General features: G+C 36.0%; 2 protein-coding genes across 2 annotated transcripts; one reads left to right on the forward strand and one right to left on the reverse strand.

Annotated features, from left to right (window-relative positions):
- Nucleotides 1–11301: 11301 nt before the first annotated feature.
- Nucleotides 11302–18045, reverse strand: LOC124934085 ((6-4)DNA photolyase). The gene is made up of 14 exons (XM_047474556.1): nt 17629–18045; nt 15788–15859; nt 15625–15705; nt 15362–15541; nt 15216–15287; nt 13631–13717; nt 13430–13528; nt 13202–13285; nt 12824–12910; nt 12416–12487; nt 12216–12329; nt 11974–12061; nt 11790–11885; nt 11302–11690 (listed from the first exon to the last, which is right to left on the reverse strand). Exons 1-14 carry the CDS (start codon nt 17986–17988, stop codon nt 11506–11508), a joined length of 1677 nt encoding a protein of 558 aa, XP_047330512.1. The 5' UTR covers nt 17989–18045; the 3' UTR covers nt 11302–11505.
- Nucleotides 18046–56995: 38950 nt separating this feature from the next.
- LOC124935113 lies at nt 56996–67602 on the forward strand. The gene is made up of 8 exons (XM_047475571.1): nt 56996–57865; nt 59212–59439; nt 59536–60379; nt 64021–64166; nt 64607–64729; nt 64778–64870; nt 67030–67085; nt 67317–67602. The coding sequence occupies exons 1-8, from the start codon at nt 56996–56998 to the stop codon at nt 67600–67602; spliced, it is 2646 nt and encodes an 881-aa protein (XP_047331527.1).
- Nucleotides 67603–72089: the final 4487 nt, after the last annotated feature.

Raw genomic sequence — 72089 nt, forward strand, 5'->3', positions numbered from 1 at the left:
TAAGATTGTTTTTGGTTTATTTATTATATAATATGATTGTATGTATAATTATTAGCTAATTAGGTCTTTAACTTTTATGTATGATTTATGTAAACATTAATAACATATTTAACATGTAAATAACATAAAATATAACTAAAAAAACAGAAAGTTTAATGTAAATAAGAGGTTCAAAAAAATTGTTTTCTTTGTACAGTTTTATTATTATTATTACTATATTATTATTATTATTTGAATAATTAGATTTATGATGTTAAATTTTATATTAATAAACTTTTATACAACTTTAAAGGCCATTTGAATTTGAAGAACCCTAAGTAAAAAGATAAAATAAAATAAAAAACTATTTTCTTTGTACAGTTTTATTATTATTATTATTATATTATTATTTGAATTATATATTAGTAAACTTTTATAAAACTTTAAGACCATTTGAATTTTAAGAACCCTAAATGAAAAATAAAAATAAAATAAAACAATTTGTTTTCTTTGTACAGTTTTATTTGCTTTAGTTTTCTTTTGTCTTTCATTATTTTATTTTTTTATTTTTTTTTATTTTTTTTATCTCATGCAAACCCTTTAAATGTTTAAAATGGAAAGACACTAAAACTTCTGACAGAGTTGTGATACACCATATGGTTCATAAACGAAACCCGGTAGAAAACATCAAAGTCTATAAATGATCTATTTTAGGATTTACAAGCGTTATGTCTCACATGCTCATTAAAATTAAACTGTATCTACTTGAAATATTCTGGTCATCTTTAAGAAATATTTTTACAATTTAAATACAATTATTTTGTCAAGTCCTATCTTGTTTGGGATGAATAACTTATGCCTTAACTTAAATCTAAGTATATCAAGAATTTATTTACAATGCACAAATACCTTGAATATGGAGAAAATATTGTAACAAAAAATAAATCTACAAACAATCAATAATAATTGTGTATGATCGCAAATTGATTTTGTGATCACAGAGATATCAGCTTCGTAATTTTCTGAGATTTTAAAGTCCAGTTATGAACCCAATCAAAAGAGTCAAACATGTTAATAAAAATCCAAAATTTAAAATATATTTTTTAATCATAAATTATTATATGATTGTAAAGAAATTAAACTCATATTTTTTAGATCGCGTACGAGCAGACCAATTTGTGGTTCTATTCATGTGTTTAGGCGCGGGCCAATGGATTAGGAGAGGAGCTAGAATAACAAGCGCGGGTTGTAGCCACGAGCGCGGACCATGGGTTTGGTCCAAGTTTTCTTCCTCTAAACGACCTATAATAGACAACGATTCGGGCAATACGACCATCCATATATCCAACCTTCATCTTCAAACCAAAGCAGATGGAAATGCTCATCACCATCTCGATGTATCAATCAAACTGAAGAGGATCGATAGGTGACAAGCAACTTGAAAAACAAGCTTTTGGTTGGAATTATTATGAATTTTTAAAACAATACCAAAACTTGATTTTTCCGAGCCAAAACTCTTCCCTATCTCACGCTAATTCAAGATAGCCAAACCACAATAAAAATTAAAACGTTTTAGACTAAACATTTAACGAACCCCAAAATGATAAAATTACGCGTTTTCCTATTCAAAACCAATTGTAACACACAAAATCGACAATAAACTCTTTAATCATTTGATGAAGCTATTACAAATATCAATTTGAGACGAAGGTCAACCAATAAACACAATATAAAAAAATTAGAAACTTCAAAATTTTAAATTATTGTTGAACTACGAATTTAATTGGTGATTATAGTGAGTTCTTAATGGATTCTATCACCTAAAATTTACCAGAATCAATCCAAGCAACTAACACACACTCAAAACAACTCACACGAGATTTAAAAGTTTTTCATAAAAGCTCAAACATGACGAAAATAGCCAGGAGCGTCATACAAGGGAAAATAATATTAGGGTTAAATATAGTGGCGGGAATAAAGTGGCAGTTATAATGTAGTAGTATAAATAGAACAGTTAGTTGTTAAGAATAGTTATGAAAAAAATTATTTGGAAATTCTTTGTTAGAATTTCTCTCCCTCATTCCTACTGTATTCTCCCTATCGGTTAGGGTTCTATCTACTCTCTTTGATTCTTCATTACTCATCTCAATATAATTCTTTTATCTTTCATGTTCAAGATTTATACCTAATTCTATTTCAAGGTATAACAGTGGTATCAAAGCTCATTCTTAGCAAATGGTGTGTACTATGAGGTTATAGCTAAAGCAAATTTGGATTTAAGGCAATTTCTTTATTCGTTCCTTAGAAACAGTTTATTATGAAATTAGAAAGAGTTAAAGAAGAGTGTTGCGATAAAAACTAGAGACTTGGATTATTATTGAAGAAATATCGAAGTTCATTACAAGGAAGGAAAGCTAGTCAGACAACGTGCGGAGTTGTCGACATAGTCGGAGAAAAAAGAGTTCACGAAAGGATTTTGAACTCGATTGCAATCCAAATGATGGTGAACCAACTAATTATCTAGAGAAGAATCATCTAATTTAGAATATCGATATTAACTTTGCTAATTGTGGAACTATGGCAACAAAAGTGAGATTGGAGATATAAGCCGACCAGAAGTGATGCAATCCGAAGAAGATTCATTACGACAGTGAGTTAAGAACTGAACAAGATTTCCGGCGGTTTTTAATTTCGCGACAGATTGTGATTTTTTTCATTGAAACTGAAGATGGAGGAAAATGAATCCCTACATCTAGGTATTGCATTATTGCATTAGGTAAGATAAAGAAGTACGAGTCACTGCTAAATCCCCTCGGTTAATTTGATAAGTATATCTGAAGAGAGAGAAAGAATGATCCCTAGGTTAATTTGATAAGTATCAATGAGGAAAGAGAAAGTAAGATTATCTTGTTTGACTTGCAAGAAGACTGGGTTGGTTGCTATTTGGACCGACTATATCAGATTTCACTACTCCTTAAATATAATTATGCTGAATTGAATTATGAGTCTTAAAAGGAAAATTCGGTCGATTTGAAAATGAATTCCCCAAATTCTTTGGAGAAGATGTTGAAAAGGTTGAAGATTGGATTTACGAGGCAAAAAGATATTTTCGAGTTAACGATACGCTTGAAGAAGATAATGTGCATCTTGCGACAACTCAAATGAGATAAAAGGCACTACAATGGCTTAGGGAACATGTGATCATGAAAACTCTCAGCAAAAGATTGACGTAGAGAGAGCTGAAACAACTATTGCGACGTGAATTTGGGTCATGTGCAAGGGACGATCCTCGACATATACTAAAGAAAGTGCATCCAGAACCGTAGAAGTTAATCGCGGAACAATGTCGACAAATAAACGACTTTTTAAAATCATGGAGGATTGCTGACGAAATAAAAAAGATAAACAAAAGGATAATGAAGAAATAACAAGGCAAAAGTGGAAAAATGATCATCAAAAAATGATCTTCGAATCTGATGAGTTATTGGAATATTATGATCAACATGTAAAGATGTGGGACAATCGAGGCCTTCCTTATTGATACAATCGGCTCCAAACAAAGATAAAAACCCTTTGATGACGATTGTTCTAAAGTGGAAGACGTGTCTCCTCTCGACGACTTTTGTTATGAAAAAGAAATGGAGACTCCACGTACTAAGGATACAAAACACGACAATCTCAATCTTGATGAATAAATTTATGATAGTTCATGTTCTTCATTTATTCATTTACAAGTCTCCCTAGTGTACGATGACCGAGAGAAGACGAAGGCAACCTACGTTGAAAAGAATGATCATTATCGTGGTGACTTGGGAGAAGCTGAAATTGAAGGACTGTTTGAAGATGTTTTGGGCCTTGAAGATATGATGTTGGCTTTTGATCCCATTTCTCAAGCATACTTAGCGCTAAGTTTTAATTGCGTCCAGTTTTTGTGGTTCGAGATACCACAAAAAGTTGGGCCTTGCTTTCAGAAAATTTTATGGAATAAAACATGGATGACATGCAAGTACTTATTATAGTTTGAAGAACCACATGATGCAGAGTTTTGTAATTGTTCTTATGGGCTACAATCGATAAATATTCTGGTTCAGTTTGTATGGTTTGAAGAACCACCCGATAATCTATGGAAATAATTTGAGCAATTTATATGGTTCGAATAGCCAACAGATGCTTGGGAGTTTCAGCAGAACTTTCGTCTATTATCGTTCGTGGACGAATGAATTGAAATAGAGGGTAATGATAAAAGGATATCAGGGTTAAATATAGTGGCGGGAATAAAGTGACAGTTATAATGTAATAGTATTAATAGAACGGTTAGTTGTTAAGAATAGTTATGAAATGATTTATTTGAAAATTCTTGTTAAAAAAATTTTCCCTCATCCCTATTGTATTCTCCCTATCGGTTAGGGTTTTATCTACTCTCTTTGATTCTTCATTACTTATCTCAATGTAATTCTTTTATCTTTCATGTTCAAGATTTTTACCTAATTCTACTTCAAAGTATAATAGAGCGTTGGGAGTGACTTCGAACTTTTTTATGTCCGGGATCCCTTCCTTGTAGTTGTAGGAAGACCTTTATACTTGTCGAAGGCTACCCATCTCCACTTCAAGCTCTAGTTTGGTTATGTCATTTCTTGCATCTAGATCTTCAGGAACGAAATCACAAATTTGCGGCCCTCTTTTGATCAATCGGTTAGAGCGAGCTTTCCCGTGGTCTTTTCACCTCCGACCTTGGGTGATTTGCTGCCATAAATTAACACTTCAGATTAAAAATAAAATCAGAGGTCAAGGAATTCTTTGCATTTTATTTGTCGAAGGAATCGGGTTGAAGACGGAGAAGCCAATGATATGCATTTTTCGATTATCCAACTATGTGTGTTCGTCTAGGATGAGGGTCTAAGTGAAGGCTCTAGCAATCCGTGTGTTGCTAAAGATGGAAATCCTAGTGCTTCCTCATTCGACGCTCTAGGCTACTCCAAGGTGGATAGTCTTGATGAGCTCCTATCCGTATGCAAGGAAAGTTGGCTACTAATTGCCCAATAGTGATGTACTAGGTGACCTCCATTCAATAACCAACATCTTCCCAAATCGACGATCTAGATGATGATCCAGGTGAGGCAACATGTTGACTTATTATTAATTTCCCCTTTTTCCTTGACATGGCTTGGCCTCCACACAACTGGATCGGTTGTTAGGCCCCTGTTGCGATCTTTCTATGGCTCTCTCGTCTGACCGCCCGTGGTACGATGGTCCGATCGCTGTGCAAGACTGTTTTCGACGAACTTCAATTTCTTTTCAACACGTACAACATAAACACAATAACATTATGAATATATATATATATGATTTCTTTTAATCTATTATTCAACTTATTTATTTATTTGTGACACTTCAATTTATTTAAAAAATGGTCAGAGATTAATTATTTTTTAACTTCAATCGATACGACATTATTTCTAATTTTTCAATTTTCGTGCGATAAGCCAGTACATGATCTTAGAAAATTATAAGTTTGGAATTATTTTCAAAATGTAAAATAGGGGTGCAAAAATGAATATTTATAATTATTCTTGACAATGCTTCCAAAGAGGTCGACCTAATAGTCACTCCTTATTCGAGGGTCACTACGGGTAATGCTTTCGATTTGAATGAAACAAACCTGAAATAAATAAGTACTCCTTACCCGAGCACTATTCTTGACAATGCTTCTGAATACATCGACCAAATAATCACTCCTTACTTGATGACCAATTTGAGCGATGCTTCTAATTTGATTGGAACAAATGTCAATTCGATAGACACTCCTTACCCGAACACTATTATTCACGATACTTCTGCTTTGAATTAAAATATCAATTCGATAGATACTCCTTACTCGAGCATTATTCTTGACGGTGATTCTAAATTGATCATAACACTTAACTCCCACTAGAGTTTAGTTATTCAACGTAAGTTAAGATCTATTATCAAAATGATCAAGAAAATGACTCAGTTTTTGTGACTTGATAATTTTATCCTAAACAGATTGTTTCCAACGTCTCACAAATGGAGAGATTTCCTTAATTTTTATTTTAATAAAAATGACCCTATTGTTGACGTAGGTTTTTTTTGTTATCATTAATATTTTATTTCATTTTATTTTAATAAATTCCATTAGTATTGACATAGTTTTTTCACTTTCTTTATTCGTATTAATGAAACAAAATTACTCATTTAACCATTTAGGTGTTTAGCGTCATTCTTATTCTTTTTTAACATTTAGTGAAGTTAGATCAAAACATCTTTAAAAATTGGTTTCATACATCGTTTTTCAAATGTATTATAAAGAAATTAATTGTAAGTGCAATTTTTTGAGACATTACGTGTTTCAAATCTAAGACCTTTGGATTTTTTTAATAACACTCGGAGTATATATATGATAAAATTCGGTACATTTTTGTTCTTAAATTCGCAATCCGGACAAAAATCTATATGAACAACAAATTGTGATTTCAATATCTCAACTTAGATGAGTGTTTTATTTCCATTGCCTCTTTTTTTCGTGATCGAGGTATATCTAATATAATTTATATATTTTGTTCTTGCTTTCGCAAACCAGACAAGAGTCTAGAAGAACATAAGTGGTGATTTTAATATTTCAATCAACACAATAACTTACATTTTTTCTCTTTTAAGAGGTCTTGATTTCTTACACATAACCTCCATGAGAGACAAAACGTCACCTTTTTTACAACATAGTTCCGAGTTTGGGAATTCATTTTCTGCGAGCTTACAACATCAAAATTTTAAGCTTTCGTATGATCCAAGAAAGGTTCAATCAGACATCACTTTGCTCGAAACTCAAAAGTTACTTGGGTTCAGTTTGAGATGATCAATCCTTTATCTTACACGTTTTCTAAATATCGTTTCACATTAAAATTCCTTTATTAGCGCTTTTAGTTAGAGGGGATAAAGGGGTGTCATTCTTCTCAATATTCTGACAAAAATGTATTTTAATTTTCATTTGAACCTCGCCAAATGTTACAGAGAAATCATGTCCAACGTAGTTTAGTGAAGTGTGAAAAACATCATCATCATCATTTAATTTTTTTATATCACCAAATGTATTTTAATAAAAATTTATTTAGATGCATTAGTCAATGTTAGATGGTGCCAGTTGCATTACTCAATATCGAGATTGTCTAGATCAATTAGTCAATGTCAAATTTTCATATGCATTAGTCTATATTGACTTGGCCTAAAGGCATTAATCAATGCCGAGATTGATCAAATGCATTAGTCAATGTAAAAATGTCCATAATGCATAAGACAAATGCTAGATGGCCGAGATACATTAATCAATGTAAGATTGTCAAGATACATTACTTAATGTCGAAATAACACATATGCATTAGTCAATGCCGAGATGGCTCAAATATATTAATTAATGTCAGATTGCCCGTATATAGTAATCAATGTCAAAATAGCCTAGATGCATTACTTGTTGTTGAAATGATCTAGAGGCATTAATCAATGTTGGATGGCCCGAATGCAGTAGTCAATCCTATATGGAAAAAATGCATTATTCAATGTCGAGATGTCCCAAATGCATTACTTAATTCAAGATGGCCGAAATTCATTAGTCAATGTCCAAATGACCTAGATTCATTAGTCAATGTCGAGATTACTAAAATTCATTAGTGAATGTCGAGATAGCCCAAATACGTTAGTCAATTCCAGATGAGTCAAGTACATTAGTCAATGTTAAAAGGTCGATATCCATTACTCAATGCCGAGATGGCCTGGATGCATGGCTTAGATACATTAGTCAATATCGAGATGACACAGATGTATTAGTTAATGTCAAGATGGCTTAGATGCATTAGTCAATGTCGAGATGCCTCAAATATATTACTGAATGTCAAGATGACTTAGATAAATTAGTTAATACTGAAATTACCCAGATGCATTAGTCAATGTTAAATGACCTATATTCATTAATTAGTTATTGACGATCGATATGCATTACTCAATGTCGAGATGGTCTAGATGTATTAGTCAATGTCATATGGCCTAAATGCATAAATAAATGCCCAAATAACTTATATGCATTATTAAATATTGAGATGTCCTTGCACTTGTCAATGTTAGATAATATGGATGCATTAGTTAATGTTTAAATGGTCTAGATACATTACTCAATGTTGAGATGACTTAGATGCATTAGTCAATTTCAAATAATCGAGATTTATTAATCAATGTCTAAATGGTTCAGATACATTAATTACACAAATACATTAGTCAATACCAAGATGACATATATGCATTAGCGCATTAGACAATGCTAGATTGCTCAGATGCATTACTCAATGCTAGATGACCAGATACATTAGTCAATTCTAGATGACCAGATGCATTAGTCAATGCCGAGATGGTCCAAATGCACTGTTCAATACCAAAATATATTAGTCAATTTCAAATGGCCTAAAAGCATTAGTCAATGATAGATGGCTTAGAAGAATTAGTCAATGACAGATGATCTAAATGTATTAGTCAATGATAAATGGCTCAGATATATTAGTCAACGTTATATGCATTAGTCAATATCGAGATGACCTAGATGCATTAGTCAATAATTCCCAAATGACTTAGATTAATTAGTCAAAGACCAAATGAAATAGTTGTCTCATTGTTGCAAACCATTGTGTAGTTTCAAAACTTAATATAGTTTCTTTGTAGGTGGATAGTTTTGACATATCCATTTCCTTCATAGCAACATGTAGTGCATAATTAACTATATTCTTATAATCATATCTATAATGTGGTCTAATTTCAATCCTCTTTAACTGACATACAGAAATCTAGTGGTTCATGCTTTGGTAGCCCAAACTCGACGTGGTATTATTCCTCTTTTTGTTAATGAATCTCCAACTTCACATGTTAATCAACATTGTTACTTTTTGATATAGATTTTACAATAGAACTAAATATAAAATTTTCATCAAAGATGATGCTTCTGATGAGAATTGTTCTTCTCTCAGATGGAGACCATACTCTCTATCATTTGACACCATCTACATGGTCTATAAATACTCAATTCTTTGTTATTGACTCTAATTTACCCTCATTGACATGATAATAAAATATGTAGCCAAAACCTTAAGACATAAGTCATACACATACTTGTCAAACCACACCTCGTAAGGTGTTTTGTAGTTAGTCTCGATGTGAGGTCCACAATTTAGCAAATAGTGTGTTGAGCCACTCCCAAAAACTTCTATCAATCTTTGCATTAGAAAAATTAAGACTCGTGATCATGTGACTACAAAAAATATCTTCCTTTTCCAGAATATGCATTCGCTTTCCAACATATGACAAAGGTGCAATAATTTAGTCAGAACTCTGTAGGAAATACAAAGTGTCCTCGACACATTTATGCATTCGCAGGGTGAATAGACGTTGCATTGCTTTAAGAACAACTTGTTGGTGAGACACTTCGTCATGTATAGACTTTCCAACTTCAAACATAACCCATTGGTCTTCTCCTATTCTAAGACTTCGATGATGAAATTATCTGTAAGACACAACTTAATTGTCGAATACATCTTCCCTTCCATAATGGTCATCTTAGCAGTTATTTCTACTCACGTCGACAACTTAAGCGTCACCCATAAATTCTGTTAATTCAACAAAGTTTGCGTCTTAATCTGCCATAAACTGAAACTATTTATCCTTGTAAATTTGTCGATCTTAATGTTGATTGTTGACATCTCTCCATATAAAATAAACAATCAAAATCTGAAACTTTGATACCAATTTGTGATAACGGATTGCATAAAATGACAAACAATAAAGAAATAAAATAAATTTAATGTAGTTCATCAAAACAAAACCTCGTTACATCACCTACAAAATTTATATTATTGAGTAGATCAAAACATAGATTACAACATTATAGACTATGGTTATGACATGAGTTTGTATATTATTCGGTTCCATGAAAGCCTAACAGATACAAAACTAAGACGAAAAACGATACTCTGAAACAAGGACTTCAAGTTTCTAAAGTACTCGAATGTACTTTTCGAATGTACTTTTAAATAAGTCTAAGATACAGAATCCTAGCAAATATTATAGGAGCATAATATAATATAATATAATATAATATAATATAATATAATATAATATAATATAATATAATATAATATAATATATATAATTCTAATAAGCATAAAATTAGTTTAGCCCATTAAGAAAGTTCAAATATTAAATTATATTCAACATCATTAAATACCCTCTATGCCAAATGTATTTTAACACCGAACCAAAGGATAATAATAAATTAGTTGAACCAGAACCATTTTAAAGATTAATAGATAGATTAGTATACCTAAATCTAACTAGACTAGATATTAGTTTATGTGTACAACATACATGTTAAAACCAACTAAAACACAAATAGAAGCTTCCATACAAATCAATCGTAAAGTATCTAGAGGGAGCACCATCCTTAGGAATCTTCTATGAAGCAAAATCTGAAATAAATATTAAAGCATTATCAGATTCAGATTATCAGATTCAGATTCATGTACATTGAGAAAAATTCATTGCAGGTTTCTCCATTTCTTTTTTGTTTGAGAAATCACTTATATAGTGGAAAACAAGAAAGAAACAACTATTTCAAGATCCTTAGTAGCAGAATATAGAAGTTTAGCCATCATAGTTTGTGAACTTCAATGGACTTCATATGCCCTTAAAGATTTCAATAACGTTGTTAGAAACCATTTAAAAGTGAATTAATCCCCTTAAACTTTATACCTTCAAAATATCAAATTGCAAACATCTTTACAAAATCAATGGAAGAGTTCATTTCAATTAAATTTATAAGATCATCTTGAGAAGGAGATATAAGAATTATTATATAGTGTATAAGTTTCTGATAAAATTTGTACAAGTGTAAATTAGAGGTTCAATTTATATTTTGTTTAATAGTTCATGAACTCAATTTACAATTGTAACCCAGAGTAATCAACACAACCTCTTAGCTTTAAGAGGGTATCCTGGCCTCTTTGAAAAAGGGTAAGCTATGGACACATATGGGTACACTAATATAATTGAGGTAAAAAATTTACAAGAGTTTTCAAATAATTCATTTTTTAATTCCAACATTACTGGAGTTAATCTATTTTATTGGTAATTGTCACTATCCATTATTCAACAACATGATGATTCAGGTACAGACAAACATGATGCCACACAGAGCAAAAGACTAGTCTTCTAAGGGACTTTTGGCGGCACTAGGTTCATTCTGTTTGAGAGAAATATTCAATTACTCATTACGGACTCAACCCAATACATGTATTACCAGACTTATACATGCATTACCAGACCTACAAGTGGTGGTGTAGTTTTCCAATTTTCTAGTGATGGATGATATAATCTTGTTTATCTTAGCAAAGGGAAGTATAATAATTCTAATTAAATATCTGTCAATTCAAAGAGAAAATAAAAAATAGTGAGCGAATGTTTAATCAAGATAATCTCACCTCAAGCATCCGGTTTCGGTTTCTGCTTCTGTTTTTTTGATTTGACTACTTGGCTCTGGCACTCAAACTTCCTTCTCAAACTCGTCATGTCTTTCTCACTTACTAAGTTATTTAGTCTTTTGTTCATCTCGTACGCTTCACCCATTCTTCTCCTACATTCTGCCATTGCCGTCTCATGACAAACCACTGCCAACCAACCAATGATGTGACAAAATCAAGGAAGGGATCTAATAATAATCCAACACTTCCATTTTCAATTAAATTAGCTCAAGGTTTTCAGCTAACCTGGTTTGGGATAATCTTCTCCAATTACACACTTTGCTTTGGTTTGAATGCTTAATGGAGCAGTCCAAGGCTCATAGATGTATTCCTTTGGCATATCTGATACCATCCGTAGTAATAATATATTTAAAATGTCTTGTTATTAATTACAACATAAATACTTAAGGAGAGTAATATTTCCACCTACCTTTCAACACAGGGAGGAAATGTCTTATATAATTCCCATTTGGATCGTACTTCTTTCCAAATGAAATTGGAGAATAGATCCGGTTATACTGTTAAGCAGCAAAAAAATGATGGAATCAGCTCAAGGTTCATTCGATGAATGTACACAAATTAAATGTTGCTACTGTTGGATGAAATTATTTGTCAAAAGACCACTGAAAGCAATAAGAAGAATAATAGATTTAAATGTTTTGTGAGTTTGACCTGATAGAAAAATGATGAGCATGATAACCAAAGCCAATTCCCATTGTTAATTGCCCAGTCTGAATCAATTAGAAGCCTCTCAAAGACATCACGCCCTTTTTCCCAATGAATGAACTGTTAGTCACCAATAATTTTATTTCAATGTATAAATAAAAGAGATACAAAATTCGGAAGTAAATTCTCTAAGGTCACGCAAATACCAAGTCTCCACGAGTAAGAAAACATGCCACAGAGTGGCGAGCAAGGTGGTGCATCCATCCCCATTTTCGAAGCTGTAAGTACATTAAATAATCTCACAATCAGCCATATGTTTATTATAAAAGTAACTTGATTTATCTTCTGTTAAAAGGAAGTTTTTAAAAGATTAGAAAACTAAATTAATCAAACGTATTTATGCACTTCATAAATGATTATTACAATGAATGTTGACCATTAGCTCATTTAGAAACCAGACTACTCATGAATGGCTTAGGTTAGTCAATTTGCTGCCCCCTTCAGAGGATCTAACAATAATAATAACAATTTCATAAAACTTCTGTAGTATTAGATGCAACAGATGGGTTAATTCGATAATATAAATTTCTAACTAGAGAATTATGGCAGCAGACCTGGACCATGGCTGCATCTATCCAAGGAAATCCAGTCTTAGCATCTCTCCATGCAGCCAATAATTCATCATCATCTTTCCATGGTATCTGCACAATAGATATGGCACATGAGCATCAATATGATTTCACTGTAAAAAAAATCCTACTACCGCTGCCACGATATATTTGAGAATTAGAGATTCATGATTTGTTTTCCATATAAGAAAACTGACCAATTCAAGAAGATATAGTGAGGTCATTAATGTCTTCCCATAGAACTCTCCACTTATAGATCATTATTAATGGGATTTTATTATGATTGATTGTAATTATTCTCTCTCTTTTCATATTTTGGTAGAATGAAATATATTAATATACAAAAGCAAATAGGTTCACTACCTTCTTGCAAATTCCGTTACCAATCATCTGGTCAAAATTCGGAGTGCCAAAAGCAGCAGTATAGAAGAATTCTCTCCATAACAACTGTAGAAGTTTTACAAATTAGTCATTTTTTGTCCAAATTGAGATCTTTGATTTTGACTAAAAGAAAAGGCTTAGTTAAATCCTAGATATTGTATAAATAATGACTTTTAAAGATCCTGGAACTTGAGCAGAAGCATGACTCACTTGTCCCAGAAGGGAAACAGGTGGTGCTGTGTGTGTTTTGACTTCACTTAGAACTTCCTTAATGCGTTGGTAGAAGTACCTGGATGAAAGACAACCAAACTTCCAAAGATCTGAAATTATGAGAATGAAGAATAAATAGAGAGGACAAATTAAAAATCCTTTGGATAAAACGACCAAATAGTTAAGTTGTATTCAACTCACTTTCAAGTAAGCAGACAACATTGTTGTCGCTGGCTTAAGAAATGCAGATGGATCACCCTTTGGTTTCTCAAATTGAGCTACCCATTCCTTTAGATAAATGGAAAAATAAACTAAAAATGTCAAGCTAAAAGGAAACAGATAAATAACAGTATAAAGTTATGATTAATAGGCTGGACAGACATTAACATTAAAATGGAACAAAAAGGTGAAAACCAGAAAGAAGAAAATGAAACACGAAAGAGAGCAGCAATGCATCTTTATGGGATCAACTAAGATGCAGAGAGGAAAAGGAAGGATGAAATTAGGTCCACTACATTCCTCGGCTGCTGTACCGGAGGGATCACCATTGACTTTATGGATGATTTTAGGACAGCTTGGTTGTTTGTTTTTCTGATGAAATGGTGTTTTATTTCATTCTCCCCGTTGAATTCCGTGAAGTCATGGTTACACATATTATTTGGTCTTATTTCTAACATAGTCCATGCCTTAAATCAGTAGATCACTTAAATCATCATCTAGCACTAAACAATTATTGGGTTTTAAGTCATTTTACTTACTAAGGAACATTAATTGGCTGAACTTACTTAAATTTAGGTCTAAAATTTATTTTTTTATAACTATTTTATATTGATTTAATTATAGAGAAATGATACATAACACGACTCTGAAAATCGCGACTCGCACAGCGAAGGGAACTCACCGTTATACAAAAAGGACTTGTCTGTTATACAAAAGGGACCTCGCTGTTATACAAAGGGGACCCTTAGTCAGCGAAGTCCCTTTTGTATAAGGGTGAGGTACCTTTTGTATAAGAGTGAGGTCCATTCGCTGTGCGAGTCGCGATTTCAGACTCGCTCTCCCTATCAATCCTCTTAATTATATATTCAGTACTTATACTTTATGTTCAAATTTAACACTGAATTTTACTTTTTATCAAACACAACAATGGACAATTAACTTTTGCATCATAAACATACCATCCAAATTAAGAAATGGAGAATGAGAGTTTAAACAAGATTTTATGTTTACCAGTAGACATATCAAGATGTACATTAGAGACAAAGATGATAAACATATGGAATTATTATGGCATGTATAAGATCACCACACTTTTATACCATATAAAGTTCTTATTTCTTTTTCAAACTAAATGAAAACATTGTTTTCAAAAGGGCTCATAGTGATAGTGTACATTATTGACACACAACGCAATCTAAATAATCATCAGCTTTATAGTTTAAAACTAAAAATATTAAAATACTTTGGATATAACTTTTCTGGAACTAGTTGATTCTCTGGTAAGATATAAAATGAAAAAACAAAAAAGAGCATGACATCACATATAGAAATGTACTGCTGTCATCAAATTGCCTTCTTTGATAATTCTAGAGGAAAAACTTATTAGTTTTATAATGGTGGAAGTTCATATATGAGGACCAGTCTAAAACAAAAAAAGAAAGAGACGCCAGAACTTTTGTCAAGTTAATTATTGGTCAAGGTATGTCTCATTCACAAGTTGTTGCTATTGGTGAAAACATCACAAAAAACCAAACTTGGATATCTCTCGTTCTACATGAAAGTGTACCTTGTTGCTAATTGATTCGTTCAACATCTTCAATGCTTCTGTTTCGCCACCCCTAAAAGGAGTTGATTCCTCCTGAAAACATGTCAGTCTTACCATGTAAGTCAGTGAAAGAATTTCAATTAACATAGTTAAATCAGATATTGTACCTCTGTACAATTGTCATAACCCAGTTCTGTAGCTGTTGGAACGGTGCAAATCTCACAATTGACAGTTTTACCAACAGAAGGAAGAACGTCTATATAGGTTGAAAGAGGTGACAAAGCCCAAGTAGGTTGCCCAGCAACCTTTAAAAATGATTGATAGCTCAGAGGAGCCCTTCCACCATTCTGGTTTAATGTGATTTATCAAAGAGGAACAAATTAAAGAATGAAAACTATAAATTCAAGAAAGAATTGCACATCAGGCATACCTTCTGTATTATATCTGCCGGGTTAAAAAGTGTATGACTCACTGGAGAAAAAATCTCAATACCGGCTACAGAAGCATATTCCTGTTGAAAGGAAAAAAAATATATATATATATATCTTAATGAATGGTCTTCCATGTTTCTAGTTTGATCAAATGAATCTTACCTTAACCCTGACATCTAAGGCCTGATAGTACGGCTCTGTGTCATACTCAAAACATAGCTTTTTTATGTTCCACTGCACAAAATCAATTAAAAGGAAATGACTAAAGGGAAGTGTGAATCTGGATCAACTTATTTTAGTTGCGGCAGTTCATTTAAGAGAAGGCCACAGTGTTCAATTGAAATTATGCACAGTATTATAAAAACCGGCAAAAGTAGTATAATACACAAACTTCAAGAGGAAATGGATTAATCTGTATTTTGAACAACTGTAAGACAAACCAATTTGACATATTGGCTTCTCTGTAGGAACTATTTCCATACTAGGTTACATGGAATCAGTGAGATGGCTCAGATACTACTGTCCAGTAAGTGGGGAATAAATGCCAAACATCACACACAATTTACAGATTAACCTACCTAGACACCTATAATTTTGAACTGGAAAATCAATCAATTTCAAGGCATTCATTAATTAGACTGTTTTCTTAACTTGCATGAAAAATATTTACTGTTAATATAAGTAACTTTTTCAGTACTAACATCTTTCCAAAATAGATGACACTAAAAATAGCAGGTAGCCTCTTCCTACTTTTGCTCCAGTTCATTTCATATTAGAGTTATTTATAATAGATATTGTTTAAAATAAAATTAAAAAACCGAACTATTTTTAGATCAAATTGAAATGTTTGATTTCCTCATTAGAATAGTATTTCATTCCTAATTATATCGATATTTACAATAGCTATATATACATATGCATAGGTTATTGTTATCAACCAATAATTCAATAAAATATCCTACAGGACTCTTGTCTATTATATTTTTCTTCTACACGATTTTGTCGCCTCCCCCTGCTAGCGGCTGTAGCCACTAGCGAAGGGCACTCTTAGTTTTGTCTCACCATCAAAGCATTATGGAAAATTCTCAAAATGATTAGAGATCATGTTTTCCCTCCCCAGCCAATGAATGCAGTAAATTCCAACTTCAAAGTCGAAGCAACAAATTCTGACGTTAACACCAATGTTCAATGTTGAGACACAAATTCTGACTTAATTGGCAATGCCTACTTCAATGTCAAGACCCCAAATTCTAACTGTAAGTCATAAGGACTTTACTGTTGATGCCGACATTGTTGTCGTGACAACAAATTTTGACTTCAAAGTTGATACAGATTTTATTGCATGCTGACTTCAATGTCGATGCAGCTTTTATTGCGTGTTGACTTCAATGTCAAAACAGTAAATTTTAAAGTCGAGACGGGCTTTATTCTCGTTAACTTAAATACATAGACAACAAATTTCAACTTTAGTCGATATCAACTTTATCATCAATGCACATTTCAGTGTCAAGACAATATATTCCAAGACACTTGAACGTCCATACCACAAGACCTCAAAATTAATACCAACTTAAATATTCATATTTGGAAACTACTATTTCAAATGAAATTGGAAGTGATTTGATTTGATTTGGTATAAGATGGCTTATGGGTTATGATGATTCATATATTTTTCAAATCATAATCCATATTATTTACTAAATGATGATATGAATTATTTTCTCCATAATAAGGATTTTTAAAAAATATAACAAATGTACATGTTTTTAGATCATAATCATTGATCAAGATGAAAAATCATCAAAAAACATAATTGTTGATTAGGAAAACAAATTCAGACTTTTCATAGTTACTCAAATGGCCGTGAGAAGTAATATAATAAATACAATACAATCTGTAACCTAGGATTAGACTTTTCATAGTATTTATCTTTTGAAGTTATGCCCATCATATATAATTTTCAATATATTAGGATGATAAGATTGCAAAGTAGATTACGATACCTCTTTCAAGCAGTGAATTAAGACTTCGCCAGGCTCACCCTTCAGTATAAGAAGGCGAGAACCGAGCTTCTTGAGGCTGGAATCGAGATCAACCAAGCTTTCCAGAAGAAAACGAATCCTATTTATCCCGGCTCGTTTAGATCCAGGAGAGAATGCATTCGGATCGGGCTCCATGTAATGCGGATCAATAACAAAAAGTGGGTACAAGTAATTTGTTTGCTTGGAGGCGTACTCGAGGGCTGGATTATCATGGATTCTCAGCCCTTTGCGGAACCATATCAGAGAATTAGGTTGAGACGCCATAGATGTAGTGTAACAAGATCGAAGAAGAAGATAAGAGGGAGGGTTTACACACCGCATTAACGGTTGTACAGAATTGATGGGTTACAATGAATACATCGTTTCCCGCCTGAAATGACTAGAAGTGATGGTAACTATTGTGCGCTAGGGGGTGAGAGATTACTTTATTTCAGGTCATTAAGTAATGTTAGGAGGCAACAAATAGATTATTGTGCATTTGGCGTAAGTTAGCATAAGTTGGTTCCTTTGGCTGATAATCTGCCACGTTGATGTTCGTGAGAAATACACGTGTAAGAAAAAGTTGTGTCTTAGGTTTTTTTTTTTTTTTTTTTTTTTTTTTTTTTTTTTTTTTTTTTTTTTTTACAATTACTTATGGCCTCGTTTGATCTTTTGGGTTATAAGGATAATATATGGGTTTCTTAAAAAATAAATAAATAAAAAACATGTTTGACCAAATTAGGTAAAAACTTAAGTTTTATTTCTTCCAGTTTTACCCTTCTAATTTTTACTTATTTCTATCTTATCCTCTCTTCTCAAATCTCATTTTCCACTCCTTTCTCCTTTAATCTTTCCACTCACTCAACATTTATCAGTTCTTTCAACTCAACCTTTATCAGATTCTGATCAGACATCAGTGAATATTTTCAGCGAATATGAAGCAGGTAAGATTCGTTCTCATCCTTTATGATCAGTTTTCATCATTCATCAACCCTATATAAACTTGTTCATTGATACTTTGTAGTTACCTGGAAATAACTCATTTTAAAAAAATCTAAGATCTTCGTCGCATCCTAATTCCAGGTGAACGGCTGCAACTCCAGGTTAGTTTTCTGTTCTGTTCTCATATGCTTTTCATTTTGTATACTGATTAGTATTGCTTTTCATTTCTTATGCGGGTTAGTATTGTTCTTTGAATAAAGGGATTTTTAGTTTGAACATATACTGGTTAGTACTGCTTTTCATTTTGTATGCCGATTAGTATTGCTTTTCATTTTATTTTATATGCTGATTAGTAAGATTTCCCTTAAAAGAGATTTTTTAGTTTAAACATATATTAATTATTGATTGCGAATGAGCTAATTAAATAATAATAATAATAATTAAAATTATCATTATCTGTGAATGACTGTGAATGTAGTAATTTATAAAAGAATATGAATACACAGTCGTGAATTAAGTAATTTATAAAAAAATATGAATCTGTATATTGTTTTGGTAGAATATATTTTAAGTTATAGAAAAGAATATTACATGTGTTGTTTGTGATGAATCAGTTGAAAAAAATTCTATTGATCCAATCGTTCTTGCTAACAGATTAGAAGCGACAAGTCTTGAATTATATAGTGAAGATGAAGCTCATGTTCAAAAGAATTATTCGTCTGATCAAGTAGCTGATCCGACTGAGAATCAACTAGACGTCCAAACTTTCGTTCAACAGGTTGTTGATAGTTCGAATGTCGCGGGGCCATTTGATCAGACATCTAACTCTTTAGGATCAAACTTTAGATGAAATATAAATTATCCACCATAATTGATAATTGGTAATCCAAACTCTCCACGTAGAACAAGACGTCAATTGTTGAATGAAATGACTAACTCCACTTTTATTTCTCAAATTGAGCCTAAGAAAATTGGTGAAGTAGTGTTTGGTCCAGATTGGATCAATGCCATGCAAGAGGAGTTAAACCAATTTGTGAGAAATAAAGTGTGGCATCTAACTCCAAGACCGACTAATCAATCGGTCATTGGAACAAGGTGGGTTTTAGAAACAAGTTCAGTGAAGATGGCTTAGTTATAAGAAACAAAGCCCGGTTGGTTGCTCAAGGATACCGACAGGAGGAAGGAATTGACTTTGAGGAGTCATTTGCACCCGTGGCTAGACTTGAGGCAATCAGAATCTTCATGGCTTATGATTCTTTTAAGAATTTGAAGGTTTTTTAAATAGGTGTGAAAAGTGCATTCTTAAATGGTACTTTAAATGAAGATGTTTACGTTGAACAACCTCCTGGTGTTCTAGATCATTCTTTACCAAATCATGTCTTTAAACTTGACAAAGTTTTATATGGTTTGAAATAATCTCCAAGAGCTTGGTATGACACATTGACTAAATTTTTGTTTGATCATGATTTCATTATTGGCTCAGTTGACAAAACATTATTTAGATTTGTTAAAGACTCTCATATTCTGCTTGTTCAAGTCTATGTTGATGATATTATATTGGGTCAGCTAACCCCAAATTATGTGAGAAATTTTCCAAGTTGATGCATGACAGATTTGAGATGAGTATGATGGGAGAATTAACCTTCTTCCTCAGCCTTCAAGTTCGTCAACTTGAAACAGGGACTCTCATCAACCAAGCCAAATACACCAAAGAGCTGTTAAAGAAATTCGGAATGAAGAGTTGCTCGGCTGCAGCCACTCCAATGAGTTCCTCCAACAAGCTAGACAAAGATGAAGGTGGCTAGAGTGTGGACATCACTGCCTATAGAGGACTAATTAGGTCTTTTTTATATCTTACTGTTAGTCGGCCTGACATCCAGTTTGTTGATTACGTCTGTGGAAGATTATAGGCTAATCCTAAACTATCTCACTTTGTTGTTGCTAAGCGTATTTTGAAATATTTAAAAGTGACTCAAAATGTGGGATTGTGGTATCCGAAGAATTCCAGTTTCAATCTAAAGAGTTCTTCATATGCAGATTATGCAGGTTGCAAGATTGATCGAAAAAACACTAGTGGAACTTGCCAATTTCTTAGTGATCATTTGATCTCTTGGTTCAGCAAGAAGCATACGTCGGTTGCCACGTCTACAGCTGATGATGAATATCTTGCAGTAGGAAGTTGTTATTCTCAGCTCTTGTGGATTCAATAACAACTGAGGGACTATGGAATTGAAGTAGAAGCATCTCCGATTTTCTGCGACAGCACAAGTGCAATTACAATCACATACAATCCATTTTTGTACTCTCGGAAAAAGCATATCGAAATCAGACATCATTTCATCCAAAAGAATGTTAATCGGAAATATGTGTTTACCAAAAGATTGTAAATATGTTTTTGTGTAGGTACATCAGAATAACTGAATGGAGGATTTAGTTTGGTATCTGGACAGCGGATGTTCCAGACACATAACTAGAGATAGATGACTTTTAATTGAAATAGCAGATTGCTCAGGTCCTAAAATAATGTTTGGTGATAATAGGAATGGTAAGACAATGGGTAAGGGTAAGATTATCCATGGTAATCTAATCATTAACAATGTGCTACTTGTTGAAAACCTGTGTTATAATCTGATTAGCATTAGTCAATTATGTGATAATGGATTTTCTATTGACTTTCAAACTAATGCATGCCTTGTTAAGGATCAACAGGGTAACATTCTATTGATCGGAAGCAGGGTAGAAAACTCTTATAAGATGAACTGGAAAAATAAAATATCTGATCCCATATGCATGATTGCCAAAAATAATCAAAACTGGCTATGGAATAAGATATTAAATCATCTTAATTTTAAAACCATTAACAACATTTGTTCGCATAATCTGGTGTTTGGTTTACCTAATTTTCATTTTTCAAAGGACAAGGTTTGTCCATCTTTCTAGTTAGGCAAGCAAAACAAATCATCGTTCAAAAGTAAAGGGAAATCTTAGTCCAACCGGTGCTTGAAACTTTTACATATGGACCTGTTTGGTCCAATTCCTGTAAAGAGCTTGGGAGGAATAAGATTCACCCTAGTCATTAATGATGACTTTTCACGGTTTACATGGGTTATATTTTTGCAATCTAAGGAACATATGGATGAGAATTTGATTAAGATCCTTAGAAGAATTCAAAACCAAAAATCTTTAAGTATTTTTTCAATTAGAAGTGATCGGGGAACCGAGATCACCAACAGACGCCTAAATTCCTATCTCGAGGAGTCTGGTATTAGACATGAGTTGTCTAATGCCATAACTCCACAATAAAATGGTATTGCTGAGAGAAGAGTCAGAACACTGAAGGAAGCAGCGAGATCGATGTTTGCCAACTCATGTGTTCCTTAAAGTTTTGGGCAGAAGCCATAAACACAACATGCTATACACAAAATTGGTCAATAATTAACAAACGTTTTGACAAAACACCTTATGATCTGTTTTACGGAAGAATTTCTATAGTTTCTTACTTTCGAGTATTCAGGTGTAAGTGTTTCATTCATAACAATGGAAAAGAATATTTGACCGCTTTTGATACTAAAGTAGATGCTAGAATCATGTTGGGTTACTCCTCAGTTAGTAAGGCTTTCAGAGTATATAATAATTGAACACAAACTGTTGAGTAATCCTTCCATGTTGTTTGTGATGAATCTGTTGAAAACAATTCTATTGATCCAATCGATCTTGCTAACAGATTAGAAGCGGCAAGTCTTGAATTCTATGGTGAAGATGAAGCTCTTATTCAAAAGAATTATTCGTCTGATCAAGTAGCTGATCCGGTTGAGAATCAACTAAACGTCCAAACTTCCGTTCAACAGGTTATTGATAGTTCGGATGTCGCGGGGCCATCTGATCAGACATCTAACTCTTTAGGATCAAACTTCAGATGAAATAGAAATTATCCACCATAATTGATAATTAGTAATCCTAACTCTCCACGTAGAACAAGACATCAATTATTGGATGAAATGACTAACTCCACTTTTATTTCTCAAATTGAGCCTAAGAAAATTGGTGAAGCAGTGCTTGATCCAGATTGGATCAATGCTATGCAAGAGGAGTTAAACCAATTTGTGAGAAATAAAGTGTGACATCTAACTCCAAGACCGACTGATCAATCGGTCATTGGAACAAGATGGGTTTTTATAAACAAGCTTAGTGAAGATGACTTAGTTGTAAGAAACAAAGCCTGGTTGGTTGCTCAAGGATACTGACCAGAGGAAGGAATTGACTTTGAGGAGTCATTTGCCCCCGTGGCTAGACTTGAGGCAATCAGAATCTTCATGGTTTATGATTCTTTTAAGAATTTGAAGGTTTTTCAAATGGATGTGAAAAGTGCATTCTTAAATGGTACCTTAAATGAAGATGTTTACGTTGAACAATCTCCTGGTGTTCTAGATCATTCTATACCAAATCATGTCTTTAAACTTGACAATGGTTTGAAACAATCTCCAAGAGCTTGGTATGACACATTGACTAAATTTTTTTTTATCACTATTTCATTATTGGCTCAGTTGACAAAACATTGTTTAGATTTGTTAAAAACTCTCATATTCTGCTTGTTCAAGTCTATGTTGATGATATTATATTTGAGTCAGCTAACCCCAAATTATGTGAGAAATTTTCCAAGATGATGTAGGACACATTTGTGATGAGTATGATGAGAGAATTAACCTTCTTCCTCGGCCTTCAAGTTCGTCAACTTGAAATAGTGGCTCTCATCAACCAAGCCAAATACACCAAAGAGCTGTTAAAGAAATTCGGAATGGAGAGTTGCTCGGTTGCAGCCACTCCAATGAGGTCCTCCAGCAAGCTAGACAAAGATGAAGGTGGCCAGAGTGTGAACATCACTGCCTATAGAGGATTAATTGGGTCTTAGCTATATCTTACTATTAGTCGACCCGACATCTAGTTTGTTGATTACGTTTGTGGAAGATTATAGGCTAATCCTAAACTATCTCACTTTGTTCAGCAAGAAGCAGACGTCGGTTGCCACGTCTACATCTGATGATGAATATCTTGTAGTAGGAAGTTGTTGTTCTTAGCTCTTGTGGATTCAATAATAAATCAGGGACTATGGAATTGAAGTAGAAGAATCTCCGATTTTCTGCGACAACATAAGTGCAATTGCAATCACATTCAATTCAGTTTTGCACTCTCGGACAAAGCATGTCGAAATCAGACATCATTTCATCCGAGAGCATGTCAGTTAGAAGCATATTTGCCTTGAATATGTCCCTACAGATCAACAAGTGGCAGACGTGTTCACGAAACCACTACCCAAGACTAAGTTTTCTTACTTTAGAAATATTTTAGGGCTTTTTGATCTTGATTGACTTATTTGAACTGATCATGCATAAATTGAGGGGGAACATATTGTTTAAGAGTAATTGGACATACTTGTGTAGACGGAGGTCTCAATCTGTTTAATGGATTAGTAGTCTAAAAGATGTACCTACTTAGACATATATTTGCTTAAGCAATCTATGCTTTGAGATTGGATAAACGTCTTGATTAAAAACCTACGCGGTTAGACGTCGAAATCTAATAGACGTTTAGACGTCTATAAGACTAGCGTAGTTAGATGCTTACGTCTAACCAGACCCCCGTCTAACACGTGGTGTTTAAGCGTAATTAGACGCTCGAAGTCTAATAGACTTTTGGATGTCTGTAAGACAAGCGTGGTTAGACGTCGGCGTCTAATAGACGCCTATCTATCTTGGAGGCAAAAAATATGGACAGTAAGTTAAACGTCTAACTACGTGTGTACATAGACTTTTCATCTTCAGGCGAGTGGGACAGTTGTTCACTGCTACATTATCTGTCTATGTACTATTCCCGCCAAAAATTGAACAATCATCTATTCAATAACTTGAAGACATGTGTCTCTCAATATTAAAAGAATGACTAAATTTTTTGATGTCCCTTCACTACACTATTACATTAATGACAAACTTTTATGATTATCCTTAAATGATGCTTATTTTAAATGATGAGTCTCTTGGGAACAGGTCTCTACATTTTTGACGGTTCATATAATCATTGCTTGACTACGATCTCCGTGTAAGAAGGATTAAGATCAAGAAAAGAAATCGGGAGATCCTTTTGGCCGAAAGAGATTAGTAGGAATCTATCGCTCTCAATGATGTTAAAAAGGGGGAAAATAAAAGAAGTGGCCTTAGGCCCAGGGGGAACTAAGGATAGAAAGGGATAAGAAAAGACCCAATCTTTTTGTTTTGGGGAAATTTTCGTTTATGTTATTCATCTCCTCCAGATATTTTGAAAGTATGAATATATGATTCTTTATTCATTATTTCTTTGTTGTTTATCGACTGTGTCTATTTGTTTTAATCTTTTAACTAAGTTTTAACATCATCAAAAAAGGGGAAATTGTTGGTTTAAATTATTTTGATTAAAATAATTAAGAAAATAAGCGTATTCTATGTCAACTTTTGTTAGGATCGGGGACGCCCTTGGAGGACCGGGGTGTTTTCCGGTTTCAGGTAAGGGTGGCCGCTTACACAACACACAACTCTTTGGTGATAGTCCGGTTAGAGACTAAAACCTTTCTCAGCACTGCACAACCTGTCACAGACTCTTGAACCGGGTTCAAGGGCGGAAATGTCTGTTTCAGGTTGAAGCAACGAATGCGACTTTTAGATGATGTTTTAGGAAGGAGTCGGTTTAATGGAGGTGAGTGACCGGTTTTGGAAGTATGATTAGTTTGCGGTTTACGTTAAGAAAGCAGGAAATGAAAGCGAATGAAAGAGCACGAGACAAGGGATTTGTTTATGGATGTTCGGAGCAAACCCTCCTACGTCACCCCTTCTTCTCAGGTTATGAGAAGGATCTCCACTAACTCTTTAGAGTTACAGTTACACTTCCGGTCGAGCCCAACTTCGCTACTCGCCGGTTACACCAAACTCACACTTTGATGTAATACAACAACTCAACACAAACACACACAGAAAGCTTCCGGTTTTGAGCACACCGGCTTTAGAGTACAGGACTTTATCTCTCTAGAATTTAATGCTTTATGACTTTCAGAATTTATGATGCTCACAACTACAAGTACCGAACTACATTGAATGAAGACGATCCGTCTTCCTTTTATAGCTGAAAGTAGCCAACGGTTACTTTCTTCTCTCTCTTGCGGATTGGTTGATCATTAGCACGCCTATTTGCAGAAGGGTTGCTTGCACGCTTCAACTTCCTCAACACCTGGCATTCATGCAGGTGACTCTGAGCATATGATGACATAGCCGGTTTTCAGATTGATACACGTGTTGAACATCCGCTTCCGGCTGTCAGCATCGGATCAGCAAAGCATCATTGCTTTCCTCGCATGCTTCTGATCGGATCTGATCTTCTTTTATTCTTTCGAGACACGTTTCTTCCGTCATGGTACGTCACTCTTGAGATTTGAATCTTCTGACTTTTGATCTGTACTGTCCGGTTTCTGTGTCTTGTGCATTATGATCCGGTTGGAATGTAATCTTTTGTTCTTCGTTAACCGGTCGCTTTGAGAAAGTGAAGCCGGTTCCTGTGATCTTTTAACCTGATCACTTGAGGCTGGTTTCTTTGAAGTAGTAGCAACCGGTTTTTGATGCTTCAACCGATTCCGGTTTGTTAAGTTCCTGCACATGAAGATTAATCTCTGTTTAGTTTATTTGGCCGGTTCAAAAATTAATCTACTTAATTTTTCTATCAATTTCTCCCTTTTTGATTATTTAGAATAAATATTCAAAAATTGTAATGTGTGGCCGGTTTTAAGAAAATTAACTTACTTAATTTTTCTATCAATTTCTCCCTTTTTGATTATTTAGAATAAATATTCAAAAATTGTAATGTGTGGCCGGTTTTAAGAAAATTAACTTACTTAATTTTTCTATCAATTTCTCCCTTTTTGATTATTTAGAATAAATATTCAAAAATTGTAATGTGTGGCCGGTTAACAGTATGAGTTCAATTGCTTTGAGAGAGACGTGTTTAAAAAACATGAGTTTGATTTTTGATAAATGTATGTTTTGAAGAAAAATAAGTAAGTTTTTTAAGAGAAATATGTTTGAAAAACAAAAATATGTTTGAAAAACATAAAAAATATGTTTGAAAAACATAAAAAATATGTTTGAAAAACATAAAAAATATGTTTGAAAAACAAGAAAAATATGTTTGAAAAACATAAGAGATAGCAAAGTAACCAAGTTCTGAAACATAGTAAAACATAATTGTTCAAAAATAATTATAGAAATAGAGTTTAGGGCTTGGATGGTCCCCCCTTGTGTTGCTCTTTTTCCAGCTCTTTTTCCAACCGTCTTCTTTCTTCTTCTTGCCTTGCTCTGTGTTCTCTAGCACGTCTGTCGGCATCGATCAGCACACCAGCCCATACACTTGAATGACCGGTGCCCTTATACTTAAGGTTGAAGTTGGCACAAACTGGCTTTGGCGGTGGAGGAGGTGGAACAGTCGAAGGTCTGAAGCTTGGAGTTGCTGTGGATTCTCCGGTTGTCCTTCTCTTCCGTCTGTTAAATTCCTCCGGATCTTCTTCTTCTTCCTCATCAAGCGGTTCCGCATTTATCGCAACCGGTGCGGCTGTTTTCTGTTCTGCCCGCTTCATCACGTTTTTAACGGCACTTCGTTTCTTCTTGTTCTTGTTCCTTGTATTCATGGAGTGGGACGATTGACCCAGTATCGGTTCCTGGACGTTAGCTTGCTCCTCTTCATTGCATTGTTGGGCAAGCTCATGGTCTTTATCTTCAAGTTCCTTCTGTAGCCGTTCTCTTTCAATCTCTTCTTCTTGCAATTTCTGTGCGGTTTCAGCATCCTTTTCGATTTGTGTTTGGGTTGAGCTGACTTGAACCTTGGACATTTCCCCGATTTGAATTGCCATTGCTTGCAGCATGTCCAAAAGTGGAGCGGTTGCGGCTTTGACGGACTCGGTAATCATGGCTTTAACTGTTGTTTGCATGGTCGTGTCCATCATGGTTTGTAGAGAAATTAACATTTTATCTTCAGCCACTGAAATTCTTTCGTTGGTTACTGCTGTAAAGTTCCCAAGGCATGAATCAGCTGTTTCCACCATTGCTTGCTTGATTTGATCTATGTCCAGAGCTTTGACCGGTTGAGAGGCTTCTTGTTCCAGGTTTTCAGAGGTGCCGGATGTTTCACCACTTATAAAGAAAGGCTTACTTTGATATAACTCAGCATTGTTGAATTGGCGTTGGCAACTTTTCCACCATTGCTTGTCAAGACGATCGAAATTTCGCACAAGCTGTTCTCGTACCCCAAGAAATCGTTCGGCCATCTTCATTTCAATCGGTTCTAGTGTCTTTCCTTTGATTTCTTGAAAGGCATTCTCAACTGCCTGTAACCGAACGTTTTCAAGGATTACCGGAGCTTTGTTAAACGCCGGTTGGATTAGATTGGTGTTAGCTAGCTCGAGTGCCTTTTCTTCTAGCTTGACGAGTTTGTCCCACTGTCTGTTTCCACTAAAACCTGGAAGCATGTCGGATAATTTGGTTTCGCATCGGAGCTTCACCCACCGGATGTATGGAGCTAGCGCATCACTTGCACCTTTGTTCATGTCTTGAATAAATTCCTCAAATAGCTCATTTTCTTGCTCTATGGTGTATGGAAACTCGTCTCCGGTTATGGCTTCAGTTTGAGGGTCGATTTGCAACGTGCCCGTTCCGGTTTCCGTTGTTTCTTCAAAAAGAATGCCTTTGCCTTTGTTTATCGGAGTAGGTCCTTCTGGAGCTGTCTTGCCTCCTGCGGAACCGGAGGGTTCCTGTTCTTCAATATTTCCCTCCTGAGCCGGAGGTGCAGTTTCTGTTGATTTGGTCATCTCATCGACCGGTTGAACTTCTGTTTGATCAGGTATTTCAACCTGATTGTCTGGCTTTCGACGACTTGAGACATCGTCCTCTTCGGTTTCTCTTGTGATCTCCTGGACCACATTCTGAATTGCTTCTGAGGTATTCAAGCCCACATCGGCTAATACCTCTTCGGCTTGCTTACTGGGTGACTTGGAGGTTGCAGAGTGAACATTTCCCTCTGCCTCCTCCTTTGAGTTTGACTTGTTCTCCTTGCTCCCCGAAGATTCGGTTTGCCTTGGAGAATTGGATGGGATGGGAGTTGGAATAACGGTGTTGATTGGGATGGGCTGAAATACATCTGCGGTTCTTTCCGGTGGATTGTCCGAGGAAAGCGTTTTTTCGGAGTCCGCCGGTTTCTTTGAACTCTTCTTCGCAGCTACCTTCTTCCTCCTCTTCGGTTCTGGTGGAGCTTCTGCCTCAACCGCTTTTCTTGACGGTTTCTTCTGTCTTGTTTCTTCTTCAACTGGAACCGATGAGCTAGCTCCCTTAGATGATTTAGTCTTTGAGGATTTAGGTTTGATCGTCTTCTCCGGTTTTTCTGTCATTGACTCAGAGTCAAGAATGTTGGAGATCGGAAGCGGTATGCCTTCACCTAGTTCCACATTAAGGAACTCAAGAATTTTGACGATTTGCATAGCATAGGCCTGCACCCGGCCATCTTTCTTAATCACCATTTGACAGAATTCTTCATAGATGACGTACCCCCAGTCCACCTTGTCGCCGCGAACAATGGCTAACAACATTCTGAGCTTAAACTTTGTGAGGTTATCGAAGTTACCTCCCTTTCCTTGGAGTGATTTGGCGATGACGGTCACTAACCATCTGTATTCCGGTTTTAGCTTGATCTTCCGGCTGTTGTGGATCACCAGATCCTGACCTGAGAAAGATACAACCAACCGGGCAGCATTTGATTCTGCTTCGGTTAAGTCGAACTTTAGGTCTGAACTTGTGTTGGGCAGACCAAGGGCTTCCGCAAAGATTTCTTCAGTGATGAGGACGGCCTTCCCGTTGACAGTAGCCGAGATCTTTCTCTTCAACAGCGTCGCCGTCGCTAAGAACTCCGTCACCGCCGCCGGATGAATGGTGAACGGACCAGAAAGGAACTTCTCCAACCCAGATTCTCGTAGAAGTTGAAGAACAGCCTTGTTCTTGTCGTCAGCATGCTCGTCAATATCTGCGAAATCTACCTGCAACATCCATTGAAATGGAGCTTTGCCTAGATCCATGATAGTATTTGAGAGAAGAAGATGAATAGTGATGATGATCAGAGAGAGGAGATCTTTGAAGTTCTGGAAATTTTAGAGAGAGAAAGCACGTGTGTTGAATGGGCTGATTTGAGTATATATAGATGGCGGTTCCAAGCGGTTTTGAAGATGAACCGTCAATTTAATGTTTTGGCGCCAACTTTCCCTCCAAAAAGTTACTGCCGTAACTTTCGGCGGTAAAAGCGGAAATTCGATGGGCGGTAAATTTTGAGAGGTAAAACCATGGGCGATTAAGATTTTTCAAATTTTCATCTTTGCTCGAAGTTCCGGTTTCTTTTGAAGTTTTGTTAACCGGAGATAGTTAGATTAACTTTAAGTTTTTGTATAGGTTTGAAAAACCGGAAGGAATAATGTGAATGAAAAACCGGAGACTTTTTAAGATTAACTATTTCATTAGAAATAACATTCGATGTTGAGCGGTTTTGGTCGTACAGCAAAATGACCAAGAACCGGAAAATAGAAGTAAAGAGAAAGAAAAATTTAATCTTCGGTGAACCATCCTACTTCCACCATCCTTTCATACCATTTTTCAATGGTGTTTTCAGGTGATCGTTCCTCAATCCTTGATATCCACCTGTGCATCATGATCATGGTGAAAGTGTTGGACGGTCCAACCGGAACACCGGTTCCAAGGTTGCGACGCTTGGACATCAGAAACCGGGTGATTTGAGGAGCATAACTGATCCTTCCTCTTGCAGCGGTCATGAGCTGCTTCAGCTTGTTGTAGAGGTAGGTGGACTAGTTGATGGAGGAGTTGCGAATGATTGCTATCATAATGTCGAATGCCTCCCGGCTGTAGTTCTGGTTAGGCATTCGGCCTATGATAGACCTTTGAACCAAATCATGCAGGACTTGGTAGTGAGGAGCAAGTGTCTCTTTCTTCCCAAAGTCCTTAATCGGAGCGTTGGAGGAGGAGAAGATCTGGAAGAAGTCTTCCTTAGCCGGCAGGAATGGCGTCGGGAAGTCAGAAAAACCTTCGGTTGGAAGGTGAAAGAAGGTGGCGAATTCCTCCTCGGTAAACTGGAGGAATTGGCCGTCGATGATGGTGCGGATGCTGCCGTCATCCAGAATATGACCATTGTTAAAGAATTCATACACCTCCTCTTCGAGGATGGTGTCCGAACCCTTGAGAAAGCCTTGCAAACCAGAGTTTATGATGTGCTGAAAAATGCAGTCATAGTAGGCACTATCCTTGATATCCTCAAAATCGATGATAAGAGTGTTTCTTAGCTCGGCAGACATGGTGATGAGTAGTGAAGAAAAGTTTGAGAGAGTTCTTGAGCTTTCGAGTTTTAGAGAGAAAAATGCTTGAAGGCGTGTTTTTGAAAATGGAGGTTGAATCCCCTTTTATAGTCTGGAATGAATGAGAGGATTTAAAAATCTAGCCGTTTATGCTTAGTCATTAATGTTTTTGTGATTTTCCAAGAGAATAAAGGCAAGTCTTGTCAAATCAAGTCAGGCATGCTTTGAGATTTATATTTCCAAGAGTGAAATGATTTATTTTTGATATGACGCATTGAATATTGTAGATTTTGACTTGGAAAGGAAAGAGATCTGATTGATTGATTGGAGTACGAAACCGGTAGTACATCAAAAGTACCGGTTTTGTAAAGAGAAAATAAAAGAAAAGAAGAAAGATAGGTTTAGACATTTGATGACTCAGCCGCTTGAGCGTTTGAAGCCTCAGCCGCTTGGATTTTTCTGGCTTTAACCGCTTCCCACCGGTCGATCATCTCTTGTACTCTTTCTTTGGTGAGCACGTGCCTTGGGTGAAGAGTGACGAAGGCTCCGGAGTGGATCTCCAGACTTGCGCAGAAACCGCTCAGCTGAGGAGCGTAGCCGGTTTTGTTGGAGAGAAGCATCTTCTTCAGGTTACTGAAGATGATCCAGGACCAGTTAACCGGTGTCCCAACCGTTACGGCGATCATCATCTCGAATACCCTTTGAGTGTAATAGTAACTTTTCTCTCTGCACAAGACAGATTTTCCCAGAATCTCGCAGAGAATCTGGTACTTGTGAGAAAGTTGACTCTTAGCACCCCAGGGTTTAACCGGGATGTTAGATCCAGAGAACCGGCGACACATTTCTTCCATTGTCACCGGATAATAGGTTAGGTCGGTTACCCCTTCATTGGGTAAGCCGTAGTATACAGCGAAATCCGTCTCGCTGAATAGGAATTTTTGACCGTAAACCTGTGCGACGAGTATATCTCGATGCACCTCTTTCGCGGTTTCAAACAGTTCTTCGACTACAAGGTAGTCGATGATGAACCTGTTCTCAAGAAAACTTCTTAGCCCACTCCTTTCTATGGCTAAGAACATTTCCTTGACTTCATGATCTTCATATTGGTAGATTGATTCAAAATCTGCCAATAGGATTTTCTTGGCTAGGGGGTTGGTATTCATGTTTTTGAGAGAGAGAGGATTTTGTCTCAAGAATGATTCTTGTGAATAGTGAGCTTGTGATGTTTTTGAAAAGGATTAAGGATGGTTTATATAGCCCGGGGATTCGGCTTGGTCTTTAATGAGTTTAAGCATGCCTGATGATGTCATCAGCTATTTAATAGACTTAACTTGTTGAAGTAACTAATGGTTATTTCCAAGGTAAATCTAATAATTACTAAGATAGCAATGATGACAAATATCTATTGACAGGATGTAAGTCTCCCTCTCTTGATGATGGACACATGTCGTCATCTCGATTGTGGTAGACTCGTTTTTAATTAATCACAGGCTTCATGTTTCAAAACATGCACGAAAACTCGGTCGGTCATCTCAGGTTAACCGGAAAAGTTCATTTCATCAGACTAGAGTGCATATGTACTAAGCGGTTTTCCATGACCGGTTTTAGTAGGATATTTCCGTTTATGAAGAAAAGTTGATTAATGTCAACAGTTGTTCAACTTTGGATTTGTTTCATCCACTTCAACCTGGTTATTTCAACCGTATAGTAAACATACATTTGATTTGAAATAATAAGATAATCGGGCATAATTGGAGACTTCCTCCCGGTTAGCATATTTGATTTATTAATGGCCTATTTGAATATGGTTTGAGAATCTTTAGCTTCTCCCTGAACACATATCCCGGTTTTATATACACGCATGCATTTTGATTATATCAATTGATTAAGATTAGTAAGACCCAAGATATTTCGAAAATGTGAAAACTTAGCTTCCTGTAGCGGTTTCGTGAAGATGTCCGCTACTTGTTGCTCGGTCGACACATATTCCAGTCGGATGTGTTTCTCCTGAACATGCTCTCGGATGAAATGATGTCGGATGTCGATATGCTTTGTTCTTGAGTGCAACACCGGATTGTATGTGATTGCTATGGCGCTGGTGTTGTCACAGAAGATTGGAGACTCCTTTGCTTCTATTCCGAAGTCCCTGAGTTGCTGTTGGATCCAGAGGAGTTGTGCACAGTAGCTTCCAGCCGCTAAGTACTCCGCCTCTGCGGTTGACGTTGCAACGGACGTTTGTTTCTTGCTGCTCCAAGTGACTAACCGGTCACCCAGAAACTGACAGGTTCCACTTGTACTCTTTCTGTCGATTTTGCATCCCGCGTAATCGGCATCTGAGTAGCTTATTAGATTGAAGCTCGAGTCTTTTGGATACCAGAGTCCCACTTCTTGAGTTCCCTTCAGATATTTCAAGATTCTTTTAGCCGCCGTATAATGAGTTTGCTTTGGGTTTGCTTGGAACCTTCCGCACACTCCAACCGCAAACAGGATATCGGGTCGACTAGCTGTGAGATACAACAGCGATCCGATCATTCCTCGATATGCTGTGATGTCAACGGCTTGACCATCTTCATCTTTGTCCAGCTTCACGGAAGAACTCATTGGCGTAGCTGCTTCGGCACATGTATCCATCCCAAATCTCTTCAGCAGTTCGGCTGTATACTTCGGTTGGCTTATAAAGATTCCGGCTTCCATCTGCTTAACCTGAAGTCCTAGAAAGAAGCTCATTTCCCCCATCATACTCATTTGAAATCTATCAGTCATCATTTTCGAAAATTTGTCACATAACTTTGGGTCGGTTGACCCGAATATGATATCATCAACATAAATTTGAACAAGTAAAATTTGCTCCTTTCTTTCAAATTTAAAGAGGGTTTTGTCTACTGAACCTATTGTAAATTTGTGATCAAATAGAAATTGAGTCAAAGTATCATACCAAGCTCTTAGAGCTTGTTTCAAACCGTAAAGAGCTTTATTCAGCCGGTAAATGTGATTTTCATGTTCTGGATTTTTAAAACCTGGAGGTTGATTAACATACACCTCTTCATTTACTTTACCGTTTAGAAAAGCGCTTTTAACATCCATTTGATAAACTTTGAACTTTTTGAAAGCTGCATATGCTAAAAATATTCTAATGGCCTCAAGTCTAGCTACATGGGCGAATGATTCTTCAAAATCAATGCCTTCTTCCTGCTTATAGCCTTGAGCCACTAACCGGGCTTTGTTCCTCGTAACTAAACCGTCTTCATTGAGTTTATTTCTGAATACCCATCGTGTGCCTATAACCGGTTTGTTTTTCGGTCTAGGAACTAGGTAGCAGACTTTATTTCTCTCAAACTCGTTTAATTCCTCTTGCATTGCCAAGATCCAATCTGGATCTGACAGTGCTTCATCCACCTTTTTCGGCTCAATTTGTGATATGAAAGCAGAGTTTCCATAGTGATCCAAATTTTGTTGCCTAGTTCGGACAGGTGAGGATATGTTACCTATTACTAGTTCAAGAGGATGATTTTTGTTCCTTCTGAGGTTAATCCGAGACGTGTCTACCAAGCTTTCAGCTGGCTGATCAAGGTTAGACTGATCGGTAGGTTGAACAGAGTCAGACCGACCGATTTCTTCAGTAGAAACTGAAGCGTCAACTTTCTGCGGTAAAGCAGCTTGATCAGGTTGAATTTCAACATCAACCGCTTGGTCCTTGACAAAGCGTCTAAAAACCGGAACCTCGTCTTCATCATCAGAATAGATATTGAAATTTTCCATTCTGTTGTGAAGGTCGAAGGGTAATGCAGTGTTTCGCTCAACCGATTCATCGAAAACAACGTGTGCGGTTTCTTCAACTGTTAAAGTCCTAGTATTGTATACTCTGTAGGCTTTACTCACAGCTGAATATCCCAACATTATTCCCTCATCGGATTTAGCATCAAAAGCGGTCAAGTACTTCTTGCCGTTATTGTGAACAAAGCATTTACTACCAAAAATTCGAAAATACCGTACACTTGGAATTTGATCAAAATAAATTTCAAAAGGAGTTTTCGAAAACCGTTTAGTCACTAGAGATCGATTTTGTGTATAGCAAGCGGTGTTGATAGCTTCAGCCCAAAACTTTTGAGCGATACCCGAATCGGCTATCATTGACCTTGCGGCTTCCTTGAGAGTTCGGTTTCTTCTCTCAGCCAGGCCATTTTGTTGAGAAGTTCTGGCACTAGACAACTCGTGCCTAATACCGAAATCATCAAGAAAAGTAGTTAAATTACTGTTAATAAACTCAGTTCCTCTATCACTTCTAATTTTGTTGACTCGAATAGATTTTTCATTTTGTATTCTCAAAATCAGTTTAATCAAGTTTGAAGTTGCTTGATTTTTAGAAGCTAGGAAAGTAACCCAAGTAAATTTGGAGTAATCATCAACAACTACCATAGTATAATGCATGCCTCCTAAACTAGTTACTTTAACCGGACCGAACAAGTCCATATGCAACAGTTCTAAACATCTTTCAGATTGATAATTTCCTTTACATTTAAAGGATGATTTCACTTGTTTTCCCATTTGACATGTAGCACATACTTTATCTTTTGAAAATTTAACATTTGGAAAGCCGTGAACCAGTTCCTTGGAACAAATAAAGTTAATCGTTTTGAAATTCAAGTGATTTAACCGTTTATGCCAAAGCCAATTTGGATCATTTCTGGCTATCACACACACAGGTTTTTCGAAATCAGTTTTCCAGTTCACTTTGTAAATGTTTCCTATCCGGTTACCGGTTAACAAAGTGTCGTCATTTTGATTTTTGACTAAACATGAGTTTTTATGAAATTCAACTTTGTAGCCCACATCACACATTTGGCTTATGCTTAGTAAATTAAAGCTTAGTTTTTCTACTAATAGCACATTATTTATGGATAATTCACCATGGACAATTTTACCCTTGCCCACGGTTTTACCTTTTGAATTATCAATGTGATGAATGCTCCGGTTTCGTACTTGATGTCGGTCAGTAGCTCCTTGTTTCCGGTCATGTGCCTTGAGCATCCACTGTCCAAGTACCATTCAGAATTCTTTAACCGATTGCTCCTCCTAACCTCTTCGTCGTTTGCCATGAAGCATGTTACTTTCTCTTCACCATCTTCATTGTCGGAATATGCCCACTCGCTTCCACCGTCGGATGCAATGAGAGCTTTTTGGATCTCCTTTCCTTCATCAGCATGTTGATCATCATTTCTTCGGTAGTCGTTTCGTTGGTTATTTTTGTTTCCCCGATAATTGTTTCCTTGATTATTGTTTCCTTGATACCGGTTGCCTTGATAATTATTCCCTTGATAATTATTTCCTTGATAATTTCCTTCCGGTTTTCTATCGTCTCTTCTTGGTTTTCTACACTCTGACCTGAAATGTCCAAAACCATCACAGTTATAGCATCTTTTGTTTGATTTATCTACATAGTTATAATTAAAGTCATTATTAGATGGTGGTTGGCTCTTCTTCATGAATTTCCCGAATTTCTGGGCTAGCATCGCCATCACATCGTCGGTTATTTGATCAGTGTTTTTGACTGGAGCCGGTGCGGTTGATACTGGAGTCGCCGGTTCCACCGATGTGACCAAGGCTCTTGTTGCGGTTGATGTAGATGCTTCATCTTCGATCCGAGACTTGATCTCGAATTCGTAGGCTTTCAAATCCTCAAACACATCATGCAACTTCATCTGCCCAAGGGTGCTAGACTCCCTCATCACCATGGTCTTGATATCCCACGTGCTTGGCAGTGATCTTAGAGCTTTGATGATCACTTCTCGGTTGTCATACTTCTTTCCGAGTGTTTGAAGCTCGTTTACTACGCTGGTGAACCGATTGCTAAATTCCTTCATATTTTCTCCCGGTTTCATCCTTATGTTTTCATACTTCTGCGTAGCCACCAAGATTTTATTCTCCTTGGTTCTTTCATTTCCCTCGTGGATCTGGATAATCGTTTCCCAGGCTTCCTTTGCATTTTCGCACTCTGATATTTTGTTCAAAGTGTTGTTATCTATAGCTTTGTAGATATGCCTCATGCAATGGTTGTCCAGGTTGCTTCTTCTCCGATCTTCACTCGTCCACTGGCTTTCCTCCTTGTTGATCTTGATCGGTCATTCTTTCAGGACTCGGCTCATCTCATCATCTAACGTTATCAGATGTAGATACATCTGTTTCTTCCAACTGCTAAATGCTTCGCTGTTTAGCATTGGCGGCTTGTCGTTGTGGGTCATGCTTCCCACCATCTTTGGTTGCTTGAGTGCTAAGAACCTCGCTCTGATACCACTTGTTAGGATCGGGGACGCCCTTGGAGGACCGGGGTGTTTTCCGGTTTCAGGTAAGGGTGGCCGCTTACACAACACACAATTCTTTGGTGATAGTCCGGTTAGAGACTAAAACCTTTCTCAGCACTGCACAACCTGTCACAGACTCTTGAACCGGGTTCAAGGGCGGAAATGTCTGTTTCAGGTTGAAGCAACGAATGCGACTTTTAGATGATGTTTTAGGAAGGAGTCGGTTTAATGGAGGTGAGTGACCGGTTTTGGAAGTATGATTAGTTTGCGGTTTACGTTAAGAAAGCAGGAAATGAAAGCGAATGAAAGAGCACGAGACAAGGGATTTGTTTATGGATGTTCGGAGCAAACCCTCCTACGTCACCCCTTCTTCTCAGGTTATGAGAAGGATCTCCACTAACTCTTTAGAGTTACAGTTACACTTCCGGTCGAGCCCAACTTCGCTACTCGCCGGTTACACCAAACTCACACTTTGATGTAATACAACAACTCAACACAAACACACACAGAAAGCTTCCGGTTTTGAGCACACCGGCTTTAGAGTACAGGACTTTATCTCTCTAGAATTTAATGCTTTATGACTTTCAGAATTTATGATGCTCACAACTACAAGTACCGAACTACATTGAATGAAGACGATCCGTCTTCCTTTTATAGCTGAAAGTAGCCAACGGTTACTTTCTTCTCTCTCTTGCGGATTGGTTGATCATTAGCACGCCTATTTGCAGAAGGGTTGCTTGCACGCTTCAACTTCCTCAACACCTGGCATTCATGCAGGTGACTCTGAGCATATGATGACATAGCCGGTTTTCAGATTGATACACGTGTTGAACATCCGCTTCCGGCTGTCAGCATCGGATCAGCAAAGCATCATTGCTTTCCTCGCATGCTTCTGATCGGATCTGATCTTCTTTTATTCTTTCGAGACACGTTTCTTCCGTCATGGTACGTCACTCTTGAGATTTGAATCTTCTGACTTTTGATCTGTACTGTCCGGTTTCTGTGTCTTGTGCATTATGATCCGGTTGGAATGTAATCTTTTGTTCTTCGTTAACCGGTCGCTTTGAGAAAGTGAAGCCGGTTCCTGTGATCTTTTAACCTGATCACTTGAGGCTGGTTTCTTTGAAGTAGTAGCAACCGGTTTTTGATGCTTCAACCGATTCCGATTTGTTAAGTTCCTACACATGAAGATTAATCTCTGTTTAGTTTATTTGGCCGGTTCAAAAATTAATCTACTTAATTTTTCTATCAACTTTATTTTGATGATATGTGATTAAAAATTAGTTAAGAATGAAACTAAGTTGTCTAATTGTTTCTATGTAGGTGCATCAGACTATGCTAACTTAGACGGGATCTAAGTAGGCTAATTAGACGAAGTTAGACGTTGCAGTCTAACTCCATTATACGTGGTAGTCTAATGGGAAACGTAGTTAGACGTTGACGTCTAACTCCTTTAGACAAGTCTGAAGGGATGCGAAGTTAGACGTTGTAGTCTAACTCCATTAGACGTGGTAGTCTAATGAGATGCGTAGTTAGACATTGTAGTCTAACAGATACGTAGTTAGACATTATAGTCTAACTCCATTAGACATGATAATCTAATGGGAAACGTAGTTAGACGTTCGCGTTTAACTCCTTCAGACAAGTCTAAAGGGATGCGAAGTTAGACGTTGTAGTCTAACTCCATTAGACGTGGTAGTCTAATGGGATGCGTAGTTAGACGTTGTAGTCTAACAGATACGTAGTTAGACGTTGTAGTTTAACTCCATTAGACATGATAATCTAATGAGAAACGTAGTTAGACGTTGACGTCTAACTCCTTTAGACAAGTCTGAAGGGGTGCATAGTTAAACGTTGTAGTCTAACTCTATTAGACGTGGTAGTCTAATGGGAAACGTAGTTAGACATTGACGTCTAACTCCATTAGACTTGATAGTTTAATGTGATACGTAGTTAGACGTTGCAAACTAACTCCATTAGACTCGGTGGTCTAATGGAATGCGTCGTTAGACATTGACGTCTAACCCTCTTAGACTTGGTAGTCTAATGGAGCACGTCTAATGCCTCGCTTCAGCAGCCGTCTGAAGTTAGCATACGTCTAACCACGATCAACTAGTTGTCTACTACTCTGCTCCACTCTCTCTTGTGCAGCCGGACAAACCAGTTAATTGTACCCAACAAACGAACGCGACGTACGCAAATGTCCTTCCAACGGTTTGTGTAGTACAAGACAATATCAGGTATGATATTCGGTGCACTACCTGTTTGGTACGGCCACGATCCATTTGCTATAAGTTTGCAGATTTTTGATATTATGGGAGGCCTTCCAATGGACGCTTGCCATGTGTCCATAAAGAAGATTCGACCGTTGGTGTCCTTCTACTACAAATAGATGCTCAATGACAACGGACGAATCACCGGTTACCAATCTTACAAGCTTACTCTTGCACTTACTAATTTCTTACATTCTTCAAGGTCAAGAGAGAAAGAATCAATTACTGTCTAGCTGAGAGAACATTGTAAGTTGAATAGAGGTTATTTTGTTCAACAGAGAGTTAACTAGCTCAGTAATCTGTATTTGATTCAAAGTATATAGTGAAATCCTTCCGGTTGTAGAAGAGGGGGTGACGTAGGAGAGTTTGCTCCGAACATCCATAAACAACTCCCTATGTTCTTTACTTTCTGTCATTCATCTTTCATTGATTTAAAACTTCAAATCTAGCGAACACTTTCGCACTTGAAACCATTTCAAGAGTTCGAAAAATTTGTGAAGAATATAAATAAATACTAATCTCTAACAGGATTAATATTGAATCGTTTGTCATAAGCTATTATCAATAGTTAGACCATAGTCTTTATTGTTAGCACCGATTCTATCACATACCTTATAAATTAATAATAATAATAATAATAAGTAATTTCTTTTTATAGTAATATCATTTATAAATATATATTATATATACTTTTTTATTATATAATTGATTAAAAGAGTAAATAATTAGAAAAAAGAATTAGTTATTATTATTATTTATAAAATTATATATATATATATTATTATATTTTTTAATTTCTATATCATCCTATGTAAATATATAATTATATATATATATTTTATTATATAATTAATTATAATGAGTGAATAAATAATTAAAAAAGAAAAATTAATTATTATTATTACATATATATATATAAAAATTATGGAAGTAATTAAAAACATAAAATTATAGAATGTCCGTTCTTCTGTCTCATTCATAAAGCCAGCATTTAAAGTGCATCTGTCTCATTCAGAAAACCATCATTTAAAGTGCATCCTGTCTCATTCAGTAGAACACTGTTTCATTTGAGGGCAGTAAACGGGCCCAAGGTTTTTCCATGGGGAAATGATGATACGCTTATAATTTAATTGTTTGCTCTCATTCCAAAAACCCCCAATTCTCTTCATTCCAAAAATCCTCAAATCTCCTCATTCCAAAAATCCTCAATTCATCTCCTCTTCTTTGAATATTCTTGGTTGATCATTTGAATCCTCGGATGAAAATGCTGGTGCGTAATCTTCATTTACTTTCCTTTTTGAGTTTTATACTGATTAAATATACATCATATTTTGAAATTATTATTGTATGTTTAAAAACTGAGTTAATTATTTCATACTAATTAGTTAATAAATGCAGTCTTTGGCTACAATAAAGATGGCAATGTTAATGGTGAGCAATCCGGTGGCAACCGCTGCTACGTTGATGTACTATAGTGACCAGCTTCCAAGGAACCTTAACGTCGATTCAATAATTAGGCCCGAAATGAATCATCCCGAAAATCATATCTTTAATTTTTTTATCAATGTATTGAGATGTTTGTGGTAATAAAATTATTTAAATTTCTGAGTTTGCAAATTTACTATTTTATAAGAATATATGATTTTATTTCATAATTTTAACGAAATAATAAATAAATTAATATTTATAAATTTGAAAAGAAATTATTGTTCAGTGAAATAAATGCATCCGTGTCATTTATTCTTTAAATGTATTTGTTTTGAGTGACATATGTATATTGGCTCAATTACTATTTGAAGATAGAACATGGGTATGTCCGTCTATTTTAATTGATCTAACATTATATAATATTAATTTAATTGCCCAGCTAGATTTAAAAAATAAAAAATCATATTCTCTCTTTCCCCACATCTTCAACCACGGTTCTCTCTTCCTTTATCTACAAAGTTTGCTCACTCCACCGCGAATTAGACAATTCTCAAAGCATTTTCAGGAAAGAAAAGTGTTCATGTAATCGATTTCAGCAGCTTAAAACAAGGAATGCAATGGCCTATGTCGATTTAGGCATTGTCACTTCAACTAGGTGTGACTTTTTGTCTAACTGGAATTGGTCCGCCGTCATCTGATGGTGATGGGTTAGAACATTTGCAGGAAGTGGGTTGGAAGCTAGCTCAGATAGATGGCAGAGATGATTCATGTTGAGTTTTAATTCAGTGGATTCGTTACAAATAGTTTAGCCGATTTTACCCCCATCGATGCTGAATCTCCGTGAAGGTGCTATCAACTCAGTTTTCGAATTGCACGGACTACTCGGACGGCATGGAGGAATTGAGAAGGTGTTAACTTCGGTGAAATAAATGAATCCGAAGATGAAGATGAAGATAAAGATAAAGATAGTTACAGTGGCAGAGCAAGAAGCTAACCACAACTGACTCGTTGGAGAGTTGCATCGGCAGTTATGGATCGTACAAGTTAATGTTGGAGATTTATTTAGGTAGACTGATCTATAATGCGGCGACTTATCTGAGTGGTACCTAGTGGTGAGCAAATGGGTAAAACCAATCCGTTTTGTCTGATCCGTATTAAATCCAAACTAAGTTTATCCAATCTATAATCTAAACCATTTTACTAATTAATACGGATAAGATCGGATTAAAAATGGTTTGGATAATAAAACTAAAAAATATTTATATATATATATCAGCTTGAAATTAGTTAACAATTTTTTTTTAAATGTTTTTAAAATTTTTTTAAAATTCGAATTTATTATTATTATTAAATTTGAATCTGAAAAAAATAATAAAATAATAATAAAAAAAATAAAAATAAATATTGTTATCCAGTGATGATAAAATTTAATTTAAAGAAAATTAATTAAAAGTATATTTTTATTTAAAAAGTTTGGATAATTTGGATAATCCTAATCCAATCCGATTAAATTCAATCCGAACTCAATCCGATTCGATCTCAGTCCAATCCGAAATATCCAATCCGAGTTAGTATTTAAGATTCGGATTGGATTGGATTTCGGATTAAACCACCCAATGCTCTCCCTAGATGTACCTGTGTAAAAAAATGAGCACTTGTTACCGAATCATTTCCGGTCGTACCCAACATTTAAAAACTTTTTTCAAAATTACCCACTTTTTCATTCATTTTTCCAAACTACACACATTTTTTTACATTCTTAGCTAACCTATTAATTAACTCACTCTCTCTTCTAACTCAATAATTAACCCCCTCACTCTCTAAACCAATTAAATAATATATCTTTCTTAATTAATTAATATCCTCTTTATAAATTATTAATTTATTTAATTAATGTCTTCTAACTAATTCAAATATATTATATAAATATTAAATAAAATAATAAATATATTTTATTTTTATTTAAATTTATAAATATAATATATATATAGTTAAAATTAATAAATATAATATATAATTTAAACTAAGCATACTAAATTTAAAAGTTAATATAAATCTTAAAAGTTTAATGGACAAATCATTATATTTAAATATAAGACTGAAAAAAAGTTAGATTAACAATAAACTACAAATATAAGATTAAAAAATTGAATTAAAAATTAATTTAAAAGTTTATATTAATTATATCAAAATTTTAATTAACAAATCACTATAAATATAATATTAAATTGACAAACTACTATAAAATTAATATGATTTATCTAACTTTTGAGTTAGATAACAAGTCAATAAAAAGATAACACAGATGTTGTAGAAATAAAATTAAATTGTAAAGATAAAATATGTATTTTATTTTAATGTTTATGTAATTTATTTTATTTTAGTATATAATATTTTATTTTTAAATTTATGTAATGTATTTTATTTTAGTGTAAATATTTTATTTTAATTTATAATATTTATTTAACTTATTTAGTTTAGTTTTAATTATATATTATATTTATTAATTTTAACTATATATATTATATTTATAAATTTAAATAAAAATAAAATATATGTGTTATTTTATTTAATATTTATATAATATATTTCAATTAATTGATTAAGATAAAAGAGATTAATTAGATAAATTAATATTACAGAGAAAGCATGTTTAATTAATAATTATGAAAGTGATGGTTATTTAATGAGTTTAGAAAGAGAGGGGTTAATTATTGGGTTAGGAGAGAGCGCGTTAATTAATGGATTAATTAAGAAGGTAGAGATGGAATGTGGGTAAAATGTAAGGAGGGAAGGTGAGTAGTTTGGGAAAATGTAATTGAAAGGTTGGTAGTTTGGGAAAAACTTTTTGAAAGCTGGGTAAGACCGGAAATGGTTCTTTGTTGCCGTAAAGTTAGAATGCAATATATATATAGAAAAGACAAAAGTTAACAATATTTAAAAGACAAAAATATTGATCAAATCTGAATAACCTAATTGACAGACTATTTATTTCTCAATCGAAAACATTGCTAGTCCATTTAGTTTATCGTGTGACATTATTAATCGAAGATAATTCTTGATTAACTTCGACTTTGAAAAACTTCTTACTGCCGATGTAACTGTTAGTGGTATGGTTAACACAATCTTATTGATAATGTAAGTATTTAAGAATAAACCATTCAATTTTTCTAGACATTATAGCATATCAATTGCTCTTTTTTCATTTGTGAAATAGCATCTCACGACCAGCAACTCTGAATACAATTCATCACCATTATTGACTGAACATCCACATGACTAAAAAATTGTTGAAACTCCACACAAAACTTCATCAGGCTAGTTAAAGGCTCACGTTTTAACTTCTCCAAATTAAATAAAAATCTAAATATTTCTTGATATTGTTTAAATTGTTTAAACCGAACTTGAAGCAAAGATCGAGCTTGATCAATTATAAACAAAAAAAATATTCAAGTCTAAAAAACTCTTCACTAGATTGTGTCACATCATCATTGTCACTTTCATCAAAAAAGATTTCTTCGAATGATGCGTTTTTCTCGAAATTTAGGTTCAATCCCCATTTCACTTGCCATTTGTATAGCTCCATTCATTGCATTATCAAATCCCTCTTCTCTAAGCTCATCAAGAAATTGATCAAGTCATTGTAAGAGTTTGATTGCAATATCAATATCCATATCTTCAGAGTGGATAAAATTACTCACAATATTTATTGTATGTAACAAGTTATACCATATTACCATTCCAAGCATGAGCTCAAAACTCTCAAGATCATATAATGCTAAGGTCTCAACATCACATTTTGTTTTAGAATCTTTAGTAACTTCCTCCAAGTCAAGTAAAACATCTCTTATATGTACAATTTACACTTTTATAGCTTTTACACTCTCAACGTGACTTCCCCAATGGGTATATGACAATGGCTTAACAGTCAAATCAGACAGTTTATCTTTAAAAAATTCCATCTCTTTGTAGAAAAAAAGAACAATGTATAAATGTGTTGCACCACTCTAAAGAAGGACTTGTCTTTAGAACAACATTTCATCATATCAATTAATGCAAAATTAAGACTATGACAACCACGTGGCGTGTAAAAAGCTCTAGAATTTATTTCAAGCAATCTTTTTTGTACACTTTTGTGTCTTCCACTAATGTTAGACCCATTGGCGTACCTTTTTTGTCCTCTTACGTCATCAATGTCAAGCCCAACTCTAGTTAACACATTCAGAAGTTCACTTGATAATCCAAGACCTGATGTGTCATCCACCTTCAAAAACTCAACCCAATATTTTTCTACTTTTGGTGTGTTTGTTGAATCATCCACGCATCGTAGCACTAGAGACATTTGTTCTTGATTACTCACATCTAGAGTACAATAAAGTATTACTGAAAAATATTTTGCATGTTTAAATTTTTCAACGATTTCCCTTTTCACTTTGTTTGCCAAAGTCTCTGTCAACTCATTCTGAGTTTTGGGACTTAAATATGTATACTGTGATTTCCTTGCTTCAAAACATTGAACATGCTCCTCCATCACTAGATCAAACTCAACAACCATTTCTATCATTTGCAAAAATAGTCCATTGTTCTCGACATAAAGTTTCTCATCATTTCCTCGGAAGGCTAAAGTATTTTTGGCAAATGTTTTCACAATGGAGATTATTCTTGTTAACACTTGCCTCTAATATTTTCATTTTGTTGATTTGAAGTTACATACTATCATCAATTGTTTTATTTTTTTCAGCCTCTTTTCTAATTCAACCCAAGAAAACATGCAATTCATATGACCCATACTAACTTCATAATGTTTAAGACTTCTACGTATATTATGCCAGTCTTTGTATCTGTCATTACCCAAATTCCTCATTCTGCTCATCATTTGTCTAGTCTTGAACAAGTTACAACAGAAGCAAAACATTCTATCTAATGAAATAGAATATACAAGTCATAGTCTATCAATTGTTTGTCAATTTGCTATTATTTGTGTATAATGTGATGAATCAAAATGCATATTGTTACTATCCTTAAGAAACAAAAAACCATCCACTCTTTTTGGACCTATATGTACCAAGTAATCTATTAGTTTTTGACTAATGTTATTCCAATCTCTAGGATCCACTCTTGTTGAATTTAATTTTTCATGTTGAGATTCATTCTCCAAGTTCTCATTTGATTCACCCAAATTGACAACCTCAATCAATTCTACATTTTCATAGTGACTTTGTTCTTTAATCACTAAATTATCACTTAATTCCTCTCTTTCTGTTATATTATTTTTAATAAAATATTTGTTAATATCATCGGCTTGACTTTGAATTATTGCATCCTCCCTTTGTTTCAATTTTCTCTTTTGAGCTCTAGACAAATGTTTAGGAGGCATTTTACACCAGAACAATTCCAGTAGCTACAATCAATTTCTTGTAGTTGACAAATTTTGAAATTGTCACAATTTACAATTTCATCAAATAAAGATTTAATTCATGTAGCTCTTTTGAAACAAAGTTAATTTAATCAATACAACCTAACTCAACAACACATTCATTCATATCATGGAGCAATAGAAGTATAGAACTAGGATTTCATTGTTTCAATATATTAGAACGTATATTATAATTAATTTCTATGATTTTGATTTTGATTTTGAGTTCTCGCCTAAAAATTCAAAAAATTCATTGATAATATAACAAAGATTTTTTTTTTATTAATGCAAGTAAAGCACTAAAGCTCCTACTATTTCATACATTTTATATAAATCACATAAGTTTATAAGAGAAAATACTTTTTTATGCAGCCGGTAAGATCAACAAATTAAAGAATCAAACAAGATTTGAAGAAGATGATTAGATTGAGAAGGATTGAAATTGTTTGATACCTTTAGGGCTATGAGATGGCCAGATGGGGATTGGGGGCGGTAGTCGTCATGTTACACAGGAAGAAATCGTGGTGAACCTTTTGCATCATATTAAATAATATATATATATATATATATATTAAAAAAAATTGGACTCCTTGGTAGGCGGGGGTTCCTGAGGCAATGAATTCTCTCGCCTCCAAATAGGTTTGATTCTGTGGCTTGTGGAGGTGTTAACCGATTTGAGAAATCCATAGGAAGAGAGAACGTTGGAGATGTGGAGAAATTTGTTTATATTCAAAATTTAACTGTCAGTTAAATTAATATTATATAATGCCGTATTAATTAAAATAGACGGAATAAACGTATATTAACTGAAAAGTCTCAAATGACAAAATGTTTGATAACTCGAGCCCTAAATCGTTTAACTCAAAATTTGAGCCTCATTTGCTCAAAAACATCCCAAATTCGAGCCCCAAATAGTAATTGGGTTTTTATTAATAAAATATAAAAATTAATATAACTAATTTTTTAAATAAAATTGATGATTTGTTTTTGTAAATTCTCAATTTTTAGAAATTAAAATCAGTTAACGATTTCAAATAAATTCTCGATTTTAATTAGATTATATTTGATTTATTTAAAATATTTAGCTCGTCTTTTAAAATAGTATAAGACAAATGCATACGAGGAACTAAAAATATATTATATGAAAGATTTATATTTTGATAAAGTAATTGGAAAGAACAATGGAAGAAATAATTGATGAATTATAAATAAATTGGAAATTAGAACAAGGGAAGGAAATGATGCATTGAGCCATGAATTTAGTTAATGTTTGATGGCTCTTTACACAGTTTTAATTAGGATACTTGTAGAATGGGAAGAACCATAAATTGACCATATCTTATTATATTTACTTGCAAGGTAGAAGAAAGTCAATGATAATGAATGAGAATAACTAAAAACGGAAAGGACATTACAGATTCAATAAATTACAAGATTATAAAAAACAAATCCTGATATATTATTATAATTTGACATGCAAACCCCTACAAAAAAAAAATGTCATATTTTGAATGGTTCTTATTAAACTGAGTTACTCTTACCAACTATAGATTTTAAATTTATATGAGAGAAATAATAATGATTATCAAATATCATCTCTACTTAAAAGAAAAAACATGCAACTACACACATCCCACTACAATGCTCTTATTTTATATCAGACAACCACTTTTTGCTATTATGTATTATGTTAGACCATTTTAACTTAAAAATTCATTTTCAAACTTAAACTCAAAATACAATAAATGTTATATCAAATAATAATTTATCTCCCATATAAAAAGTTTATTTTCAAACTCAACAGAATATTTTAGAAATATTCCTTTTTATACCAACTTTTTAGCATTTTCAATAACTACCCATATATTTATCAACTTTACAAATTAAACCCTAATAATTTTTCAAACTCACAACCATTAAAAAAAATTATGATAAAATTAATTATAGATCAATAATTTATAAACATAAAAAATAATTAAAATCATTAAATAAACACAAATTACACTACACGAACAAAACAAAATTACATCAAAATAAACATTATTAATAAAATAATTTAAACATTATTAAATAAACGCAAATTACACTAAACGAGAACATTATTAAAAAAATAAAATTATTAATAAAAACAAAATTTAATACATTACGATGTGCAAGGTGAGAATCTTTATTTATTATTTTTTCGTACCGAGATATGAAATCTTGAAATCGAGTATTTTCATCTATCATCATTTTGAGATTTAGCGAAAGCGTTTCCTTTTCAATTTCAATAGGTGCACTAAGGTCACGTTCATCCTCAATAATCATGTTATGTAAAATTATACATGTAGTAATTATATCATGCAACACTTATTTTCTCTAATAGCGTACCGATCCTACTTCAATTGCAGAACGTGATTGAAGAACTCAAATGCACGTTCAACGTCCTTTCTATATGCTTCCTATTTAATTTAAAATTTATTTTCTTCTAACCACGTGGCTCATAAATTTTTTCCACAATGGTATACTATTTTGGATATATGCTATCAGTTAATTAATAACCCATATTATATTATTTTCCTCGGATTACATAATGAATTGGAGGAGAAATACCTTGAGTTAGATGAGATGACATCAACACATTTATATCGCTGTTGGTGCTTAGAAAACAGAAATATGCATGCCATATCCATAGATCATAATTAGCTACAACTTAAAAAATGATCGTAGGCTTTTCACTATTTCCTACATATTGCCCGACCCACACGATAGGACAATTTTTCTACCTCCAATGCATGCAATCTAAACTACCTAATATTCTAGGAAATCAATTTTTTTTTTCCAATATAGAGAAATCTAGAAATATCATTTGTTGTTGGCCTTCTAAGATAACGTTCTCCAAATATTTTAACCACATCTTGATAAAATCTTTTCATGCTTTCAATTGCAGTAGACTCTCCAATTTTAATATACTCGTCTTTGGCATCTGCTAAACCATCATACAAAAAATTGATGTTATTTTTTTGTATTGTAGATAATCCAAGTTTGTTCAACAATTCGAAGGAACAACGAGTGAGACATTCAATATCTTCTATGAAACATGGTCTCATTGTATAATGGATTATTTGAAAAGTAATCATTATACAACCAACAATCAACAATCACTTGATCACAATTGATAATAATATGTCTATGAATTAGAACCACCATGTAATACTTGATGGTTTTATTGTTGAAGAAGTTATTGGATGACATGTTGTTATTAGTTATAGAATGATATAAAATTTCTTGTTTTTACTAAGAGCGTTTATGGTCATCGTATCATTATCATCTTAAGAAGAAAAAGATGAAGAAGAAGAATCGCAAACATTGAAATTCATTTGAGAGAATTGAGGTTTTAGATAAGAAAATATAGGTTATAAGTTATGAGTGACTTAATAATATCATGATCATATGGTATGTATTTATAGTAATAAACTTTGTAGTGTGTAGTCATTTCATATTAGATGTGTTGATATTTATGATAAACTTTGTAGTGTGTAGTCATTTCGTGTTAGATTTGTTGATAATTTTGATAAACTTTGTAATTGTAGACACCACATTTTACACCCTAGATACCTAATAAAAAAACCCGGCCCGAAATAATACTCATGTTTGTTTATTGAACTGGGAAAATAAAAATAGAAACACCTCGTGGAAAACCGACCTAGAAAAGCTTAAAAGATAATGATCCAAATGTCGAATATCATAACAACTCTGTTTACCCAACCCGTGACACGTTCAGGTTGTACGTTTTGAAAAATCTTGAATTTATAGTGTAATATTACTATTTGCAAATTTGTGCAGAAATTGCTCGAAAAGAGGGAAAACAAGAGAACGGGTCAACCAGAGTCAACCAGCCAATCGATGAGTAAACCCGGGTCAAAGAGGGATTAAGCACGTGTCAAGAAGAAGTGGGATAGAGTAGAATAGTCTCCTAAAGTGGGAAAATCGGATTATTTGATAAGTTGGTTATTTGAAAAGGGGATTATTGGAAAAGAAAATCAAGAATCCTTAAGTTTGAAGTCCCCATGGAGCTTCCATTGGAAACCTAGACTTCATGAATTTATCCCGACTTCAATATTGGATGAAATTCAATGATCTTTGATGCTTTGAAACGAGAAATTAGTACTCTTTCATATGGTGTATCCCAATCTCCCATTGGTGCCTTATATCTAGACGAAATCCGGTTATGAGTGGAAGGTGTTCCTGAAAGGTTAAAACCGAATACCCTTTCACTTAAAAATTCGTAACTTGATCTGTGCTTGATTATTTTGAATAATTCAAGTTGGGTTGGAAAGATAACTCGCATATCTTTCCAGTGGCACCATTCCCGAACCGTGATTCGAAGGTTAAGGCCCTCATTCGATCTGTACAAGGGAAGCAATACTACCGATTCAAATCCTGGGAGCCAGTTGAAACTATGCTGCACTTCCAAATATCATATCTTTTTAACCAATGATCCATCTTCAGTGTATGAGCTACCTTTGGAAATTCCTTTGAATTATCTTTCAAACAATACCAAATAGTTCTCTCAGTTCTACCTAAAGCTCAGTCCAAGTTTCCTGAAGCGGAGGTGATGCGTGAACTGACACGTTTCTGTGAGACTAGTCTCCTGACCAACAAGGACCATTTCGTGAGCAAAGGAGAACATGGGAATGTAGGCAAGAGTCTTTCCTTTCCAATGGTGCCAACCTCATTGTGGGGAAAGCTCTGTGCACAAAGTTATGGGCTATTAAAGTTATGAAAGTGAAAACCGCGGGATTGAAAAGATTGAAATAGAGGGGTGACTTTAAAATATCATAACTTTGGAAGGAAGGTCCGTTTGGGTTCATTCAAAAAGGAGATTCACGTTCGTGATGTTACAAATTGATCATTAAATTTTCACAATTTTCGGAGCAACAATGAGGCCAGGGAGATTTATTTGGGATGATGGTGCAAATAAAGGGTAGGAAAAATGGGAATAAAAAAAAGATGAAGAAATATATATATATTTTTTTCCAAGCGTTCCCTTGATTTTGTGGCGTATTTCCAATTTAACCCCTGAAGTTAAGAGTGCGGTTTTTTTCAGCTGAAAAGAAGAAAAAAGAGATTAGTTAAAGGGGGCGGTTTTCAGCAGTTTTGGGAGAGAGTTTCAGAGCAGTTTTAGAATGGGGAAGAGAGGTTTCTATCCGGTATTGGGGGAGAGAGAAAAGAGCAGTTACAATATCCAGAGAGCGGTTCCATTTGAGAGCTGAAGCAGATGAATCCCGTTCTTGAAGATGGACTCTGTTCTGTTGATGCTGGGGGAAGACAGTAAGGAAAATTGCAGTTAGACGATGAAACACATCAGAGAGATTCTTCATGGGCGTTCTAGAAAGCTAATAGCTAGGTTTAATGACATTGAAGGGAGTACAAAGAAGGATTCAATCGAAGAAGAAACAAAGAAAGATAGTTGCAGCAGAACTGGAAGAAGAACAATAGAAACAATTGGCTGAAATTCCTGCAACTTCCGACTAATTCACATTCCTCTCTCATTTTATTACGATTTTGCTGATTCAGGTACTCACTAATCCAATGTAGATTGAGGCATCGGTTCTGTACACCGATGCCATTTATACTTCAGAATCTGATTGCAGGTTTGTTTTGTTAAGTTTTCTGTTGTTTCATTGCTGTTGTGCTGTGAGCGGATTTGATTTGGTTATTCGTTAAATTCTGGCTGCTAGACATTCGATTAGGAATAGGATGGGATTTAGATTAAGATTGTAGAGTCTCCTGTTTGAAAATTGTGTTTTCTCCTTGCTGAAATTTCGGGAGTCATTCTCGTCCAAAAGGAAGAACAACAATCTGTTGTTTTAACTGTTCTTCAGTTGGGGCTATTGCTTTGGACGTCAGGAAGTGATCCTGGTGTGCATACGAGTTTCTGGTGATTCAATGGATGGTCATGGCAAGATCTGTCTCGACCTGGAAATCATACGAAGACTAGACGATGTTCGATGGATTCGCTGCTTTGAAGAGCAGTTGATCTTCTTCTTCGCGAGGATGAGTTTTAGTTGGATCCTTATGGCAAGCTGCAGCGGGAAGGAGGCGGAGATTCGACGAGTAGGACGGACCGTCGCGATGTCGTCTTCGAGCGAGGATTGGTCGCAGGCGTAGGTCTCGCCGGAAATCGCCTGGCCGGAGGAGAACGGAGGTCCAGCGGGTTCTTCTTTTATTTTTGTTATGTTTGGTTTCCTCCAACTTCTGTCGAAGTTGCAAAGAGGCCCTTTGGCCTCTTTTATTTTTAAATAAGCCTGAGAACTTTAATTTCGAATTAATTTATTAATTCGAAATTAAAGTAGTCCCTGATCTCTTCCTGATGTTTTAATTGGACCCCTAAACTTTCTTTTTCTCTTATTTTAATTTAAACTTTAAAAAAACCAAAAATAAAATAAACCTAAGGTCCTGTTTGTTTCCCAGATTTCACAAACGACCTTATAATGAGGATTCGAACATTCAAACCACTTTCAAATTTTCTCAAAATTTCCTAAAAATTCAAAAATGTTATTTTCTTCAAAAATAATTTTTCCCGGGATTGTTAGGGCCCGTTTGGAAAAATGTGTATCTTTGCAGTGTCATATCGGGGGTTCTATAACTCCGAAAATTCCAAACTCGATTCCTGTGAGCTTCTAATAATATTTTTGACTATCATATGAAATTTTTGGGAATTTTGGGAATTATTTTTGAAAATGACTCATTTTAATGTGTTGTGTTCGGAGTTTTACTTAACTCTGAAAATTTTAAAAGAGGAAACACTTGGGACCTTGAGTTAGTTCATTCTCTTCTCTCCTTTGTCCAAAGAGAATAAGACTTCCAATCTTCAATCTGAATCTTCGTCATTGTCATTCGCACTTGTATACCTTCTCTCGGGAATTGTGACTCTTGTTTTTTTTATGAGAATTTTACTATATGCTCTTCGATGCTTTTCAGTGTTTTAATGCTTTTCAATGCCTTATCCTTGTCAAATACCCCATGAATAGGACTAACCCCTTGCAAAATGATTAAGATTTTCTCACACAAGCAAAAGAGTTCTGAACTCAGAACGAAAACGTAATAATCCTTCAAACATCAAATGGCCAATTACTTAGGAGTAGAGACTGTCTATAAAGACATGCGTATATGACATAGCGCCGTAGGACCTTTCCTAATACGTAACCAAACACCGGACTCTTAAAACGAATCTCTGATTTTTCGTTTCTTTAGTTTCTTTGGGAAGTAAACTAAAGTGGCGACTCTAAAGTCAATTAGATCGATACATTTGCGATTGTATCGATTTAAAACCTGTACGGGCCAATTCAAATCGGAAAAAGGGAGCGTATGCCAATTAATTAAAAAAGAGGCATACGCGCCAGAAAATGGAAGGGAACGAAAATGAACGCGTACAGAAAACTGGCGACTCTGCTGGGGATTACCTAAGATGTTTAGCTCAAAACATGTAGTTGGACAAACTACCACAAAATTTCCGAAGGATGTTACGTTTATAACTTCACAACATTTTGCTTGAGGGTGAGAACCCGTGAACAATGTGAATTTTGTATTCACATTTGCTTGATTGTTTGTTTGTTCAAATTGCATGGGGTAAAACCCGATAAAGCTCAACGCTTTTAATTGAAGGGGTGTGAAAATAGAAGTGTTGTCATAAACACTTTTTGTACATGAATGGGCTCAAATTGCTCAAACGATAATTCGAAGACGCGTAGTCAAAAGGGTATCTTAAGGATACCAATTACGCCGGCAGGCTGCTTGCCCCAAAAATGTATCGCTTGAAACACTGAGATACATTATTCTCTCTCATCTTACTTCTTCTTGATTATAGTGTCCTCCACACTGTAAGCCAACCACGATGATTAAAAGATGAATGTTGAGCATTTTAGTGGAAACGTAGGCACTTATAGGGCTAACCTTAAAACGAAAAGAGAAAAGAGGTGTTAAAACGTGAGAGTCTAATAAACTTGTGTTTCCAAGAGCGTCATGGACATATCAGAAGAAAGACTGAGGAGTTTTAGAAAGTTGTTCGAAGGCAACACTCTCACATTTGCACCCTTTGGTGTGAATGAGATTCTATATTTGATGAGCACCATGATAGACGAGCGGCTAATGGCGCACATGCAAGGGTGTTGGAGAACAACATCTCGGGCATTCATCACTGGTGGGGTGCACATATGCCCTGCTATGGAAGACTTCCAAGCCATTCTTCGGCCCACATCTGAGGACTTGTTGTTAATCCCCCACTCGACTACGTGACGAGACACCTACTTCTTAATTTCTCCGGGTGTACACGCACTTACGTTGCACAGTCCATTGTAGGTAGGACATGCTTATATTGGTAGCCTATTTCTTGTTGCGTCCCTCTAAGGGGATGCTCTTGTCACTTTTCCTTGTTGGGGTCGTCCATTCCGCGGTAACCCACACTCAGAGTCTAGCCGGTCTCCCCTTGTACTATTGTTTGAGTGGTGGATATGCAATCTTCGTTCGACTCCCCACTCTATCTTTACCCTATATTCGCCCCATGTAGTGGGCAAGACTTTCTAAGACCATGATGGTCACAGTATCTCAGACGACCATCATATCATTTTCATCATCTTGTAGTATCACTTCGATGTCGTGAGGTTCTAGATGGGTGATCTCCCGTTTATCATGATTCTAGAGTTGGAAGCGATCACCATCTACGACATCGTCCGTTTATTTCACCAATTCGGCGTGGTCCACACGTCTTTGTGAAGGTACGTCTCTCCCAACAATAAGAGTCCCTCCTCTTAGGAGCTCTACTTCGGTTATCAGTACATGTGGGAGACCGCTACATCTGTCCTAATTCCTGCAAAGCATACTAATGCCATTGTCTAGTTCGCTTCATCAACCAATAGTAGAGGAGACCATCGACATCAATTCTGATAGTAAGAAGAGCTCGACTACATGGGAGGACTCAGGGAGCTCTTCCGAGAGCCAGAGATGTCCACGCAAAGTCAAGAGCGATCAAAGGGTACAATAGGGCCTTGCTCGATGGAGGTCAACCCCGACAAACTAATCTTTTCTGACTCGGATGATTCGAGCGATAATGAGGGGGTTGCACCCGCATCCAAGTCGATTTCAAGGTCCACCTAGGCGCGTGTCTTTGACACTGAGAAAACCATAGTTGAGGAAGTTATATCTGAGAAGTTCACTAAACAAGAGACTTTTTCTGCTGCTTCATATTCTCTTTCTACATCACTTCCTAATCATGTTAAAACTCTAGTTGATTCTCCTTCTCCTTTCATTTCCAAGTCAGATGTTGTTGTTGAGGATTCTAATGTCCATTCTAATGCAATGCATGATGCTACTTTGAATTCAAATGATATGTTTGTTGATAACGATTTTCCGTTTGAAATGAAACAATTTTTAGAAAACGAAAATCAAGTCTCTTCTGCGGAAGAAACTATTGAAATTAATTTGAATTCGGGAGAGGACCCACAAATTGTCTTGATAGGCCAAAGCCTAGATGAAAACGAGCGTCATCATCTAGTTGAGTTGTTGAAGCTTAACAAAGACGTCTTTGCATGGTCCTAGAAAGACATGTCGGGTATTGACCCCGAAATTATCCAACATCGTATTCCGCTGTACCCGGATGCCAAGCCTGTCAAGCAGAAGCTCCAGCGTATGAAACCCAACATGGTCGACAAGGTTAAGGAAAAGGTGCAAAAACAATTGAAAGTCGGCTTTCTGGATGTTGTCGAATATCCAAAATGGGTCGCCAATGTGGTCCCCGTGGCTAAGAAAGATGGAAAAGTCCGTGTGTGCGTGGATTACCGTGATCTCAACAAAGCTAGCCCCAAAGATAATTTCCCACTCCCACACATTGACGTGTTGGTTGATCACGCGGCTGGTCATGAGCTCCTATCATTCATGGATGGTTTCTCAAGCTATAATCGAGTTTTGATGGCGCCTGAGGACAAAGAAAAGACTACTTTTATCACTGAAGTTGGCACCTTCTACTACCGTGTAATGCCTTTCGGGCTGAAGAACGCTGGAGCCACGTATCAAAGGGCGGCCACCACTATTCTCCACGACATGATCCACAAGGAAGTCGAAGTCTACGTCGATGATATGATTGTCAAATCCAGGAATCGAGCGGGACACATTGTAAACCTAGAGAAGTTCCTTCAAAGGATTCGGAAATGCCAACTTCGTTTAAATCCAAAGAAATGCACCTTCGGTGTCACTACCGGTAAGATGCTGGGATTTCTAATTACTCAGAGAGGAATAGAAGTCGACCCTAGAATAATTGCAGCCATCACGGCCATGCCAACACCCAGGAACGAGCGAGAGGTTCGAGGATTTCTCGGGAAAATCCAGTACATTAGTCGTTTCATTAGTAAACTCACTTCCACTTGCGATCCTCTCTTCAAGCTTCTGAAGAAGGATCAAAAGTTTGCCTGGAGTGACGTTTGTCAACATGCCTTTGATAAGGTGAAAGCTTATTTGCAATCTCCTCCTATCCTCATGTCTCCGAGGCCATGAGTTCCTTTTGATTCTTTGTCTCACCGTCACCGAGTCATCCACGGGGAGCATGTTGGCCCAAGATAACGAGAACAAGGAAGAGGTAGCCGTCTACTACCTCAGCAAAAGGATGACCGGTTATGAGTTGAACTATTCTTCCGTGGAAAAAGTCTGTTGGGCACTAGCCTGGGTAATGAAAAGGTTGCGCCACTACATGCAAGCCCACCCAATCAAGCTAGTGTCAAGACTCGATCCCATTCGTTTCTTGTTTCAAAGAACTCTTCTTTCGCCGCGTCTTGCTAAATGGATGATGATGATTTCAAAATATGGCATCACATATACCATGCAAAAGTCAATCAAGAGGAGTATAGTGGCTGATTTCCTAGATGATCAACCAATCACCATTGATGACGATGATGAAGAGATGGTCTTCCCAGATGATGAGATTATGAATGTTCAATCCGAAGCGTGGAAGTTGATGTTTGATGGCGCGTTGGGAAAACAAGGTTATGACATTGGTATCCTTTTGATCGATCCTGCTGGCACGTATAATCCTACTTCTGTTAAGTTGAGTTATAGTGTCACCAACAACGAAGCTGAGTACGAAGCATGCATTGCTGGGATCAAGTTAGCCAGCGAGAAGAGGATTAACAGATTTGAGGTTATTGGAGACTCGAATCTTGTAATCTCACAAGCCAACGGAGATTGTCAGGTCAAAGACGACAATCTTAAACCTTATCATTCTTTCCTTATGCGTTTAATCGCCAAGTTCGAAAGCATTGTTTTCATCCATGATCCAAGGAGTCAGAATCGTTTCGATGACGCCCTTAAAACTCTCGCGGCAATGACTCAGATTCCCGAAGGAATCAAGATCAAGCCACTCAAAATCCAACAGAGGTGCAATCGCATTTATGAGAAACTAGTGGTTGCTAACACTAATGTTAGATAAAATTAGACCGGTTCAAATAAACCTAAGTTAAATAAACTTTCCATGCAGGAACAAGGAACCGGACCGGATAAACAAAAGAACCGGCTAAAGAAAACTAGTCGGTCAAGCTACTAAACCGACCAAGAATACCTGGAACTTGACCGCACAAAGAAAGGATCGGCCAAAGCTTAAAACCGGAATCATCAGACATCCGATCAACCACAAGGCAAAGGAATAACCGGAAGAAGTCCGGTTATATCACCCATACCGGAAGCGATCAGGTTAAGTCAAGTGGCCGACCAGTACAAGAAGACAATTCGGGTATCTGTTGAGAATGATACCAAAGAAACAGACTGAACACTTCCATATCCATACAAGTCTGAGGAAAACTGTAGGCTGCAGAAGACAATACTACCAGATCTTTCCACTTCGGGATAAGTCAGAAAGAAGATCTTCCAAGTACAGACAACTGTCCAACAGACAGTGCCTACATCAAGTAAAAGACAAACCCGGCAGGTTTGTCTTACCCACCGGAAGAACAGACTGCCAAGTCTGAGGTTGACCATCAGGTCTGAGGAAACGACCGCAGGTCTGAATCTCTGAAACACTGAATCACTGCACCTATGCTCAGCCAATCAGATTCAAAGCAGTGAAATATGACCGTTGGCATATTTCACCTATAAAAGGGGCAGTTGAAGAAGAGTAAATGCGGGACACACAGTGGGATAAGTGACACAGTGAGACAAGTGAGAAACACTAAGAGCATTTACTCTACAAGTGATAAGATTGTGTTATTCTAAGAAAGCCTAAGTGCTAAAGTTAAAGTGTGTTTTACAATTTCGGTGTAAATTGTAAGAGTATTATCGAGCAGGAAATAAGTCTTGATCGGATTGTACTTGTATTCCTTAGTGAATATCCTTCTCGCGGTTTCGAGAGGAAGGGATGACGTAGGAGCTTTATCTCCGAACATCCATAAAATCTGTCTTGTTATTTACTGTCTGCCGGTTTCATTACCTAACCGATCCGTACCGCGATAACCGACTTAACCTTATCCAAGCCAAGTTTCTAGATTACCGAAGCCGACCCATAAAATCTCAAACCTTCATTATACAATACCGATTCTGCCTATCAAACAAGTGTGCCGCTTCAACCTGAAAGCAAACCTCTTCCGCGCTTAAACCTAGTTCAAGGGTTTGTGACAGGTTGTGTAGTATTGAAACCCGGGTGTTAATCTCTAACCGGATTAACCACCACCTTTCGAGTGAGAACCGCTAACCGGTCCAACCCCCGGTCCTCCAGCGGCTACCTAAATCCTAACAACTAATATCTCAAGTAAGCCTTGGTTTGAGCCAATTCAGTCATATATCGAAAATGGAGAATATCCTGCCCACTTTCAGAAGAAAGAGCGTCGCGCTCTCCGTCAGTTTGCTACTAGCTATGTGGTTGTGGCAGGATATCTCTATCGACGATCTTTTGATGGACAAAACATTCTTTGTGTAGATCAGACGGAATCTACCACCATCATGGAAGAAGTGCATGCTGAGAATTGCGGTTCCCACATGAATGGCATGGGTCTTGCTAAGAAAGTTCTTCGGCTAGGCTACTTTTGGCAGAATTTGGAATAGGATTGCATTGCGTTCGTCAAGAAGTGTCACCAGTGTCAGATTTATGCTAATCTAAAGCATACTCCCGCTTCTCTCCTCTATAACATTACTTCTCCATGGCCATTTTCTACATGGGGAATTGATATCATTGGGAAAATCTACCCCCATGCGTCCAATGACCATGAATTCATATTGGTCGCTATCGATTATTTTACCAAGTGGGTTGAGGCTTCTTCATTCAAAATCCTCAAATCCTCCCACGTGGCAAAGTTCATTCGCAATAATATCATTAGTGGATACGGGGTTCCCCATTCGATGATTTCTGATAATGGACGACAATTTCAAGGTAATGTGCTCGAACTTTTAAGAGAATTCAAAATCGAGCATCATAAGTCTTCACCATATCGACCGCAAACCAACGGGGCAATCGATGCTGCTAACAAGAATGTGATCTCAATCTTGAAGAAAACCACACAAACATATAGGGATTGGCATGAGAAGCTTCCCTATGCTATGTGGGGTTATCGAACCACTGCTCGGACTTCTACAGGCGAAACTCCTTATTCGTTGGGATATGGCATGGAGGCAGTTCAACCCATTGAGTTGGAGTTGCCTACTCTCAGGGTTCTTTTGGAGAGCCACGTCATCGAAGAAGATTGGTTGAAGTCCAGATACGATCAACTATCACTCATGGAGGATCGGAGGCTAGATGCCCTATGCAAGACACAAGCTTATCAACAACACATGGCAAGGGCGTTCAACAAGAAGGTCAAGCCTAGGCATCTTGTTGTAGGAGACCTTGTTCTTAGAAAGACCCGAGAGCTGCAGGACCCTAGAAGAAAATTCCAACCGCCATGGGAGGGACCTTTCATCATCAAGCAGATCTTTTCAGGTGGAGCTGTTCGCCTCGCCACTCTCGATGGTGATGAGTGTTCATCCCCCTTTAATCTTGACACGCTCAAGAAATATTATGCCTTAGATAAAGAAATCAACGACATGGGTTTAATTTGTTTCAAAAAAAAAATCAAGGGGGTGTTCTCATTTCACGTGTTCCATAATTTTCAAAGATGTTCCAAATGAGGTGAATACCTAAGCCAATTTGCTTTCTACAAAGGGCATTTTCGGAAAATGCATATCATGAGTTCAACATCTTTTTTCTCTACATTTGCATGCAAGCATGCATTTCATGATATTGTCTTCGAACCCCTAGTTTCTATACTAGGGGCATTTATGCAAATGCATTTAAAAAAAACAAAAAAAAAATTCAACGTGATTGTTAAAGGTCATGTTTCTAAAAAAATTGTTGAGGACCTGTTAGCAAGCACGCTGAGAGAATTTCTTTCATTTTCCTTTCAATCCATTGCACTCAGGATTGAAGGAAGAACCATTGAACTACCTTTGGACCTGATTCCCCATCCTCAGGGGATAGGTAGGCAACCTGTCAAATAGGTTCGGTCAAAATCATTCAAAACATTTTTATCCTTAGTGTGAAGAAGACATCGATCTCTGTTGTCATGAACCAACAAGGACATTATGAAATGAGTAAGCGTTAAGACCAATTCTTAACTGAGGACTGTTTCGAAAAGCGATTTCGAAGTCTTTCTAAAAGACTCACGTAGGAAAGTCTTGTCTGTCAACTGCCTTCAAAAATACCTTGCAATTGTTGAAAAATCTTTGTTTTCAAACCCTTTGAGACATAGCAAAACCCGAACCTAACCTGAAAGCTTAGTGGATTAGGAGAATTGTCTGGCTTTGCGAAAAGAGACATGCTCAAAAGAAAGAAATCAAGGAACAAAGTATTCATCAAAAGATTGAGACCTTGAAATCACCGCTGAGCGATCTTGCTAGTCGTATTGATTCGGTCAGATATACCGATGATGCTAAAAAAAAATCAATGAGCAAAGTATTCATCAGAAGGTTGAGACTTTGAAATCACCGCTGGGCAATCTTACTAGGCGTATCAATTCAGTCAAATATACCGATGATACTAAAAAAAAATCAATGAGCAAAGTATTCATCAAAAGGTTAAGACTTTGAAATCACCGCTGAGCGATCTCGCTAAGCGTATCGATTCGGTCAGATATATCGATGATACTAAAAACAATGTGTTGTGAGGGAAGCAGATGAAACTCTGAAACACTCGGCTCAAGGTGGTTCTAAAAAATGAATACCAAAGCCCTACCCCGAGCCCAAAATTCGGTCACTTGATGACCATTTCACAACAAATCGTTTGAGCAAAATGCGGGGTTTTAACAGTCAGATCTTTCTGCATTGGGAGGAAAAGAAAGAATTCGGATTTCGTCTTGGATGAGACAGTCTAGAACCTTCCGCAAGTCTTATTCGCTGAAAATGTTTCGGTCCAGAGCTAACCATGCGACATAGAGATCGAAGTCTTTTTTCACTGCTTGTCCATCATTTTAATAAAAGGACCTAATCTTCACTAGGGGAATTTTGTTTAAAAAAAAACAAAAAACAAGCATTCACATTTTCAAAGCCCTGTGCAAGCTGCTTCATTATATTTGCATCACAGAGGTAAAATGCCCTAGTCTTCACTAAGGCATTTTTATAAAAAAAAACGAAAAAAAACACAAAAGAAAACATGCATTCACATTTTCAAAGCCCTGTGCAAGCTGCTTCATTGTATTTGCATCACAGAGGTAAAATGCCCTAGTCTTCACTAGGGACATTTAAAAAAAACAAAAAAAACATGCATTCACATTTTCAAAGCCACGTGCAAGCTGCTTCATTATATTTGCATCATAGAGATAAAATGCCCTAGTCTTCACTAAGGGCATTTAAAAAAAAAACAAAAAAAAACATGCATTCACATTTTCAAAGCCCTGTGCAAGTTGCTTCATTGTATTTGCATCACAGAGGTTAAATGCCCTAGTCTTCACTAGGGACATTTAAAAAAAAAAACATGCATTCATATCTTCAAGCCTCGTGCTGATTGTGTCCTTATCTTTCACATAATGTGATCAGAATACTCTAGTCTTTGCTGGAGCCATTTTCAAAGTTCCATGCTAATACTAGTCCTCTGTTTTATGTGTTTCTTTTGTAATCCATGGTTTAGAACCTAGTCTCCGCAATTTGGATGTTCTAATTCCTTTACTCGAGAAACTCCCACTTCGATTGTTCTTACGGTCATGAGACATTGCTCTCTTTACCATTGTCCGCGAACTCCATCTTTTGGGTGTTTACGCATTGTTGTCCCTAAGACTCTATCAATAATTGGAGAAGACCCAAACTCCGATCTGCTCTTGCATTTGGAGGGGCGATTGACTTCTTCATAGCCATTCATTGGAGAAAACCTCTGCTCCAATCTGCTCTCGCAGTCGGGGAGGCGATTGTTTTCTTCATTATCGTTCAACGGAGAAAACCCCTGCTCCGATCTGCTCTCGCAGTCGGGGAGGAGATTGTTTTCTTCGCTACCATTAATTGGAGAAGACCCAAACTCCGATCTGCTCTTGCAGTTGGAGGGGTGATTGACTTCTTCATAGCCATTCATTGGAAAAAACCCCTGCTCCGATCTGCTCTCGCAGTCGAGGAGGCGATTGTTTTCTTTATTTCCGTTCAACGGAGAAAACCCATGCTCCGATCTGCTCTCGCAGTCGTGGAGGAAATTGTTTTCTTCGCTACCATTAATTGGAGAAGACCCAAACTCTGATCTACTCTTGCAGTTGGAGGGCGATTGACTTCTTCATAGTCATTCATTGGAGAAAACCCCTGCTCCAATTTGCCCTCGCAGTCGGGGAGGCGATTGTTTTCTTCATTGCCATTCAACGAAGAAAACCCCTGCTCCGATCTGCTCTCGCAGTCGGGGAGGAGATTGTTTTCTTCGCTACTATTAATTGGAGAAGACCCAAACTCCGATCTTCTCTTGCGGTCGGAGGGTCGATTGACTTCTTCATAGTCATTCATTGGAGAAAACCCCTGCTCCGATATTCCCTCGCAGTTGGGGAGGCGATTGTTTTCTTCATTGTCGTTCAAAGAAGAAAACCCCTGCTCCGAGTTGCTCTCGCAGTCGGGGAGGAAATTGTTTTCTTCGCTACCATTAATTGGAGAAGACCCGAACTCCGATCTTCTCTTGTAGTCGGAGGGGCGATTGACTTCTTCATATCCATTCATTGGAGAAAACCCCTGCTCCGATCTGCTCTCGCAGTCGGGGAGGCGATTGTTTTCTTCATTGTCGTTCAACGGAGAAAACCCCTGCTCCGATCTGATCTCGTAGTCGGGGGGAGATTGTTTTCATCACTACCATTAATTGGAGAAGACCCAAACTCTGATCTGCTCTTGCAGTCGGAGGGGCGATTGACTTCTTCATAGCCATTCACCCCTACTTCGATCTGCTCTCGCAGTCGGGGAGGCAATTGTTTTCTTCATTGTCGTTCAACGGAGAAAACCCCTGCTCCGACCTTCTCTCGCAGTCGGGGAGGAGATTGTTTTCTTCGCTACCATTAATTGGAGAAGACCCAAACTCCGATCTGCTTTTGCAGTTGGAGGGGCGATACTTCTTCATAACCATTCATTGGAGAAAACTCCTAATCCGATCTTCTCTCGCAGTCGGGAAGGCGATTGTTTTCTTCATTGTCGTTCAACAAAGAAAAGCCATGCTCTGGTCTGCTCTCGCAGCCGGGGTGGCGATTGTTTTCATCGCTTCTATTCATTGGAGAAAACCCCTGATCCAATCTGCTCTCGCAGTTGGGGAGGCAATTGTTTTCTCTATCCCCAATCGTCGTGAATGTCATCATTTAGGTGTTCACGCGAGCAAAAACAAAAAAACCAAAAAAAAACAAATAAAAAAACAAAATTAAAATAAAAATAAAAAACAAAAAAAAATTCTTATGGATGTTTGAAGCCACAAGGATCCTCCACGGATTTTGGCATGTTGTCTTCTTCATCGAGACTATCTAGGACTCGATAATTCCAATCCTTTGAAGACAAAGGGTTGTGTTACTTTGTTGAAGAGTACCCCCGGAGGGGTATATGGTTCTAGAAGGTCTCAACGAACGACTATTTTGTCGATCGGTGAACCTAGGAGATTACGTTGAATCGTATTCCTTGATGATGACATACGACAGAGACTTGTTAACTGATTCTTAAACTGACAGCCTATGGGCTTTATCATTGTGTTTCCCTTGTTTTGCAGGTTTTTACTTGTGAACTTTCACATGAAGAGAATTCACACGAGATCGACTGTGAAAAAGATGGCTCATGCCAATCTATTGTTGAATCTGAGCATGACAAGACGCTTTCTTCTCAAAATTCCTATGTAAACTTTGATACGGAACTTGTTTTAATGTCTCATTCTCTCTTATAGGTACGCCACGAGGATTGTTGCATGGCTCATACCTCTGGTTTCTTCACATGTGAATGGGCTAAACGAGAAAAAATTAATGAGGAACATTGTCAGGTTGTATCTTTCTTTTCTTTTTCATTCATTCAGCCCGGGTAAAAAATGCGACGCCTATTTGTTCAGGCTTGGACACACGTTTTATGAAAACAAGAGTTTTTTTTTCTCCAAACTCTGTCCAAGAGGGGCATTCTGTAGACACCACATTTTTACACCCTAGATACCTAATAAAAAAACTCGGCCTGAAATAATACTCATGTTTGTTTATTGAACCGGGAAAATAAAAATAGAAACACCTCGTGGAAAACCGACCTAGAAAAGCTTAAAAGATAACGATCCAAAAGTCGAATATCATAACAACTCTATTTACCCAACCCGTGGCACGTTCAGGTTGTACGTTTTGAAAAATCTTGAATTTATAGTGTAATATTTCTATTTGCAAATTTGTGCAGAAATTGCTCGAAAAGAGGGAAAACAAGAGAACCGGTCAACCGGAGTCAACCAGCCAACCGACGAGTCAACCCGGGTCAAAGAGGGATCAAGCACGTGTCAAGAAGAAGTGGGATAGAGTAGACTAGTCTCCTAAAGTGGGAAAATCGGATTATTTGATAAGTCGGTTATTTGAAAAGGGGATTATTGGAAAAGAAAATCAAGAATCCTTAAGTTTGAAGTCCCCATGGAGCTTCCATTGGAACCCTAGACTTCATGAATTTATCTCGGCTTCAATACTAGATTAATTTCAATGATCTTTGATGCTTTGAAAAGAGAAATTAGTCCTCTTTCATATGGCGTAGCTCAATCTCCCATTGGTGCCCTATATCTAGACGAAATCCGATCATGAGTGGAAGGTGTTCCTGAAAGGTTTAAACAGAATACCCTTTCACTTAAAATTCGTAACTTGATCTGTGATTGATGGTTTTGAATAATTCAAGTTGGGTTTGAAAGATAACTCTCATATCTTTCCAGTGGCACCATTCCCGAACCGTGATTCGAAGGTTAAGGCCCTCATTCGATCTGTACAAGGGAATCAGTACTACCGATTCAAATCCTGGGAGCCAGTTGAAACTATGATGCACTTCCAAAACTCGTATCTTTTTAACCAATGATCCATCTTCAGTGTATAAGCTACCTTTGGAAAGCCCTTTGAATTATATTTCCCACGATACCAAATAGTTCTCCCAGTTCTACATAAAGCTCATTCCAAGTTGCCTGAAGCGAAGGTGATGCGTGAACTAGAACGTTTCTGTGAGACTAATATCCTGACCAACAAGGACCATTTCGTGAGCAAAGGAGAACATGGGGATGTAGGCAAGAGTCTTTCATTTCCAATGGTACCAACCTCATTGTGGGGAAAGCTCTGTGCACAAAGTTATGGGCTATTAAAGTTATGAAAGGGAAAACCGCGGGATTAAAAAGATTGAAATGGAGAGGTGACTTTAAAATATCATAACTTTGGATAGGAAGGTCCGTTTGGGTTCATTCAAAAAGGAGATTCACGTTCGTGATGTTAAGAATTTATCATTAAATTTTCACAATTTTCTGAGCAAAAACGAGGCCAGGGAGATTTATTTGGGATGATGGTGCAAATAAAGGGTAAGAAAAACGGGAATAAAAAAAAGCAGAAGAAATATATATATATATATATATATATATATATATATATATATATATATTTTGTGGCGTATTTCCAATTTAAGCCCTGAAGTTAAGAGGGCGGTTTTTTTCAGCTGAAAAGAAGAAAAAAGAGATTGGTTAAAGGGGGCGGTTTTCAGCAGTTTTGGGAGAGAGTTCTCAGAGCAGTTTTAGAGTGGAGAAGAGAGGTTTCAATCCGGTTTTGGGGGAGAGAGAAAAGAGAAGTTACAATATCCAGAGAGCGGTTCCATTTGAGAGCTGAAGTAGACGAATCCCGTTCTTGAAGATGGACTCTGTTCTGTTGATGCTGGGGGAAGACAGTCAGGAAAATTGCAGTTAGACGACGAAACACATCAGAGAGATTCTTCATGGGCGTTCTGGAAAGCTAATAGCTAGGTTTAATTACATTGAAGGGAGTACAAAGAAGGATTCAATCGGAGAAGAAACAAAGAAAGATAGTTGCAGCAGAACTGGAAGAAGAACAATAGAAATAGTTGGCTGAAATTCCTTCAACTTCCGACTAATTCACATTCCTCTCTCATTTCATTACGATTTTTCTGATTCAGGTACTCACTAATCCAATGTAGATTGAGGCATCGGTTCTGTACACCGATGCCATTTATACTTCAGAATCTGATTGCAGGTTTGTTTTGTTAAGTTTTCTGTTGTTTCATTGTTGTTGTGCTGTGAGCGGATTTGATTTGGTTATTCGTTAAATTCTGGCTGCTAGACATTAGATTAGGAATAGGATGGGATTTAGATTAAGATTGTAGAGTCTCGTGTTTGAAAATTGTGTTTTCTCCTTGCTGAAATTTCGGGAGTCATTCTCGTCCAAAAGGAAGAACAACAATCTGTTGTTTTAACTGTTCTTCAGTTGGGGCTATTGCTTTGGACGTCAGGAAGTGATCCTGGTGTGCATACGAGTTTCTGGTGATTCAATGGATGGTCATGGCAAGATCTGTCTCGACCTGGAAATCATACGAAGACTAGACGATGTTCGATTGATTCGCTGCTTTGAAGAGCAGTTGATCTTCTTCTTCGCGAGGATGAGTTTTAGTTGGATCCTTATGGCAAGCTGCAGCGGGAAGGAGGCGGAGATTCGACGAGTAGGACGGACCGTCGCGATGTCGTCTTCGAGCGAGGATTGGTCGCAGGCGTAGGTCTCGCCGGAAATCGCCTGGCCGGAGGAGAACGGAGGTCCAGCGGGTTCTTCTTTTATTTTTGTTATGTTTGGTTTCCTCCAACTTCTGTCGAAGTTGCAAAGAGGCCCTTTGGCCTCTTTTATTTTTAAATAAGCCTGAGAACTTTAATTTCGAATTAATTTATTAATTCGAAATTAAAGTAGTCCCTGATCTCTTCCTGATGTTTTAATTGGACCCCTAAACTTTCTTTTTCTCTTATTTTAATTTAAACTTTAAAAAAAACCAAAAATAAAATAAACCTAAGGTCCTGTTTGTTTCCCAGATTTCATAAACGACCTTAAAATGAGGATTCGAACATCCAAACCACTTTCAAATTTTCTCAAATTTTCCCAAAAATTCAAAAATGTTATTTTCTTCAAAAATAAATTTTCCCGGGATTTTTAGGGCCCATTTGGAAAAATGTCTATCTTTGTAGTGTCATATCGGGGATTCTATAACTCCAAAAATTCCAAACTCGATTCTTGTGAGCTTCTAATAATATTTTTGACTATCATATGAAATTTTTGGGAATTTTGGGAATTATTTTTGAAAATGACTCATTTTAATGTGTTGTGTTCGGAGTTTTACTTAACTCTGAAAATTTTAAAAGAGGAAACACTTGGGACCTTGAGTTAGTTCATTCTCTTCTCTCCTTTGTCCAAAGAGAATAAGACTTCCAATCTTCAATCTGAATCTTCGTCATTGTCATTCGCACTTGTATACCTTCTCTCGGGAATTGTGACTCTTGTTTTTGTTTTATGAGAATTTTACTATATGCTCTTCGATGCTTTTCAGTGTTTCAATGCTTTTCAATGCCTTATCCTTGTCAAATACCCCATGAATAGGACTAACCCCTTGCAAAATGATTAAGATTTTCTCACACAAGAAAAAGAGTTCTGAACTCAGAACGAAAACGTAATAATCCTTCAAACATCATATGGCCAATTACTTAGGAGTAGAGACTGTCTGTAAAGACAGGCGTATAGGACATAGCGCCGTAGGCCCTTTCCTAATACGTAACCAAACACCGGACTCTTAAAACGAATCTCTGATTTTTCTTTTCTTTAGTTTCTTTGGGAAGTAAACTAAAGTGGTGACTCTAAAGTCAATTAGATCGATACATTTGCGAGTGTATCGATTTAAAACCTGTACGGGCCAATTCAAATCGGAAAAAAAGGTAGCGTATGTCAATTAATTAAAAAAGGGGCATACGCGCCAGAAAATGGAAGGTAACGAAAATGAACACGTACAATAATGTATAGTTTTTTTATATCAGATGTGTTGATAATTGTGATAAACTTTATAGTGTGTATTCATTTCTTGTCAGATGTATTAATAAGCGTGATAAAATTTGTGGTGTGTAGTCATTCTGTATCAGACGTGTTGATAATTGTGATAAACTTTATAGTGTGTAGTCATTTTGTGTCAGATGTGTTGATAATTGTGATGATGTTAGCTATAGATAATTGAGTTTCATCGCTACATTGTGCTGCTGAACAACAAGAGTTTGGTTTCAAAATGTAAGACTTATTTGGCATGAAGTGAAATTGAGGTGGGATTGATTCTTATGTATACATATAATTTTAATTGTATGTTACTACTTTGAGCATAAATCCAAAAAAAGGTCATATATAAATTTATTTACAATATTTTCTAATGTCCTAAATTATTTGTTCATGTTAGTAACAGATAAAACCTATCTAGAATGAGTAGTGAAACTGAAAACCTAAGCCAATCTTTATTCAAATTCACTCTTTATTACTAATATGGCTATACCCATTCATGGGTAAATGCATGCTTATAAATTAATAAGTAGTATTGTTACATTTAATAAATTATTTCATCTTGGGTGGTTTTTGAATCATTAATCAAATAATTTTTAGTTGTCTCTTGTAGAACCAAAGAATGAATAGCAACTTAATTGTTTCTTTTACAATCTATTTGTTACTATCTTTGTCTATCAGATAATTTGACAATTATACTTAACTTACCATTGTGGCAATCCTAAGAATGTAGAATCATACCTACTGCAATAAATAATGGCACTAATCACATTGATTAAGGTTAAATGTGGAAGATGATACATTTTGTATCCTTGAATTTGCAATAAGTAATGAGATTTGATATAAGTAAATTGTAAGTTGAAAAATCAAAATCTTTGAGCTTTAATGGCGGATTTTTAAGGATTAAAAACAATGTTGTAATGATTTACTTAAGCATGAAAAGATATTTTAAAAGACAGTTAAAAGTTTTTTTGAATCCTAGTGTTGGTTTATGAAATAGTTTATCACAGTGACAGTACAGTAATATCTTGAGCCAATATTTTGACCCTTGACTTTGAAAGCTGATCCTCAAGGTGAGGAATCCTTGCGAGCCAGTATTTGGAGGGCACTTTTCTGAGTCTATCCCTAAAGTCCACGACCTATTTAGACCAGTATTGTGGGTAGATATTATGGGAGCTCATTCTCAAAAGTCAAGTCCCATAGAATTATGCCAGTTTTTTAGAATCAGACTACCAAAGCTCATATTGGTTAGCCTTTCTCCCATGTCTATTAATTCCATCATCAGTATTCCATAAAAAACATTTAGATTTTGGAAAACAGCTTATACTTTGGAAAACAGATCATACTTTAGAAAGATCATACTATGGAAAACATATCATAATTTGGATAACAGATCCTTCTTTGGAAAACATGGTTTTATCTTTGTTCATCATTAAAAACATAGATATGCAATGCAATCATTCTTTAAACATAGCATGCATCATTTATAGAATATACATGAATTATATAGCCTGATGGGTTTCAAAAGATTGTTTAGAAGATACTTGTTTGCCTTATATTGATCTTGCTATAAGAGTGAATGTTCTTCAATGGCTTTTAAAATATGTCTTCTATTCTTAGTAAAGAGGAAGATGGATATAATAAAATGAATGAGGTGGTGAAGTTAAGAGGAAGATGGATATAATAAAATGAATGAGGTGGTGAAGTATATATATATGTGATTCAATTAGGGTCGGTTGTGGTAGCATGAAGTAGATAACTTAATAGTCATAGTCTGGTCATAGCATGGGTGGATAACTTGCTAATGAAGAGGATTGGTCATAGCCTGGTCATAGCATGAGGTGGGTAACTTGTTAATGATGAGTGCTGGTCATAGCATAAGTGGATAACTTGTTAATGATGAGGTGGGTGGGTAAAGCATAAGGTGGCAGAAGTATGGGTTGTTAAAGCCTTAAGTGGATGAAACATGTGGTGGCTGAAGAATGAGGTAGCAGAAGTATGGGTTGGCTGAAGCATGAAGTGGAAGAAGTATGGGCAAGGCAATATTATCCTTGGTCAGACCCCTCGGTCCTAATTTAGATTTCCTCGGTCCTGATTTTCAAAATTTTCCTCGGTTCTTGGTTTGGGCCATGACCGAAAATATTGAATCGGAAATGAATTTTTAGGTGTGACAAAAACCTGACTAAGACAGTAATGTGAGACTATACTATTTTGCTATAATGAGTTACTAAACCCAATTAATATGCATCCTATTCTAATGATTAAAATGTGCATATATATAGTATGAAATAAATTTATCAAGTAAAATGCTTAAAGTATTTAAGTTCAAAAATTTGATAATAATAAAAAAGAAAATGAAACATCCATGTTCTCAATGTAAAAGTTGATAAAAAAATAATATAAAATATATAAACATAAAAGCACACCCTAGGGATCAAACAGAAGGATCCGGGCAATTGAAAGCTAACTTGATTAGGTCCACGGTTGAGGATGTTAAACTAAAGACAAAAAGATTGTATTGAATTGTTATTAATGGCTATATAGATTATGTCTATTATATAGACATTATCTTTGACATATAAGGAAACTAAATAATATAATATTGATATTATCACAATTTATAATGTTGTGATAATATATTACAAATATAATATATTATACTCTAACATTCCCACTCAAACTCACGATGCAACTACAATAAGAATTGGGAGTTTGACAATTAGAAAATGAAAGCGCACCAACAATAAGAAGTTACACATCATTCTTAATCTTCTTCTTTTCCTTCACTTCTCTCTTCTGCCCGATCCATTGTCCATCCACCAATAACTCTTCTTCGATTCAGACCAATCAAAATTAACAACCAAAACTAATCCAACCAAGTTTCAAAAACTCCTCAAAAAAACCAAACTGAAATCAACAACCCACGACAACCAAACCAAACCAAAATCAATCAAACCAAACTTTACAAACTTAGGGAAACCCCAAACCAAATTCAACTCACTATTCTCAACAACAACCAAAACAAAAATGAAGATTCTCAAACTCTTTCAAAAATCAACAACTCACAATAATCAAACTAAAACCAATCTAAATATTTAAAAAGAAAAGACATTATTAAAAATATAAGAATAAATTATTAGAGCCCTCCATCAATGGCTAAAGTAACCATTGATGGAGGCAGCG

Source organism: Impatiens glandulifera, chromosome 4 (assembly GCF_907164915.1).
Source record: "Impatiens glandulifera chromosome 4, dImpGla2.1, whole genome shotgun sequence".
NCBI classification, from domain to species: Eukaryota; Viridiplantae; Streptophyta; class Magnoliopsida; order Ericales; family Balsaminaceae; genus Impatiens; species Impatiens glandulifera.

What these genes read in the sequence shown, in the direction of transcription:
- LOC124934085 (XM_047474556.1), bottom strand. Translation starts at nt 17,988, where the DNA reads ATGCGGTGTGTAAACCCTCCCTCTTATCTTCTTCTTCGATCTTGTTAC. An exon ending in CGGCAGATATAATACAGAAG is followed by an intron (nt 15,542 to 15,624) that starts GTATGCCTGATG and finishes ACATTAAACCAG; the next exon opens with AATGGTGGAAGGGCTCCTCT. An exon ending in CTGTTTCCCTTCTGGGACAA is followed by an intron (nt 13,286 to 13,429) that starts GTGAGTCATGCT and finishes AAACTTCTACAG; the next exon opens with TTGTTATGGAGAGAATTCTT.
- LOC124935113 (XM_047475571.1), top strand. Translation starts at nt 56,996, where the DNA reads ATGTTGGCCCAAGATAACGAGAACAAGGAAGAGGTAGCCGTCTACTAC. An exon ending in TAGTGGTTGCTAACACTAAT is followed by an intron (nt 57,866 to 59,211) that starts GTTAGATAAAAT and finishes GAGCCAATTCAG; the next exon opens with TCATATATCGAAAATGGAGA. An exon ending in TTAATGAGGAACATTGTCAG is followed by an intron (nt 64,871 to 67,029) that starts GTTGTATCTTTC and finishes AATCCAATGTAG; the next exon opens with ATTGAGGCATCGGTTCTGTA.